Below are 60,948 nucleotides of genomic sequence, written 5' to 3' on the forward strand. Positions count from 1 at the left end.
TAAAATAGTCAAGCAGGTTGTGTTTTCCTTCCAAACCTGGGATGGAGCAGGCTCTTAGCCATTGATTTTGGGGTTTGAGAAGGGGGCCTAATTAATTCAGGCACATCAGGTCATTCAGGACATGAGCCCTCTGCCACTCTCACTGGGCAAGCCCTGGGCAAACCAGGCTTGGTCATCCCACCCTGCTTTGGGGGATTTTCCAGAACTTGCAAAGTACCTACAACCCAAACCGTTGTAGGCCTTGCTACGAGGGAATTTGAAATGAAGGGTGTTTCCTGAGGGCCAGTGCAGAGTTTAAATTAGGATCTACTTACTTAACCTAATTAACAATAGTTCTCAGTTCCTCTAAAAAAAATTTTGCTAATTTGACTAGTCAAAGTTTGAGAGGAGCATGTAAATCTTAGTCACCTCCGATCTCGAAATAATTGATTTTTGTCCACAGTTTTTCGAAGACATTTGCTGTATTTGTGTATTTCAGTGCAATGGCTGTTCACCAAGGAGATTATTACTGTAAAACTTCTGCAGACAGGAAAAGGGTAGAAGAGGACCACCATGGTCAACGTCCACTCACACACTCCACGACCCCAAGAAGGTGAGTGGATTCCCCCAGAGAACAAAACACCAAGTCTCAACCAAGACGGAATGGGCTCTCTGCATCTCATACGACCATTCTGGAGGTTGGATTTATCACCCTCAGAGCCCTCACAAGGACGTCTCCAACCCCAGGTTCATTCACTGGAACACTCTATCAAACATTCTGGAAACTCTGAACTCCAGACACCCCCCTGCCCCAAACTCCTCCAGGAAATCCAAATGGAGGGAATGATTTCTGACAGATTTTGTGAACTTAGCAGCATCCTAAAGTTAAGACAGTTCCAAACAGCCACAGGTGGGTGTCTCTTCTCAACACTTTGAGGCACCATAATCCAGGACATACCGATGGGACACTCCTTGGCAACTCAGGGGCTATCGAGCCTGGTGTATGGAGTAGAAAAGAGTCACAGAAGGGGTTGGGGATAGCTCAGTGGTAGAGTGCTTGCCTAGCAAGTGCAAGGCCCTGGGTTCTGGTCCCCAGCTCCAAAAAAAAAAAAAAAAAAAAAAAAAAAGAAAAGAAAAGAAAAGAAAAAGAAAAAGAAAAAAGAAAAAAAGAAAGAAAAGAGTCACAGAGACGGTGCCTAAAACAGGGGGGGAGGCAAGGACTGACACCTGACTGACAGCTGAAACCCGAGGTCCTCCGACCTCCACACACCTGCCACAGTGCAGACACTCATGCATTCATACACACACACACAGAGAGAGAGAGAGAGAGAGAGAGAGAGAGAGAGAGAGAGAGAGAGAGAGAGAGAGAGAGAGAGATGAACAGGCAGACAGACAGAACTCACATGTTAGTGTGCATCTGGACAGGAGAAAGTGACATGTGGATGTGTCTCACTTGGGGTCAGTATCCTTGTGATGTGTCACCATGACCAAAAGCAACTCAGGGAGGAGAGGGTTTATTTGGAAGTCAGGGCAGGAGCTCAGGGAAGGGCCCTGGAGGCAGGAGCTGATGCAGAGGCCATGGAGGGGCGCTGCTTACTGGCTTGCTCCCTGATGCTCAATCAGCCTGCTTTCTTATAGATCCCAGGACCACCAGCCCAGGGATGGCACCGCCCACAGTGGGCTGCCCCCCCCCATTGATCACTAATTAAGAAAGTGCCCTGCAGGCTTGTCTGTAGCCTGTTCTTACGGGGGCATTTTCTCAGTTGAGGCTCTCTCCTCTGTCACCGAATCTAGCTCGGGTAAAGCAAATATAAAAGTAGCCAGCACAGGTAGGACAGTGGATAGAATGACAGGAGAAAGATCCCAGATGGTGACTTTATCAGGGACTGGACAGCAGCAAAGGATTTGTGACTAGTCAGACTCTGGAACTGATACATGAATCCTTTTCAGTTGTTACTGTTTTGTTTTTTGTTTTTTGTTTTTTGTTTTTTTTTTTTTGTTGATAGAGAGAGAGAGACAGACAGACAGACAGAGAAGGACAGAGGAGGGTACACGTGTGCCACTGTGCACATGGAGAAGTCGGAGGATAGCTTTCAGTAGTCCTTTCTTTCTTCCACTGTGGGTTGCAGGGATCCAGCTCAGAGCGTCGGACTTGCATAGCAAGCGGTTTTCAGCTCTGAACCACCTCATTAGCTCTGGGGTGCACACCTTAAACTTGTGCTGTGTTACATGTTGACCACAACCCAACTAAGCTACTAAAGAGTGGTGCCAAAAACAAAGGACAAAAAGTGGTGTCACTCAGGGGTTGGTGACACACACCTTTCACCCCAGTGCCCGGGAGGCAGGCAGGTGGATCTCTGTGCAGTGGCATGGCGAGAATCTAAAGTCAGACTAATGCAAACTGGAATCTAGGCTGTGGGAATGGCTGCAGGAGGAGAAAAGCGGACGGTCCACTGCTATCCCAGGCTGCTGATGCTCCTGGAGGGACAGAGCAAACCTAACATGTAACCCAGGAAAACTCGTGTGAGATCGATCAGTTTGTTTAAATGTCGCATTTAAAGCATTGCATTAAACACATCAACTTACTTAAACAATAAATTGGAAGTAGCAGAGAATTGTCTCCAGGGTTTGGGGAGATAAATCAGTGAAGTCTCATTTCAAGCCGCAATGTCTCCTTTAGCAGGGGGACAGTCTCGGCGATGCAGAAACTCAGAGATGAATGAAGCCAGCTGTGGCAAGTCAGCCCCACCCCATGCGTGCACACACACCATACTCCACTCACACACTACATGCATGCACACACCACACACACACACATGCACGCATGCCATGCACACGCTTACCACATGCACATGGACAGACATGCTCACACGCGCGCACACATACACCTTAAGCCTTCCCAGGGCTGCTTGGAGACCTGTGTCTGAAGGTTGCGCCCTGCTCCCCTTAGAGGCATGAAGAAAGGAACCTCCGAGAACACAGTTTGAACACAGAGGAAGATGGAGAGACGTGGGTTTGTGATGAGCTCCTCAGGGAGGGCACTCACCTGTCACTGTGTCACTGCTTCCTCCTGTGCCGTTAAACAGATTTAACAGAATTCTCTGTGTTTTTTTTTTTTTTTTTTTTTCCTTCGAGCTGGGGACCGAACCCAGAGTCTTGCACTTGCTAGGCAAGCGCTCTCCACTGAGCTAAATCCCCAACCCCTCTGTGCTTCTTTAAACATTACAGGTACGTGGACTGTTTCTGAAACCCGCAGTGAGTCTGGTGAGGAGCAGCCACTCTGTGCACATCGGATCTGCAGAGCCGAGCCGAGCCCCGCCCGACCATGTTGCCCCTGCCCACACTCCAGCCCAGCAGGGAAGCCCTGGACAGGCCTCAGGAGTCTGTTAGGATACTCCCTCCTTCCAGGCATTCTGGAACGTTCTCTGAAGTGTGTATCCATTCGGGATGTCTCACCTCTGTAATCTGTCTCTACCCACAGAAGACGCTGGACAAACAGCATGACCGTGTAGCTGGGGCAGTCTGTAGCCCTGGGCGTGCCTACTTGGTAGCACCAAGAATGGCCTTCGCTCGAGGCCTGGTCTTGTCACTGTGCCCCTGGTGCCTCACGGTTGGTACTTTACCCTACAATAAAGTACAGGTAACTCTTAGGGGAATGTTTAAGGGATGAAGAAATGCTCCATTATTTTAAAACCAGGAAGTGAAACATCTCTTGAGAAGCCCCACCTTTCTTGGCCCATGACCAAGATTTTGACCTTTGTCATCCAGCGCATCCTTTGGGGGCCTTGAGTGCACAGGTGCCCTCCTCAGCTCAGGGAGATCGTGCGTGTTTCTGAGGTCTGTTCTTAAAGAGAATGGTGCTGGGGCTGTGAGGGGCGGCTGTTCTCGGGGCACTTCACATTGGGAGTCACAGAGCCACGGACAGGGTGTGGCTCGAGCCGGCTGCTGCTCCTCCCTGGGGTTTCCCATCATCAGAGCCTTGTGGATGCAGGGCTGGCAGGGCTGGCAGTGGGTGACTTCAGTGAGGTCCTCCAGAAGGTAAGAAAGCAGGAAGCCCTGGGGACAGCAGACAGCCAATCAAGGGCAGACTGGACTGCTGTGTCAGAGGGGAGGCATGAGCTTGGTGGGTGAGAGAGGGAAGAGGTGCCCAGGAGGTTCTGCAGATGGACGCCTATGGGTGTTCATACAGAAAAGGCCTGAGGGCCGCTAGATTTCCCCATCCAAATAGAGGGCCCCTGGATCTTCCTGGGTTTATCTGAAGACATCTAAAGACAGCTCTGGCTTTTCTCTCAAGCTAGAGGGAGGGTGGCTTGAAGCCAGTCCTAGCTATGGACTTCCCAGAACCTACGCTCATCTTTCTAAACAAGAGTCTCAGAACAGAGCAGGACCCTGGCCTTAAAGGGAAAGTTTTTCTCATGTGATGTAGGCCCAGGCATGTTCCTGTCTCTCAGGACCAGCCCTCTGGGCGTCGAGGGGACTAAGTATGTCCCAGCTCTGGTGTCTTTCTCTTCTCCCTTCTTTCCCAGAAGTTTCCCCTGTTCAAAAGAGCCCCTCTTGGAATGTGCTGACCTGGATTCTGAGGTCACACCCCACCTTTCCCAAGTACCATACTCCCAACCAAGTGTCAGAGTATGCCATGCCTGCTGGGACACAGGTGGGAGTGGGCTGCAAGCATGAGAAGTTGACAGCTTGGTGACCATGTGCAGAGCTGGTGGCAGGTGTCCTCTGTGTTCTGGCCTCAAGCTCTTCTCTCTTCATCATGAGCAGCAAGTAACATCTCTGTGGGTTTCCACACCAGAGGGTACTCCATGAAAACATGACATCAGCCCCCGAACCTTGTTTGAGGGATCTGGGCAACCTCAGGGTCCCCATAGAAGACCAGAGAGTGACTAAAAGACAAACCAAGAAGACAGGACCATGACCCCAGATATGATCCAGCCAGGCCAGGCCAAGTAAAGACACCCAGGGGGACCCAGAGTCATGGCTTGGGGACAAAGAGCTGAGATTCATAAGAGCTGTACTTCTGTCCTGTAGTCCCTGCCCACCTATCCTATATCATGTGACTTACAGAAAGCCACATGGCATGAGAGGCACAAGTCACCCAGGGTTAGTCTATTAGAAGGGGGTCATCCATCAGCCCTGAATCTGACCCAGGTGACACTGGTCCAATGGGGGGGAGGGGACACAGGACTGTCCCTGAGCTTGGCCCAGATTAGCTCTATCTGTGTCCCCCATCCTGTAGTCTGCACAGCTCAGATCTGTCTACTCTGCCTCTGCCGTGCACAAGGCGCCTCGCCTCATTTACCAGATCTGTGAGCCTATGAGGCAAGAGTCAGTCAGCGGAGCATCACACATGGGCTCAAGATGGCTACCTGGTACAGCTGCCCTGGACAGCTTGCATTCTCTCAAACTCAGTCCTCTCGCCTGCCAGTGAGAACACTTACAGCTCCCTATTCCCCTCCCAGGGCAGGCAGTCACCCTGTCAGCTGCTGCTTCTTCCTCCCCACACTCCCCGAGGAGCAAGCGGACACTCATGGAGAAAACACTGAGTTCTGCTGTTCTAGCTTTCTCAACTACACAAGTCTGCCGTGAGCAAAACACGCAGACACCGCCTCAGGGACAACCGCTTCAGGGCTGCCTCGGACTCTGTCAAACTTGACCAGAACCCAGCCTCACACCTAGAAGCTTTCCTATGGCCTCTCCTGGAAGCACCTCAGGCTTCAACCTGCTAGAGGCTCTACTTCCCTCAGACCTCTCCGGCTCTGCTTCTAGACTATCTGTGCCCCACCCCGACCCCCACGAATAGAAAGGTCTGTTCTTTCTAGTGCAAGAGGAGGACCTCACAGAACTGTGACTGGTATAGGTTTCTAAGTCATAGTCCCCATAGACAGGCAAGAAGCCTGTGAGCTGGCTGCTTGTCCTCCTCTGAAGGGTTAAGACCCCGGGCCTGCAGCTGTAGCCAGATGCATGACAACATAGGTGCTGTCCTCAGCCAGGCCACGCTGCAGGCCCCAGGAAGGCCACAGTGCAGGTTCCAACCAGGCCACAGTGTAGGCCCCAACCAGGCCATGTAGCAGGCCCCAGCCAGACCTCAGTGCAGGCTCCAGCCAGGCCACACTGCAGGCCCCAATCAGGCCACAGTGCAGGTTCCAACCAGGCCACAGTGTAGGCCCCAACCAGGCCATGTAGCAGGCCCCAGCCAGACCCCAGTGCAGGCTCCAGCCAGGCCACAGTGCAGGCCCCAACCAGGCCACAGTGCAGGCCCCAGCCAAGCCACAGTGTAGACCCCAACCAGGCCATGTAGCAGGCCCCAGCCAGACCCCAGTGCAGGCTCCAGCCAGACCACACTGCAAGCCCCAACCAGGCCACAGTGCAGGCCCTAGCCAGGCCATGCTGCAGGCCCCAGCCAGGCCACAGTGCAGGCCCTAGCCAGGCCATGCTGCAGGCCCCAGCCAGGCCACAGTGTAGGCCCAGGCCACAGTGTAGGCCCCAGCCAGGCCATGCTGCAGGCCCCCAGCACAGTGTAGGCCCCAGCCAGGCCAAGCCCCAGCCAGGCCATGCTGCAGGCCCCAGCCAGGCCACAGTGCAGGCCCCAGCCAGGCCAGCCAGGCTGCAGGCCCCAGCCAGGCCACAGTGCAGGCCCCAGCCAGGCCATGCTGCAGGCCCCAGCCAGGCCACAGTGTAGGCCCCAGCCAGGCACAGTGTAGGCCCCAGCCAGGCCATGCTGCAGGCCCCAGCCAGGCCACAGTGCAGGCCCCAGCCAGGCCATGCTGCAGACCCCAGCCAGGCCACAGTGTAGGCCCCAGCCAGGCTACAGTGTAGGCCCCAGCCAGGTCATGCTGCAGGCCCCAGCCAGGCCACAGTGCAGGCCCCAGCCAGGCCACAGTGTAGGCCCCAGCCAGGCCATGCTGCAGGCCCCAGCCAGGCCACAGTGCAGGCCCTAGCCAGGCCATGCTGCAGACCCCAGCCAGGCCACAGTATAGGCCCCAGCCAGGCTACAGTGTAGGCCCCAGCCAGGTCATGCTGCAGGCCCCAGCCAGGTCATGCTGCAGGCCCCAGTCAGGCCACAGTGTAGGCCCCAGCCAGGCCATGCTGCAGGCCCCAGCCAGGCCACAGTGTAGGCCCCAGCCAGGCCACAGTGTAGGCCCCAGCCAGGCCACACTGCAGGCCCCAGCCAGGCCACAGTGTAGGCCCCAGTCAGGCCACAGTGTAGGCCCCAGCCAGGCCGTACTGCAGGCCCCAGTCAGGCCATGGTGGAGGCCCCAGCCAGGCCACGGTGTAGGCCCCAGCCAGGCCATGGTGCAGGCCCCAGCCAGGCCACAGTGTAGGCCCCAGTCAGGTCACAGTGTAGGCCCCAGCCAGGCCAGGCCAGAGTGTAGGCCCCAGCCAGGCCATGCTGCAGGCCCCAGCCAGGCCACAGTGTAGGCCCCAGCCAGGCCATGCTGCAGGCCCCAGTCAGGCCATAGTGCAGGCCCCAGCAGGCCACAGTGTAGGCCCCAGCCAGGCCACAGTGTAGGCCCCAGTCAGGCCACAGTGCAGGCCCCAGCCAGGCCACAGTGTAGGCCCCAGCCAGGCCATGCTGCAGACCCCAGTCAGGCCATAGTGCAGGCCCCAACCAGGCCACAGTGCAGGCCCCAGCCAGGCCACAGTGCAGGCCCCAGCCAGGCCACAGTGCAGGCCCCAGCCAGGCCACAGTGCAGGCCCCCAGGCCACCAGGCTCCAGCCAGGTCACAGTGTAGGCCCCAGCCAGGCCATGCTGCAGGCCCCAGCCAGGCCACAGTGCAGGCCCCAGCCAGGCCACAGTGCAGGCCCCAGTCAGGCCACAGTGCAGGCCCCAGTCAGGTCACAGTGTAGGCCCCAGCCAGGCTATGCTGCAGAACCCAGCCAGGCCACAGTGTAGGCCCCAGCCAGGCCATGCTGCAGGCTCCAGCCAGGCTGGACTTTTTCCAGGCTTCAGGCCTCAGGCCTCAGGTTTGCAGAGGGTTACCACAACTGTTCCAGAACAGAAGCGTTCAGTGTGTGGGTGTTGGAATGTTCCACCACCGTGCCGGGTGCCACCCACCCAGGGGACCGGGAAGTGAAATTGCTCAGTCTGCGTTGGGTGTGGCAGGCCAGGGTATTTGAGTTCACCCGGAAAATTGTCAAGGGAAGGAGGCCAGTCTATTTTCTTTCTCTTTTGAATTTTTTGAGACAACATCTTGCTACATAGCCCAGGCTAGCCTCAAATGTATGATCCTCCTGCCTGGAATTACACATAAACGTCACCACACCCTAGAAATTTTACTCTGGAATAGAGGTAAAATTGTAGTACTTGCTTATGGGCTCCTCAACCAAGAGGGGCTCCGCACCAGCCTGAGTTTCAAGACACCCTCCTCATCTTGAGGTTGGTCCTTTTTGAGATTCCAACTGAGGTGGACGCTGAGGGTCAGCTAAAGAGAGGGAGAAACTGTATCTTGAACACATTGGAAGCTGGCTTCTCTGAGACCCCCACCCCTACCCTCTATAATGGCACACATAGGTGTCTGTCCTAGCCCACTATGGTGACAAACAGAGCTGTCTTCCCTTGCCCTGAAGAAATATTTATTCATGTGTGTGCACTCTAGTGTGTGTGTGGCAATCAGAAGACAGTTTGCAGAAATTGACTCTCTCGTTCCATTCTGTGGGTGCCAGGGAGCCAATTCAGGTCATCAGACTTGTTGGCAAGTACCGACTGAGCCAAACAGGAAGGGTTTTCTGTGCAATGGCCAATCAGATGGGCAACAGGCACATTGGGCAGGGCGCTGCCCTCCTGATCGGCTTCTGCACCATGGTGACTTGCCTGGGAGGGTGCTAATACTCGTGTCCTCAGGACGCAGAGATCACTTACCCAGCTCTGAATGGAGAGGTGGCCACAACATTATCAACCCACTCCCGGTCAGAAGCCAGAGGCAGAGACAAGCTCAGTTACAGCATCAGAGCTTTGTAGAAATGGACGTGTGGTCCCGGGTTAGAAATCGGTCAGCACTGAGATGGCTACTACAGAGCCCACTGGGCCCACAACCCTACACAGCCCCACTCTAGGGTACACAGCACCTAGGTCCTATCTCTGGTCAGCCTCTACTCACTGCTCCTGACTGGGGGGATGAAATGGAAAGCCCCCTGCCTCAGTTACTTTGCTGTCACGGTGACAGAACACCACGACCAAGCATGATTTAGGGAGAGAGGATTTTGTCTTAACTTTTGTTTTGTTTTGTTTTGTTTTGTTTTGTTTTGTTTTGGTTCTTTTTTTCGGAGCTGGGGACCGAACCCAGGGCCTGGCGCTTCCTAGGTAAGCGCTCTACCACTGAGCTAAATCCCCAGCCCTTGTCTTAACTTTTGATTCTAGAGGAATAAGGGCCCATCGTGGTGGCAAAAGCAGAAGCTGAGATCATGTCTTTTGCCAGAGCAGGAAGCAGAGCATGGACCAGAAGTGGGGCACAGCTCTGGACCTCAGAGCCTACCCCCTCCAAGTGAGCTATTTCCTTCAGCAAGGCCACAGCTCCTAGACCTCCCCCAAGCAGCTCCACCCACCGGGGGACCAAGAGCCCAAATGCCTGCACCCATAAAGGACATTTGAAATGTAAACTACCACAACCGTGGTCACCAGAGGCTGGCGCAAAGCCATCAACCTACCTCACGCCCACGGTTGGCCGCTGGGATTTTGGCAGGTGTGGCTGTGTGCCAATCTTTATCTATTGAATGGGTGATGGCTGGCATTTGGACCTTAGCCTGAAGCCAGTGACCTTGAACAAGAGCACAAGGTTCAGAATCATCTGTCTGAGGTCATGGGGTTTGGAAATAGCCAAGCTGGCCAATCCTATTCTGGGACCCTGCACGTAGCGTCTTTGAACGGCCCCTGAGCTGCTCAACTCTCAGGGGATGAGGGGACAGAGAGCCAGGAAGAGCTGTGGAGGGTCTAATGTGTGTTCCTTTGCTCAAAATGGGCTTGGAGGTGGAGGCTCTGGGACCTGTCCCAGCATGCACTGGGGGTAGCAATCCTCTAACCCGTCCCCAAGAACTTGAGCTGTTCTGATTACAGGTTTAGAATACTCAAGTATTGGACTTTCCTGGAAGATATTGGAAGGGGACGAGGAGGAGGAGGAAGAGGAGGAGGAGGAGGAGGAGGAGGAGGAGGAGGAGGAGGAGGACTAAAGGCACACGTATGTGCTAATACATGTAAACCATCCAATCCCATATCTTAACGTAAGGAAAAATGATTCCAGGAGTAGCTGGACCCAGCATCCTCGTCTCCCTGATACTGAAATCCTAGGCGGATAGGCTCCTAAGCGGTCTCCAAGCACAGGTCCACCTGCCGGAAGCTCCTGGAAGTCGCCTTCCACTGGCCACTTACACTTCCTTCTGGAAAGTCCCTTGGGTTTTGTGCCTGACAGTGAGAATGGCTACAGTGGTTTCCTGGGCCACCCACTTGAGCTCCTGACTCAGGTACATGCTTATTACATTGAGAATTTGAAAACCAGGAAATGCTTTTGGGATCTACCAGGTGAGGTAGGGGAAGATGGAGAGGCTGGCTGCCTCCTGCCCCATGCTATCTTGTTCTGCCTCTGTAGACAGGAGCAGGAACAGCAGAGGGAGGTAAGTTGGGTTGGGGGTGGGGTAGAACAGTGAACAGAGAGCTTTCATCCTGCCCAAGTAAGGTCAGACCTAAAAAAATATACTCATGAACGAAACACCTCCGTGACTGCTTCCAGATCTGCAATTTAGATGCAATGGTATCAATGCTGGCACCATCAGGGGTTCTTTCCAGAACACACTGAGCTCAGGGCTGCCTGAGTTATCAACACCATCAGCAAATATTTGCAGAGCAGCACAGACACCTGTTCCTAAACAGACGCACAGGTGCAGAGGTCTGGCCTGCCCTGCTGTGGATTGCTGTGGGGTTCCGAAAAAGCTGGGGACCTCTCTGGGTCTCAGTTTCTCCATCTGTCAAATGGGATAATACATGGTGGGGGAATAAATACAAGCTGAATGACCTCAGAGGGACTCCTTCAGTGGAAATGTTTTTCCTATGTTTTAGGTGCTTTAAAAATATTTTTTGGGGTTGGGGATTTAGCTCAGTGGTAGAGTGCTTGCCTAGCAAGCTCAAGGCCCTGGGTTCGGCCCCCAGCTCCGGAAAAAAAAATAAAATAAGAATATTTTTTATTTGCTTTGTTGTTTTGTTTTGAAAGTCTCCTAGAGTCTCCCAGCTGAAACCAATTGAGGACAGAGGAGACAGGCCCCCCCAGGATACCCCAGAGCTGACCGGGTCAAGCTAATGATGCTACTGTGTGAACTTCCTAACTCCCAGGACTGCAGGTACATACTCGGTGACCGCTTTGGATGTGATGTGTCTGTGCACAGACACATATGCCCTTGTCCCCAGGGCCACAAGGCCAGACACAGCTGGCAATACTCCATCCCTGGCAGGGCTCCGTCTGGCCAGGAGGGCTGACAGACATGCAGTAGGAAGGCTGGGCACTGGGGAAACAAGCCAGTACTGCCCCACGGCTATCACTCTCGTTTGCTCAGTGCTGCCGGCAGCAGCCAGGCCTGGACTGTGCCTCTGGCCGTGCCTCTGGCTCTGCTCAGTGTTAGAGAAATTGCCTTTCCCCCAAGGGTAAAGGCTAAGCTTCAACAGGTCCCTTTAAGTCCTTGTCATCCCTCCTCCCCAATCCGGGCTCATTCTAGAGGACAGTGTGGGATCCCTGAATGGACGCTGAGGTTATCTGGGGGGATACAAAGGATTAACTGTTTTTACTCTCAAAATCCACCTGTGGTAAAGCCCCTGCTGTGACGATATTAACCCTGGGGCTTCAGCAAAGGAGGACATGAGGCCCTCTTGAGAGGGATTGGTATGTATCTGATTGGTCTGTGGGCGTATATACCCGTGGGGCATTTTCTTGATTGGTAACTGACATTGGAGGGCTGTGGTGCCAGTGTGGTGCCATCCTTGGGCTGGTGGGGCCAGCTGTGTGAGAAAAGTAACCAGAGCAAGCCAGTCAGCAGCACTCCTCCCACAGTCTCTGCTGGGTTGTCTTGCCTTGAGCTCTGTCCCTGACTTCCCTCGGTGTAAGGGAAGCCGACCCTTTCCTTCCCTACCTTGTTTTGGTCATGGTCCTTATCACAGTGACAGGGACGAAAGCAGGACGCCCGCAGTCATGCTGGGGGTTGAAAGGTCAGGCAGGGTGTAAGAAGTTCGGTGGTGGGGGCAGTTCTGTGTGGCTCCCACGGCTTAGTGTTAGCACTAAATGGGAAGACAGTAAATGGTGGCTGTTTGCCGGTCTAACCTTGTCTAGGGTTAATGCCACTGTGGATGTGGGCCTTAGCCAGTTATCATCCCTTGGCCATAATATGTCCTGAAGCTTTTCCTCTTCCTAACCCCCCCCCCAGGCATGTCCTCCTGGGCCTGAGCTTTGCAGTTTGTGAAGCACAAGGCACCGCGTCTGTCAAGCCGTCCTCCCTGTCAAGTGCAGGCTTCCTGTGGATATTGGCTTCTGTTCGAGGGCAGGGTTTTGGAAGCCACACTGTGTAGGAAGGACCCCGAGACGTGCAGGAAGGGAGACTGGGGCACAGAAGGGCTCAGCAGAATGTGCAGAGGGCACACTCTGGCCAGTGCCTTCTGCGCTGTAGACTGGCACAAGCCCACTCCAGAATGCTGAGAGCTGTAAGCTCAAGGAGACCCCAGGGCCCAGCACTGAGGGGGCAACATCAGGTCTTTAGGCCTCCCTTTCCTCCGTGACAAGTAGATCAAAGGCTTTGTGCCTCCTGAAGGCCCCTGTGCTAACTTCCTGGCCACCCACAGTGGGATGTCCCAAGCTGCTGGTCACTGCAGGTCTGAAAGGACACCCCACCCCACCCCCGCCCCACGCGCCCCACATAATTTTTTTTTATTTTTTTTATTTTTCGGAGCTGAGGACCGAACCCAGGGCCTTGCGCTTGCTAGGCAAGCGCTCTACCACTGAGCTAAATCCCCGACCCCCATAATTTTATTTTTAAACATTTGTTATTTCTTCTTTTTGAGGCTTTGCTTCCTCTGCCCCTACAGTCCCACACTTCTTCCCATTGTAGCAGCCGATTGGCCTTACCTGGGTGTCAGCCTCAGGGACCTGGGTCTGTCAGGTCACTCTCAGGAGCCAGGTCTCTAGGTCTCCTCTAGGGCTGAGTCCCAGTCCCTCCTACTCCTGACTCTTCCCAGAAGATACGGTTTCAAAGGCCCAACCACCTTCACAGGGTCCTGTGTCCCTCCTTGGTCCCTTCTCAATCCATCTAAATCAAGGGCCTTCCTCCCTCCCACCTCCCACACAGCGGGGTATGGAAAATGAAGGAGCACCCACCTCCTTAGAGGGAGCACCCACCTCCTTAGAGGGAGCACCCACCTCCTTAGAAGGAGCACCCACCTCCTTAGAGGGAGCACCCACCTCCTTAGAAGGAGCACCCACCTCCTTAGAGGGAGCACCCACCTCCTTAGAAGGAGCACTCATCTGCTTAGAGGGAGCACCCACCTCCTTAGAAAGAGCATCTATCTCCTTATCCCAGAGCATGAAATTCAGGTTCTCCGCATGAATAGGCCTCATCCCTGGGGCCCTCTGCAGAGTCAGGATGCTCAGGAGGCCAGAAACAGCAATTCAGATAAGAGAGCACCTGGGAAATTTGATAACTGTAAACCTCTAAGCTACGTTGCAGCTTCTCCCTCGGGCTGAAGGGTTGAGTTCCCATGCATGGTCCGCTCAGAGCTCCTGTTGAGACCTTAGCCTCAACAGATCTCCCCATTCACATCCAGTTCCCTCAGCTCATGCAGAGCCTTGCTGTATCATACAGTTACCGGTCATGCATCAGGGGCAGCAGGAAGCCTGGACTTCATTTCTCTCGGTTTCTGGGGGGGGGGTGTGCTTCAGATAGATACTCCTCTCTCTGGAGGTCAATTCTAGAGCTCAGGGACCCCTGGACCTCAGCTCGTGGCACCGACAGTGCTACATCTGTGCCAGCTTGGCATCCGTGACAGGAAGACTGCTCAGATGGCGTAGGTGGTGCCTGCCGCCTGGCACTGCTGATGAGAGGCACACGGGCTGTGCTGAGATTGGAGGGGGCTGCGGCTGCTGACTGAAGGCAGAGGAGGAGTGTAGCAGGAGACATGACAGGTGGGAAGCGGATGGAGGATTTGGAAACAAATCAAATTTTCAGTCGCCAGGAAATATATCCCCAGCCACAGGTAGTCTGCAGAAGAGAGTTGCTGCCTCCCAACTGGCACCTCAAGGGGCAGGCAGGGGCGCCTCTCGCAGCTGCTTCGCCAAGCTGGCAGATGTGATGCTGTGCCATGTGGAAGGAGCCAGTCCCCGGGAGCGCCCACGCCAAGCTGGTGTCAGCTGCAGGGAAGCCACATGTGTGGCACTTGGACATTCTTTTGCCCTGCGAGGCTTGGCATTGTGGCTTCATGGGAAAGAGTTCTGGCAGGATTGGGGTCTCAAGATGTCCCTGCCAGGGTCTCTGATCTCAAGGCAGTCCCACACAGCACCCTGTCTACTACATGGCCCTGTGGGCCATCTTTGTTTACTCACACCCCAGAGAAGGCCAGCCGTGTGCTCGCGGCAATGCCATGTACTGTGTCTACTGGAGTAAATACAGAGTCAGGCCCACTGTGCACTTCTGGAACTTTGAGGACGTGCCCAGAACCTTCCCCAAGGCCAGACAACAGGGCTGTGGAGAGGAAGCATAGATGATGTGGACAGAGGGGATGTGTAGATGAAGTGTCCACATGGGCAGAGAAAACTGTGCAAGTGAGGTGTTCTACACAGACAGAGGGCCTGTGCGGGCTAGCCGTGGATAGAGCAGCTCTGTGGGAGAGCTTTGAACCCAAAATGGATGAGGTCAGAGCAAGCAAAGGTCATGGTTTGGACTTCTGACTGGCTTTAAATCCAGGGCCCGGTTAGATAGTTCAGTCCATTTGCTGAGTAACTTATAGAACTCAAGGAAATGTTTACTGGTTTATTTAAAAGGAAGTACATTCAGGATAAGAGGACAGCCAGACAAAGGAAATAGGAAAGGGCTGGCAGTGTTCCAAAAGCAGGAGCTCCTGACAGAACGGGGTCGTCACCCACAGACTCCCTCCCCTCCCTCCTCCCTCCCTCCCTCCCCTCCCTCCCCCCCTCCTTCCCTCCCTCCCTCCCCCCCCTCCCCCTCCCTCCCCCCCCTCCCCTCCCCTCTCCCTCCCCCCCTCCCTCCCCTCCCTCTCCCCTCCTCGTTGGCTTTCCTGCAGACATCACAGTCTGAGCATGACTGTGCATGGACATGTGTGGAGGTGTGGCTGGGCAGAGGGTGTGTGGGGCACAGGCTAATGCCTGTTGCCAGGTGGGGCTACTCAGTCAGGCTTGTCTAGTCAGATAATACTTCTTGGGGAGTTGAGCTTCTGTGACCTGCTTGGGGAAGAGAAATTCTAATCTTTAATTTCTATGACCGGTTGAGGAGCCACTGAAAAACTCAAAGCAGACGTTTTCTCTGAGCCCCCATTTCCCAGGACACTGGCAGTGTTTTAGGAGCCCTGTGCCAAACACCCAATACCAAAATTCTCGGCCTCACGAGGGTGTGAGCAAGTTCACATTCGGTAGACACTGCGGGTTTTAGACCCTGGGCTCTTCCTATTCCGGCCGCTCACGGCGTGATGATCCCCTCAACGTGCAGAGGATTAGCAATGGTCCACGAAGAATAGATGATACCTCGGTGTCATGTGGCTCGGCCACCGGCTACAGAGCCAGATGGTTCTGAGCTCTCCAGCAGGCCTGACACTTCCACTTAATTCGTCATCTCTTTAACTCTAGAACTCTCCTCTGACCCCCACAAACGCACAGCCTTCCTTCATGTGCACCCTCCAGGCAGCCTCAGCTGAGCACCTTGGTTTCCATGCCACCTGGCCAAGAGACCTTGTCCTTGCCATGCCTTTTGCCAAGCATGATGGTTCTCCCGACTCCCCAGGACCCTATACTGCTGGCCTTTTGGGAAACAACACAACCACTGTTTTTCACATACAACCTTTTTGAAAGCCTGGTTCATGAACCAGAACATCTGAGCCCTCACTGTTCTGTGATATAAACTTATATAGATGGTTTGTGACGGAATTGTGCCTGTGTCCAATGTTTGCTGCTCTCCTGGCACTGTGTCCTACATGGGATTCTTTATTTGATTTTTATAACCCATGGCGGAAATGGCCTTCACTCCTATAGATGAGGGGCTGAGGGACTGAGGGTCTGAGAAGCTCACCCGCCCCTCCCACATCCCCTCACTGACGGCAGGAAGCGGGGCCTTACTCCTCTGTTAGGTTAGGGATATGGCTCAGTAGGTAAAGGCCTTACCCATCCTGCAGGAAGCCCTGGTCCCAGACCTTGAGCAACAGAGGCAGAAGAAGCAGGAGTCCAGGGTCATCCTTACCTTCAGCTACATGAGTTTGAGGCCAACCTGAAATATATCAGACCATGTCTCGAAAAAACTTTATGAGTGAAAAACAACAATTGTTATCTTACACAATCACGAACATCAAGAATCCAAAATAGGGAGCTGAGGAGAAAGCTTAGCAGTTGAGCATTGCCTGCTCTTCTAGAGGACCCCAGTTCGATTCCTAGTACCCACATACACAACTGTCTGTTGTAGGATTGCCAGATAGGTGACGGTAGGTACAAGATAGAATGAGGCCTGTCGTTGGATGAGAAGGAAGGATGGGCGGGAGAAAAGTTTGAGGGAACAGGAGGAGACTGGAATGGGAAGGCAGAGAAGCTGCGGAGAGAACATGGAGGCGGACGTTAAGATTCCACTCTGTGTGTTTACAGGTTGTTATGAATGTTCTTAAGGGATGGATGCATGCAGGGCTTTGTATGTTTAGGTGGGCAATTACATCTTATCGATTGGATCAGAGGTTTTTGTGTTGTGTGTCCTTTCATGTGGCCATTTAAGTTTAAGAGAGTGTGTGGCAGCTGGAGGCACTGGGCCGCCACGGAGCTGGGATGTGTGTTTCTGGCAAGACATCTCCCAGATATCTTGGGGCACTGCGGTGTTGGATCTAGTGGGGGTAAAAGACAGCATTTTATTTTTTATCAACAACAGTCTGTAACTCCTGTTCCAGGGGATCTGACACACTCACACAGACATACATGCAGTCAAATCACCAATGCACATAAAAGAGCAGCAAATAAATATGTTTTTTAAAAACATAGAAGGGCACAATCAGGCCTCCCACAAGTGCCCTCCAGCCTCCACAGGTACTGTGGGATTTGCTGGCCAGTACACTCTTCATGGGATTGTGGACAGAAGCCTCCATTTTCTTCAGGCGGACCCTCCACAGGCTGTTCCCGAGTCTTCGCTCCGAGGAAGCTGGTTTCTCTAGACACAAGATCAATCAAGGGAACCAGAAGGCTAGGGTGCCTTTCATAACCTCCCCGAATGTATATAACCTCTGTCGGTGTCTAGCTATAGATTCAGGTCAGCCCTGTTCCGTCTACGCTGGACCAGCCTGCACACAGAAACCCACGGCGGGACAGAGACCGTCATGATCTCTTCTCTTAGTCACCAGGTACAAGGTGGTGTCAGTGCTCCCAGGACACTGGTGCAGCCTCTGCCTGCAGAAGGTAATTCGTTCACAGCTTGCGGAAGCTCCCCTCGTGAGCAAACTCAGTGCCAGCCAGTTCTGGGCTGTGCTTCAGTCAAGTGAGAAGGTGTGACCCAGGCGCCCTCAGCAGCTTGTGCTCATTAAGCTGGAAGTGCAAAGGACTTGGGGGAGGGGCTGAGCCCCCTTCCAGGATGCTGCAGCAAGGAGATACAACCCCCCAAAAGGCAGTTGTGTGCATGTTGCAGGGGTCAGCAGCTGTCCGGAGTATGCAGGCATGGGTGGGGGCAGGGAAGGATCTGGTGTCTGGTGTGGCCCAGAATGTGCAGAGTTATCTCGACCACCTGAACCCAAGGTGGAAAAAGAGGCTGCATCTTGACTGGAAACCATCACGTGGGATGGCTCAGCTCTCTCCTCGAGGGAAGGTGGGAGCTGGCTTCCTGCCCACGGCTGCAGGTGCTGCTGTCTGGCTACTTCCATTTAAACCACATCTGTTGACAGGCACCTGTCCTGGCCCACGGTGGGGAGCCAGTGATGAAGACAGCAAGAGTAAGGGCAGTTCACACTTGCCAGCAGCAGGAAGTGCCCTGGTCGCCTGTGCTCACAGCCTCCCTCTGAGGGGGCAACTGCTGCACTCCACCAAAGTCCACCGTGGCCACCTGATCCGCTGTGCCAGGCCCTGTGGTCTTGTCTCTGCTGGCTCTTTTGAATTTCTCCTGTGAATCCCTTTACTCTGTCTTTCCACTGCCCCTTCCCCCTCAGATCTCGCCTGCCAGGCTTCCAGCAGGGCCAGCCAATCTCTTTCCCCTCTGCTTTTCACCTCGGCTGTTTGTCCAGATACTCCCTTGTTTCCAGTCCTTCTGGGGAGGATTCTGCTCAGTCGTCTCTTCCTAGCCCTCAGGTCTTTGGAAGATTCTCTGTAGGAGCATCTTGATACTGTGAGACCTTTGTACTTCAGCTAAAGACAGTAATGGGGGTCGTGTTGGAATTTCTTCATGTGGACATCCCTGCTCTCTGCCGTCATTTTTCTTGTTAGTCCACATCTCTCATGTCAGTGACTCTCCGGATAGCCTCAAATGTCTGGTCATGAGCTATGGTCACTGAAATGACTATCAGAAGCTTGGGAGTGGTTGGGACTGGACCCTGTGGGCTTCTTGTTATTTTTGTATAGGTGTATGCTTGTGTGTGTGTGTGTGTGTGTGTGTGTGTGTGTGTGTGTGTCTGGTGTGTGTGTGTGGTGTGTGTGTGTGAGGGTGTGTGTGTGTAGTGTGTGGGGTGTGTGTGGTGTGTGTGTGTGTGTGTGTGGTGTGGTGTGTGTGTGTGGTGTGTGTGTGTGTGTGTGGTGTGTGTGTGTGTGTGCCTGTGTGGTGTGTGTGTATGTGAGTGTGCCTTGTGTGGTGTGTGTGTGCCTTGTGTGGTGTGTGTGTGTGTGTGTGTGTGTGCCCATCCACAGACATAGGATCCCCCATGGAGCTTGAGTTACAGGCAGTTGTGAACCACTTTGTATGAGTGCTTGGAATCAAATTCAGATCATCTGGTATGCGCTCTAACTGCTGAGCCATCTCTCCAGCCCTTCTGTCTCTACTGTTGTTGGTTTTGTGGTTTCCTTTGTTTGTTGTTCATTTTCGAGACAATCTTATGTATCCCAAGCTGTCCTCAAATTCTCTATGTAGCCAGATAACCCTGAATTTCTTTTCTTTTCTTTTTTTTCTTTTTTTTTTTTTTTTTTTTTTTTTTTTTTTTTTTTTTTGAGCTGGGGACCGAACCCAGGGCCTTGCGCTTGCTAGGCAAGTGGTCAACCACTGAGCTAAATCCCCAACCCCTAACCCTGAATTTCTAATCCTTTTGCTTCCACATTCTAAATACTCCAATTACAGGTATGCAATACCATGTCTGTTTTAGGCAGTGCTCGGCCTCCAACCCTGGGGGTTAGGCTGCCAACTGGTCATTCCAAACCCAAATCCAGACTCTTGATGATTTTCAAGGCCAGGGTCAGAAGCTAATTCGATTCATCTCCAGGACACTTCTAGCCCTGGGCTTTGGTAGTAGACATTTAAGCCTAGAAGTCCTAGGACTTGTGGTGTGATTTATGTTGATACTCTGTCCTTCCCTCTCCATGATCTCACTTGCCAAAAAAAAAAAAAAAAAAGGGAAAAGGAAAGGAAACGAAAAGTTTGTTAGAAACAGTATAACTTCAGAAACCTCCTGAATTTTGTCTATGGCTATTGTAAAGACACTGGAGTGCTCTCCTCAGAAGCCTACAGCCCTACAAGGATGTCTACCATCCTTTGCCTAAATCAGTTACCCCACCTACCAGTCTGACTCCATGTTTATGCTTAAAACTATATTAAAGCTATGTTTTAAAAATCTCCAATTGTGCTTCATAATGAATCATCCTGAAACCCAACGTCAAGATCCCTGTTTTACCTACATGAAGGTCTGTGATGCTTTCTGGCTACTGCATGTAGTGGAGTTGTGTCTCTAGCTTTGCTGCCATTGACAAACGGGCCTTAGTGTCTAGCTTTCAAGGTTTATCTCTACTGTACAGAAAGCCTTTAATATCCTACCCTAAAGCTGGCTGTGGTGGCACAGACCTGGAATCCCTATACTCAGGAGGCTGAGGCAGTGGGATTACCAGGAGTTTAATGTCAACCTGTGCTACAGAATGAGACCTTGCCTCAATCCTGACACAGTTCCTGGTCTTGTCAAAGATTTAAAAAATCACCTGGTGTTGGGCTGGAGAGATGCCTCAGAGGTTAAGAGCACTGACTGCTCTTCCAGAGGTCCTGAGTTCAATTCCCAGCAACCACCTGGTGGCTCACAACCATCTGTAATGGGATCCTATGCCGTCTTCTGGTGTGTCTGAAAACAGCTACAGTGTACTCATATAAATATAATAAATAATTCTTTTTTTAAAAAAAGAAAGAAAAATCACCTGGTGTGTTTAGCATGCAGACCCCCAGCTGCAAGCCAAGGAGCCCCTCTTCAGGGACCAAGGGAGCCCATTACATTCTGTTTTGGAGAAGATGGTCACCTCAGCTGTATGGTCCCTTTGACCGCGGGAGCTATCGAAAAGATCAAAGCTGAGGATATAGCTCCGAGTTGTTGCAGTGCGTGCCTGGCAAGAGGTAGAGGTAGGTCGTCCTTAGAACTGTGAGTTCAAAGTCGGCTTGGGCTACATGAGACTCTGTCTCAATAACAACAACAGTTAAATCAGACCCAATGCAAACAACCCACAGTACTTGTTCTGTCAAAACAATGGATCCAGAGGTGGGTAACAACTGTCAGGCACCTAAATGTCACTCTGTGGCAGTCCTCAGGACTTGTGAGACCAGATAAGATATGCGAATGAGCAGGAACGCTCGACTCCGGAACCCATTACTCAGGCTCTGCATGCGGGGACATATTAGACCGACGGACACTTTTCGCCTGCGGACATTTTTAGGTGTAGGACTTATTCCGGCCCGACCCACCCACCTGGCCGACCTCTCCCGTGCCCCACCCCTAGTGACCCTGTGCCTCACCCCAGGTGAGCGCGTAGCAGAGAACAAGAAGCGGGTGTCGAGGTGAGCTGGAGCTGGTCAGAGGGCTGTGGGAGCTGTTGGGCGGGTGTCTGTCATAGCGGGAGAGAAACTTCTGTAGGATAAACTCACGCCCTTTCCCCACCGGGGCTGAAGTCACATGAAGCCCCTCCCTGATTTGTTTGCACCGAGCACAGTGTGGGATGCAAGTTACCCGGGGTCCGAGCTCGGAAAGGTAGATGGGTCCTGAGAACAGACTATGGCGGCAAGGCAAGTGTGCCTGCAGGAAGGGCTGCTGGATTTGGAAGCTACCCCGTGAATTTCTCTAAAAGTGTGTTGATGCTCATCCCGGGAGGGAACTTGTCTGTGGCGGACCACTAAGACCTGTGAGAGCCTCCAGATACTGCTGTAGGAGCATGTCTAAGCCGTGGGCTGGCCCGCGAGGGAGTCCTAAAATCGGAAATGGCGCTGTGTTCTCAGGGCCAACGTGATCATTGTGAAACAGTTGTCCCTGCTGCCCTTGTCTTGAGACGGATGTACGGATGTAAACATACCTTTTTTGATGGTTTGGTATCCAAACTGGCCTTGAACATCTGATCCCTTTGCCTCCAGCATGCCCCATTTAGGTGGTCCAGAGGAACCGGGGCTTTCTGCATGCTAGACAGGCACTTACCAATACACCTCAGCCACCAGATGTTTCTTTTAAAATAGTTTATTATCTAGAATGGATATAGGTTTCGACATGCTACTTTTAACGTGTAGTTTTGTCATTTCCCAAACCACAGGTATCACATGACATTCTCTGGACATGAGGTGGGTCAGAAGACCATGCACAACCAAATGCCCTGAATAGACAGACAGACTTTGTTTTGCCCTAAAGAGCTGGCTCTGATTAGAAGAGCTGGGAGTGGGGCTGGAGAGATGGCTCAGTGGTTAAGAGCACCCGACTGCTCTTCCAGAGGTCCTGAGTTCAATTCCCAGCAACCACATGGTGGCTCACAACCATCTGTAAAGAGATCCGATGCCCTCTTCTGGTGTATCTGAAGACAGCTACAGTGTACTTACATATAATAAATGAATAAATAAATCTTAAAAAAAAAAAAAAAAAAAGAAGAGCTGGGAGTTAGCTTAGCACGGTCAGATGTTTAAGTGCTTGGGCCAGGATCATGGCTAAAGGCCAAAGCCGCTTTGGACACCTGGACAGGTCCCTTTTCCATATCTGGGAGAGCAAGACATGGTAGAACTTATAACAGTCGAAGGCGGTGTAGCATGAGGTGCCGCCCCAGCATGAGGACAGCTGCCCATACAGGATTCAGTGTGCTCCTACCCTCTACCACCCTCCCTGACCTGTCACCCCAGGGTCAATGTGACCTTCTCATGGGGGCCACTGTTCTTTCTAGTGTGGGTGTCTCCTCACAGAACAAGGGCCCTGTGGGGACTGTAACTGAGTCTGTTTCACAAGGAGCCTGTCTTGATACCTCCTGATGCTCAGTGTCTGTCCATGGCTACCAACCATCAGGACTCAGGACCCCAGAGGTCCTAAAGCTGCATCAGCAACTCTGCCTGTGGCCACCCTACTATGTTGCTTATGCCTGATGAGCCGTGATGACTACGGGGTATGGAGGTGTTATAAGGAGGCTCCCAGATAGATTGGCGGAGGCCAGCACCGTATTGCACATGCATTATTCGAGTGTCAGAGCGTGATCTACCTATGCGTTTTCAGAGGACCATTGGTTAGTGTCAGTTCATCCAATTACCACTTGTGCGAGCGAACTATATGCACAGCTTTTGTGTCCCTAAGGTCATAGTGTTAATGCAACAAGGGGGGAGGGGTTGCAAGTATTTGTGCTACTGCTAAGAGGGCTTCTCTCTCATGATTCAAACTCTCGGCCTCCCTAGGACTGGAGGCCTCCATCAGGATGGGTTTCCCATGGCCTTGTGTGTTGTTCCATGTGCCCTAGTCTCTGTAGGCAATTCCTCATCAGGAGCCTGGTCTTCAGGTTTCCTTTGCGCAGCTTCCTGATGCTGATGAGTTCCCACACCTGGGTGAGGGCAGCAGGCGCTACATCCCAGTGCTTAGCTCTTCAGAAGGAGAGCTGTGCCATTTTGGAGGCTGTGTGTAGCATTATGTTAGATGCTTCTGGTGTCTCTCACACGGTGGGTCTTCTGTGTGGGTTTCTTTATTTTCTGTTCCCTCGTGCAGGGAAGATAGATGGACGACAGATGTTTTATCCTTCCTGTTCATCCACTCTTCCCCAGAGCATCCTGAGACTTCTCACACTCTAACCCACGGGAACCTGGTCACAAGTCTACAACCCAGAAATACCACACAGCATGTTCTCTTTGAGTTTCTTGGCATCTCTGACTGTGAAACAAATAGAGAAGTTGTTGGTGTGAGAGCTAAAGCACCCTGATTTACTCCATGCTTGCTGACTTCTGGAAACCCATGTGGCTGTCAAGCTCTTGGCTTCTCTTGCCTATCCCTGCTGTCCCCTATATTTTTTGGTGTCTTTATAGAAGTAGAAATCCAGGGTGGGAACAGACAGGGACCTCTGAGCCCTGGTGGAACAGAGCTGAGATCAGCTGTGGGACCCTTACTGCTTCGTCTAGACCCCATGTGGTCTCCGGGGCCAGCGTGTTTGAGAGCTGGACCTGTGCAGAGCCAGTGTGCATAGAGCCTGCAAGCAACCGGGAGCTAACTTCTGCACAGAGAAGTGAGGTGGAGTTTTCCTGCTGTCTTGACCAGTGCGCCTGGATAGAGGCGAAAGCAGCCAATCCCAGAAAGAAGGCAGGCAGAGTCACTCCCAGAGATCTTGAGCGCAGAGCAAAATTTAGTACTCAGGCTGTTTGTTGATATAGGATTTGTTTTGTTATGTAAGGATTGAAAATAGTCTTGATAAGAGAATAAAGCTGTCCAGATGTGGTGGCACTCACCTTTAATCCCAGCTTAGTGAGACAGGCTGATCTCTGAGTTCAAGGCCAGCCTGGTCTACAGGGAGAGGGCCAGGAGAACCAGAACTACGGGACGAGACTCTGTCTCAAAACAAAGGGGCTTTTTAGTATGTATAGCAGGCAGGGGTGTGTTGGCTTGCCCCTGGCAAGCTAACACAAAAGAAAAGTTGGTACATGGCAGAGAGAACATGCTAGTGGAGACAGACCTCACAGGGGGGTTGTGACGTGTGGTAGTGCTTCGAGATGTAGAGGGAACTGAAGGGAGATGAGGGAGAGTATCGTCAGGCTTGCCTTTGCCCTTCTCCTGGACCTTCTTGGATAGTGCAAGGCTCCAGAGAATGTCAGCTGTTGTGTCTGTCAGCGAGCTGTAGACATGTGGTCTGAGGTGGTGGCAAGGTTCCCATCAGCAGGCATCTTTATTGGCTTCATATAAGTGATGTCTAGCATGTCAATATGTAGTGCCTTAGTGCCTCTCTAAGGGCAGGTAACAATGTCTTCAACCCACCATAACCTCTGCACTGACCACTGATCCGGCTCAGCTATGCCTGCCAAAGCAGGTGTGGCCTCTTGGCTCTTAACCGTGGTTGGGGAGGCTGCTCTAAGGTAAGCCACAAGTGATTAGTGGGTAGGTGTGGCAGAAGCCAGAGGACCTTCCTTAGTGGGGAGTGATGTGTTCTAACTGATGGAGATCAGACAGGGTGAGAGCTGCCAGACAGGCAGAAGGAACATGTGGCATGACGGTTATAAATCCAGAGCCAGGGACATTGCTAGCTAACAGCGAGAAACAGATCCAGAACATTGGGTGGCCTCTGGACCTGCTAGTGCCCTGTGCAGGGTCAGTGCGGAAGTGTGATGGCCCCGTCTGTATTGCTCTGGAATGGACCTCAGGGTCCCCAGATGAGGTCCCCAGAGCTGATGTCCAATGGAGCAGCTCCACAGGGATCAGCAGTGAGCTCCTCCCTCTCCTGAGCTCGCTTTCCTCTCCTTATATCATTACGACTTAGTAGTCGTGTTTAGGAAGACAAGCTGATGTGTGGCCTTGTGACCTTGCCTTCCTTAAGTTCTGCTGGGTTGCAGTTCCTGAGTCACTGCGCTTTGGGGCTGCTGAGAGAAGAGGCTCTGTGTTCTCCTGAGCAGGCCGCGCCTCAGATGTGACCTGAGAGGGGCAAGGCTGACTGCTGAGTCCCTGCAGTGTCCACTTAGACTAACCAGTGATTTTCCAGGCTCAGAATTACAAAATCCGTTATTCCCGGGTTTTTTTTTTTTTTTTTTTTAACCTTAAGTATATTTTATTTGGTTTTCCTTTTGTAAAGTTATTTGGGTGGTTTGTATGTTTTTGAACTCTTTAAAGAATCCGAGTAAAAGGCTTTGATACTAGACACTTTCTAAACAGTTTGTATCACTCACGGAGAGTGTTAGCCCCTCTGTCTAGGAGGTGCTGTGTTAAGCGTTTCCACAGCCTTCGGGGGTGTTTGGAGGGTGTGTTTTAAATGTTGCTATGGGTAAGGTTTGGGTGGCCAGCTGACGCTCACACTCTGCGCCCTCGTCCTCCCCAGCCCTGCCAGTGGTTTGTTGGTGTGATGTCACCCCACTTGACACTACCCTTCAGGCGTCTCATCTGGTCCTTGGCCTCCAGTCGACTGACTGCCAGAAGACACAGAGGACATAGCCTCCTGCACACTGCTCCAGAGGCCCGCACAGATGGGAGTGCCCCGGTGTTCATCCGTGCCCTGGCCTTTGGGGACAGGGTTGCCCTGATTGACAAACATGGCCATCACACTTACAGGGAACTGTATGACCGCAGCCTCTGTCTGGCCCAGGAGATCTGCAGCCTTCGAGGTTGTAAGGTTGGGGACCTGCAGGAAGAAAGGGTCTCCTTCCTGTGCTCCAATGACGTCTCCTATGTTATAGCACAGTGGGCCTCCTGGATGAGTGGCGGTGTTGCTGTCCCACTGTACTGGAAGCACCCTGAGGCCCAGCTGGAGTATTTTATCCAGGACTCACGGAGCTCTGTGGTGGTGGTTGGCCAGGAGTACTTGGAGCGGTTAAGTCCACTGGCTCAGAGGCTGGGAGTCCCTCTTCTGCCCCTCACGCCTGCTGTCTACCATGGAGCAGCAGAGAAACCCATAGAGCACCCAATTCAAGAGAGGGAGTGGCGTGACCGGGGTGCTATGATCTTCTACACCAGCGGGACCACAGGGAGGCCCAAGGGTGCACTGAGCACCCACCGTAACCTAGCCGCTGTGGTGAGTGCTGGCTGTGCTCCTGGGGCCTCTGTTTACTCCTCTCTCAGTATTCTGGCCTCATTTATGGTCATCACTGAGTGGAGCCCTGAGGTGGTTCCCGAGGTGGCCTGCTTGTTCGACAGTGTCATTCAGCTGTCATTGCCGCCCTGTAAATTCTGAAATGCTTGATGACAAGGAGTCGCAGATTCACGTGACCCATCAGCTTACAGTACGTGGTGGTGAGGTACACAAGAACGGGTTTGAGGGGATCACTAGTGTGTGGGCGGGTGTGTGATTAGTCCCTAAGGTCGGGACTTAATCAGAGCACCCTAGAAACAGGAGCCACTTCTGTCACCTCCAGCCTTGTGCATTAGCTTAGTACTCTTCCATGCCCAGAACCACCTTGGAAAACCCCTCGGCCAGTCTCAGACTCTGCTCACTTCCTAAAAGGCGTGTGTGTGTCCAGGGAAGCCTCCTCACAGCTCGAACAAAGCAGTGAAGTGTGAGGCAGCATACAGAGGAGGATGGAACTGAATGCCACCGGCTCCTTGGCACGTGGCGCAGGAAGTGTGGTTCCAGCCCTCAGGCACGCAGGGGTGCTGGGCCGTGTGCTTAAGAGACCATCTCTTACCCTAGTAGAGACACAGGCTGTGGTGGACGCTGGAGCCAGTATCATCACCTTGACAGCCCAGCGATCATGACTTCAGGAGCCACTAGAAGGAAGGAGCAAAGAGCCATCTCTGTTCTTCCTCCCCTGGTCGGGATCTAGCAGTGCCATCCCTGCATCCTCTCACTCCTGTTCATAGGCAGTGCTGTTCCCCACAGGTGACTGGGCTGGTCCACTCATGGGCGTGGACAAAAAACGATGTCATCCTTCACGTCCTCCCACTGCACCATGTCCACGGCGTGGTCAACAAGCTGCTCTGTCCACTCTGGGTGGGAGCCACCTGTGTGATGCTGCCGGAGTTCAGTGCTCAGCAGGTAAGTTTGGATCAGGAGGTCCTGGCAGGCCCAGTCAATCACTGTAGACTGGAGGGTTAAAACCCCACATAGTTGCTGGTCAGTGATAACACAGGCCTTTAATCCCAGCAGTCAGGAGGAAGAGGCAGGAAATCTCTGAATTTGAGGCCCGCCTGGTCCACAGAGCCAGTTCCAGGACAGCCAAAGCTACACAAAGAAACCCTGTTTTGAAAAACCAAAACCAACCAAGCAGACATTTATTTCCTTAGGTGTCTGGAGGGCAGAGTCTAAAGTGAGTTGGGCAGAGCCAAAGTCAAGGTATTGGAGGGTGACACCTGAAGGCTGCGTTGAGGTCCTTGCACCCTACTCTATGACTTCTAGAGGCTTCTGCTCCTGGGCCTGCGGCTGCTCCTCCCCAGTCAGTGCACCCAACTCTAGTAGTCACATGTCTCTTGGTTCTCTCATAATTGTTGTGCATGTTTAATCAGGGTCATTTCCCTGTGTAGACCCACGGCCTACTCACATCTGCAGCCTGTGAGCAGTATAGACCCACAGCCTACTCACTGAGCAGTAGCTGGCCCTCTGCACATCTCTGGCTCCTCTGCAAGAACCTTTGGAGCCACTGTGCTCGTCCCCTTTCCAGCAGGGATGTGGCATTGGCCATGGGGAGGGGACGTGGCAGCATGGCCGGCGTCCCTGAGTTGTGTGGCATCACCTGTATAGGGCAGTGTCACCGGAGCAGTGGCTCAAGGCTTACGTTGTTGGTGACTTCTACTCTGGGAACTAGAAGGAGCAGGGCTTTCACCTTTGTTCTCCCCATCTTTGTTCTGTCTCCTGAGACCTCTGTCTGTCACTGTAAGATACCGGAGCCTCTTGTCAGTGTCTGCAGGATGAAGTTTGGGAGTTTGAGGGTTGCATGAGGAATTGTCCTTTTGACATTCGTGAATTTTCAGTCCACGAGCCAGACTCCGTTCTCGCCTGAGATAACAACCCGAAGCTGTTCAGTCCTGTCCCGCAGACCTTACACTTCCTTGGCTTCTTTTCCTCCTGGATCTGCGCTTCCATCATCTGCCTGTCCCCGACCTGCCCCACCCAGCCTGGCTTCTTTCATGCTTTGTTCTGCCTGTAGTCTCCTCTCCTGCCAAGTCTGCTCCCTCGCACCTTGTGCATCCTCAGGTTTTCTGGCGGCTCCTCATGGGAGCCTGCGGTCCTCCACATTCTCATCCTTCTCATCTGAGCCCCTGACACAGTGCTGAATGCCTCTGTGCCCTGGTCTAATAACCCAGCACTGGCCTTCCAGGCTCTGCCCTCTCTGTTGTTTGACTCTGTGCTCTCAGAGGCCTGTGTTTCCTCTGTTGGCATCTGAGGTGAGGGCTCCTTGTTACAGCTCAGTGGCAGCTGACTCTGCACAGGCTACACTCCACATCCCGGTTTACCTTTTTCCAGTGCATGGCTGGAAAGATGGTGAGATCTGCCGTGCGTGCGTGCGTGTGTGGGGAGCAGGTCCACAACAATGTGGCTTGCTTACTTAGCATTGACCCTTGGATGCCACAGAGCAACAAATGGATACCAGATTTTCTTAAAGATATTCAAACCAAAACCTAACTGGTCAGAAACTTAAATGTTTTTATACTAAAGCTTATTGGAAGTTTGTTGTGGGATAAAATGCAAAGTTCACATGAGGCTTTTGGATAAGACAACGGACCTACCTCTTACTGCACTGAGCACCATCGAGATTCCTGAGGCTGCTCCATGGTCCCTGTGTGATTGCAGGTGAAGCTGGGGTTGCTTCTGGCTGCACTCGCTTCTGGATTGCTCCTCACAGGCCAGACACAGGTGTCCAGTGGTAATGTCTCAGAGGCACAGGAGCCCCTCTCACCCAGGAAACAGCGTCTGCCAGAACAGATCTGAAATAGAGGGAGGAGGCACCGTGTGGCTGGCGGCCATGCCGGCTTCTAATTGCTGAATGCTGCTTCCTGTCTCCTTTAGGTCTGGGAGAAGTTCTTGAGTTCGGAAGCTCCACAGATTAACGTGTTCATGGCGGTGCCCACAATCTACAGCAAACTGCTGGAATACTACGACAGGCATTTCACACAGTCTCATGTCCAGGATTTTGTGCGTGCAGTTTGTAAAGAAAGAATTAGGTGAGTGGAAAGAACGCACATTCCCTCCTGTGACGCTTGGCGGTCAGCAGGCACAACTCAGTCTTAGTGTCTGCTCAGCTCTCTCCCGTTAAATGATGGCTCTGTGCATCTGGCAGCCTCCGCATGCGTCTGTATTCTGTCTTCTGCCTGGATCCTCTCTTCTGTGTCATCTGCAGCCATGTGTCTGTCTACCCTGGTATCTCTGTCTTCTTCTCTGCCTGTGGAAGGCTGAGAGCAGAGCCAGCCTCTTAACTGCTTCTCTCTAACTTCCTCTCTGAGGCCTCCTCGCACTCTGCCCCTGCTGCTCACTGTCCTCGCGCCTCCTCCCCCAACTTCTGGACAGGCCCCCTCTCCTCACAGCCATAAGCTGAGGCCTGGGGCTAGTCAGTGTCGTGAAGTTTGCCCTTCTCCTTCATTTCTTTCCTTACTATGCTGAAATGTGATTTGCTAAGCAGAGGTGATCGCACTGTGGTTGACTGGATCGGCATGCGTGGACCAGACCTACATTTTCAGCAGATGCAGTAGGGCGCCTCTCTTCTGCCAGAGGAACAGGGATGTAACCCGTGGGAAGGGGACTGAAGCTGGGACAACTTTGATTTAAAGCTCCTGTGCAGTGTAGCCACAGTTCCTGCCCCACATCTGGCCAGCAGGGCCTTGCCTCCCCAGAGACTTCTGGATGGTCTGAGACAAAGGTGACAGCTTTACACTTTTGTTCTGCCTGGCGTTCTTGTGAGCCCGTCCATAAGGACCTGAGGGAACCAGAGGCCTGTTCTGATGGCACAGCTGCTGGCTGCCTCTGTGGGGCCCACCCAGGCCTGTCTGTCATCTGAAGCACCCCGGGAGCCAGTGCTTCGGAGCCAGAGCCAGGGAAGGGTCAGTAGACAGAACCACAGGCACAGCCACTGTCCTTGAAGTACAGAATCCTCAGCAGAGGAGGTGAGACTTCCGGGGCTCTTGTTAGCCACACACTCTGGAGAAGAGTGGAGTTGGTTCCCACCTCAATTTAGAAGACACACGAAGGACCCTCCTTTCTGCGGTGGCATGCCATGGGGTTGTAGCTGAGAGCAGCGTGGGGACTCTTAAACTTTGCCCCGCTGTCATTGCCATTATCACCTCCGGTTCCCAGTCCCCTTGCGTGTCCTCCAGCCTCGCAGCTCGCTTGTACAGCGTCTGCTCCTGCAGGTGTTGCGGCCTTTCCTCTGTGACATAGGCAGCCTTGTGACCTTCACCCTGCCGTGATCTCCATGGTTCAGGTGAGCAGTATCGTAATTATTTATTGAGCCACCAGAGATGCTGCTTTAGCCCTCATCCCTTTGAAGACCTGCTTACATTTGCATAAACACACTGGGAAGTCTTAGCCAGGTGACAGTGGAACACGCCTTTAATGCCAGCACCGGGGAGGCAGAGGCTGGTAGATGTGAGTTTAGGGTCAGCCTGGTCCTTATAGTAAATTCCAGGACAGCCAGAAACCCTGTCTTGAAATCCCCACCCCACACCAAAGCCCCAGTGTAGCCTAACTCTCTTATCGTAAGTGTAAGATACAGAGGTGGAAGAGAAATGTTCTGTGCGCTGTGCTGTGTGCATGTGAGCTGCCCATCTGAGCTAAGGAAGCCCCTGTGGTTGTGCTGTCTAGGCTGATGGTATCGGGCTCAGCTGCTCTGCCTGTCCCTCTGTTGGAGAAGTGGAAGAGCGCCACGGGCCACACACTCCTGGAGCGCTACGGTATGACAGAGATCGGCATGGCCTTGTCCAACCCCCTGACGGAGGCTCGTGTGCCAGGTACCAGCCGCCCCTCCACTGTTTCTCTTCCATTTCCCAGTGCCCAGAGCGTGGCTCCTGGTCCACCTGCACTTAGATGAGAAGGACTTGGAGGATACCGCCCTCTGCAGCAGACTACAGGGCCGGGAGCACCTTCTCAGGTGCAGCCATCCTCTGCCCCTGTCCCCTTTCTCCCAAGGAGTGGATAGCAGGGTGCTTCGTTCAAGCTTGAGTGAGTGGCAGTGCTGCCCTTGGAGAGAGCCCAACCTCAGGGCAAAGCCCCCTTGCCCGCTGTACCTTCTCCACCGTTAGGCAGAAGCTACTGTCCTGAATTCCCATCCCGGGCTTCGCTTTTCCCTGCTGTGAATTCATGTGTCAGTGTGCGTCAGTGTGCACAGTGTGACCGGTACAGCTCACTCTCTGCTCAGTGACCAAAATATCCCTATGTCCCTCCTGGGAACCTGGCAGTCACTGAAAAGCATCCAGCTCCTGTCTTGTCCTGAGCTGTGATAGAGTTTTGAATGTCTGAACAGGTTTTCTGTGAGTGTGGACCTATATCACAGTGATATGCCCTTGAGCATGGCCTTATATGTCAGTCAGTCAGTCAGTTAGTTAGTTAGTTAACTCTTCCCGTGTGACTTCTGCTCTCAGTGTTTTTCATGTTATTTCCACCCTGGACCCTGTCAGTTCCTGCACCGTCCTTCCCAAAGGCAGCCTGGCTCTTCTTCCTTTGCCTTCCTGTGCGGATCAAGGTGATGCTGCACCCTAGTGTTTAAGAGAAGGCTGAGGACTGGGCAGAGGTCTCTGGCCAGTCAGGAAATGGCAGAGGTCCAGAGACAAAGCAGGCAGGGCTGTGCCAAGTCAGAGGCAGAAGCGGGAGAGGAGGTGGCGGGTACCCAGACAGCGGGCTTTCCTGTGGGAACTGGCTCATGGAGTGCAGGCTGTGCTTCTTCTGAAAAGGCAGTGCATGACTAGGAATTATGTGGGTGTCAAGCCCTGGATGCCACTGTCAGCACCCTGGCCAGCCAGCCAACCTCGTGCATACCACAATCATCACATGCCAGCACCGTGTCTGCACCACTTTCCACCGTGGCCACAGCAGCCTGGCAGAAATAAAATGGAAGGTGGATCCCAGACTAAGGGAGCCATCTTGGATCTCTCCCTTCTTTCCTGTGATCCTTCTTGTTGACTGTGACCACCCTGGCTAGGAAGTTGCTCTTCTGCTGAGTCCTTGAGTTTCTAGAATTAGGAACTGATAAGAACTTAAACACAGTGATTTTTTAGCCCACAAATGCCAAGTCCAGCTACAAACTGGAGCTGCAGCATAGCTGGGTCCCTGAGTGGAAAGGCCTGGCAGCAGGAGGCTTGGTCACCTCTTTCCCTGGGAGTATCATGGAGTGTATTCTGTGAGCGAGTAGAGTGTGTGTGCAAACAATCCCACAGCAGAGGTTTGTGGGCGTCTTCTCACGTGGCCCCTGGTGCTAGACCACTTTACCCATCGCAGACCAGGGACAGAGCTGCCCAGGGTCAGTCCACTTGGGACCAGACTGAGGAGCAGCCCTTCTTATGGACTTATAAACTGTGGGAGCCAGAAGGCTATAGTGACAGCCAATGCAAGAGGGACAGTGGAGCCAGGCCAGGGAGGAGCAGCCAGGCCAGGGAGGAGCAGCCAGGCCAGGGAGAGCAGCCAGGCCAGGGAGAGCAAACAGCACTCTGAGTGCGGGTGCTCACATGTGGCCATGGGGACCATTACACAAGGCCACAGGGACTCTCTATGGGGCCTTGGGGACTACTTGCTATGGGCAGTCACTCATGCAAGGCCATGGCATCCATTCTCATGAGGTCATGGGGACCATTACACAAGGCCACAGGGACTCTCTATGGGGCCTTGGGGACTACTTGCTATGGGCAGTCACTCATGCAAGGCCATGGCGTCCATTCTCATGAGGTCATAGGGGCCATTTGTGTGAGCTATTTGGGGCCATTCTCACTAAGCTATAAGGATGATCTATCTATGGCCATGGGGGACCATCCATAGGAGGTATACAGGACCCATTTCTTACCCAATGAAAGGACCCTGATGTCGCTGGCGGCCCTGCCTTTGCTGGCTTCTGTTGACTGCGGAGTTCTGAATTACTGCCTGTGTCTCTCACTTTGGCCCATAGACTGGGCTTGGGATGCTGGGAACCGCTCTTCTCTGGACCAGCACGACAGGGCTCTGGGCCTTATCATCGGGTTCACGTGAAGGACCCAGGCACGCATAGATGCAGGCTGTGTCCCTTACACCCTCAGATATGGAGGCCAAAGGCCAACTGTCTAGGAAGAGCTGACACCATTCTCAAGAGCAGCCAGCTGTTAGAAAAATGGCTCTGCCATCCGCTCCAGCCTCCGAGGGTCCTGTTCCTGTGGTGTTGGCTTCAGATGGATCCTGGATCCTCTGTGGTGCTCCGGTGCTGTGTGTGTGACAGTGCAGGGAAGGGAACACCACACCTGCTTACCAAGGGTGGCTCTGGGCCAGGCAGGCTCAGCTCCACTCACTGGCTTCTCCTTTTGTCCCAAGACCTAAAAGCCACCCCCTAGCCTGATGACCCTCAGCTCAGGTGCAGCTTGGAGCTCAGGGGGCTCATAAGGCCTTAGAATAGGAATTCAGCAGGCATGAGAACTGAGCGTTCCTCCCTCTGAGGGAAAGTGGCAGTCCTGTCTACATCTGCAGTACTGTGATGAAGGTCGCTGGTGAAGTTAGCTGTCCTGTCGGCTGAGGGCACGCTTGTGCAGTGTGAGTCTGGTGAAGACCTCAAGATGTCTTCTAACTCATGTCAGAGGGTGACAGGCCAATTGATGGTAATCCCTGGGCTGGCCATGCACACAGACGGGGGTGAGGTCTGTAGGCATGAACGGGCTAGACCCCCAGACAGCCTCTGACTGGAACATGGCAGGCTAGGCACTACTGGTTGAAGTTCGTCTTAACAGTCAGATTTCTGGGAGTCAGGCCCTTGTCCTGTCAGCAGATCTTAGCAGTCATGATGGCTGAGGAAAGCATGGTGGTCTAGAGGACAGGAGCTCCTTCAGAACTGCGGAGGGATTTCATGAGCTGGAGAACATGGTCCTAGTGTCACCTGAAAGGCTGTGTGAGCGTGTAAGCATGTACCAGATGACAAGGGAGTCTATGAGATGATGGGACAGAGAGGAAATGACCCCACCATGGCGCTGAAGACACCCTCGTCTATAGCCCTGGCCACTAGGAAGATACCGAAGGCTGCAGTCTATGTGGTCTTTCCACTGGGAGGGCTTGGTGATGTGTGGAGAGGCAACACAGTCTCCTGGGTCCTCACTGCACTGAGCTGTGCACCGTGACGTTAATTATGCAAAACGTGGTCACCCTGACTTTTTGTTGTTGTTTTTGTTTTTAAGGTTTTTGTTGTTGTTGTTGTTCTCCTCATTCTGCGCAACAGCCCTGGCTGTCCTGGAACCTGCTTTGTAGACCAGGCTGGCCTTGAACTCAGAGATCTGCCTTTGTCTACCTCCCAAGTACTGGGATTAAAGTCATGCAACACCATACCCAGCCAGGTCATTCTCAGTTTTAAAGTCTTAGAATCCAAAAGACAGAGCTGCTTAGCTGTCTGACTGGAGTGGGGTGGCTCACTTCACTTCTACATACCTGGAGTCAAAAAAATCCTTAGGCAGCGTCCCCATCGATGTGCCTCCTGATCCTCTGCAGTGGGACCTCAGCCATGGAGGGTCACATGCCTCATCTAAAACAGGGACCGAGCAAACAGCTCAGCAGGCGCCCGAACCCCAGACACTGAGTATGTGGGAGGCTGTTAGACTCCTTTTACTGCATGGTTAAAGGCCTGAAGTCGTAGGTGAGTCCTCCGGAGAAGGTGTGTTTGGACATTGTCCTCGTGCTGGATCTGGTGACCTTTCTGCTCTCCACCCTGTTCCTGCTGTGCTTGTTGGCACCAAGGCATGAACTCAGGGCCCCAAGTCAGCAGCAGAGTGAAACTTCAACCCAGGGCACTGTCCAGGACCATGGGGACCTCCTGGACATATGCCCAGCGACTGGGCTGTCTCAGCTTTGCAGGAGGAAGTGTGATTCCAGAGAGGCAGCCCAGTATACAGAGTAAAGCATAGGTGCCTAAGCAGAAACCCCTCCCCCTTCCAGATTAGTCCTTGCTGGGATGCACTTGTGTCTGCTTTAGTCAGTCCCTGCACACATCTGTCCCTCATGTACATCTCCCTGGGTCACCAGGCAGGAGGAGTGAAGAACCCACATGGCAATGGCAAGGTTGTGCACCAGCAGCTACTACCATAGCCTCAGGGAGGCGTGGGCTCGCTGACTGGCTGCTCACACACAGTTTGCCGCTGTACCCACATTGATTACCCAGTAATCCCCATGTCTCACATACAGGAGGAAATGTAGCTCAAACCCAAGCCTGCAGCCTTCCAATTCCCACCTTTCCCCCATTTTTCTACAGGTTCTGTGGGGACCCCATTGCCAGGAGTTGAAGTACGCATCGTCTCAGAAAACCCACAGAAGGGCTCCCCTTACATCATCCATGCCGAGGGAAACATGAGGGGGACAAAGGTGAGGTCATCTTTTGGAGATTTCTTCCTCACCATGCAGGGATGGGGCAGCCTTGGACTGAGAGGCTGTGTGTGAGTGTGTCTGAGCCTTACCCAAGAGGGTCTTCTATTCCCTCCCAGAACAGCGTGAGGGAGCTCAACCTGGTGTGCCTTGCTCCTCCCCGTAGCTCTGTCCCTGGGGACATTTGGAGGAGCGTGGGGCAGCACCGCAGCAATCCTCACAGACCGGGCCTGTGGGAGCGTTGAGCTGTCAGGTACCGGTGCCATCTGGATTCCCGTGTGTTCAGCCCCTTCATCTGCAGGAAAGTAGTTCTCAACTTCATACATGACTTTTAACTTGGCAGGTGTAGACAAGCGGGAAATGATGTCTTTGATTGAGGGTTATACGGCCTAAGAACTGGAGGGCTGGAGAGACAGCTCAAGGTGTAAGAGCACTGGCTACTCTTTGAGAGGACCCAGGTTCAAATCCCAGCATTTACATGGCAACTCCAGTTCCAGGAAGTTCAACACCCTCACGTGTACATACATGCTGGCAAGCCACCAATGCACATAAAATAAAAACAAATAAGTCATTTAAAACAAGAGCTAAGAACTTCTGAGCATAAGGACCTCGGCCTTAGACACAGTTAGGATTCATGGGAGATGGAGTTTGACCTGAGAGGAAATGATTATCCAGAGACTGACAGGGTGTTGTGTGCCTCTGACACTGTGACCCTGGAAGGTAGTGAGCAGGGGGTCTTGTGTCCTCCCTGAGTCAGTTTCTTTTCCACAATGTTAAAGTGCCAGCAGGCCTTCAGCGCTCCCTGGAGTCCTCCCCTACAGGGGTAGCTGTTGAAGTCTTTGTGGTCCTGTCCTTCCTGACCTTAGTCTTCACCATGGAGAAAATGGTTGTTGCTGCTCAAGCAGGTGGGACCTGGTGGCTTTGAGCTTAAGGCTATGAAAACAGTGTTTGGTCATGAAGTAAATGTTCTATTGTCCCAGGAACACTTCCCACCCCTTCCCCTGTGGGTGGGGTCAGCAGTGTCTCCTGCCTGCCCTGGAGCCACCTTGGTTCTCTGGACTCTTCTTTCTGGGCCTTCTCTGAAGACTACTGACCTGACTGGACATCTCTTGTCTCCCCTACCCACAAGCCTCCTCGAGTTGGCCCAGCAGCCCTGCCTCTGCCTCCCTACATGCTGAGGTGTCTGCAATCACCTATCCTTTCCTGGCTCTTGGGTCTGTGCCCTCCCCACCCCACCTTCAGCTCCGATAACAGTGCGCACTCGGGCCACCTGCCTCCCCCAGGCTTAACCAGTCCCCAGCCTCTGCGCCTTGGTGGATTCTTTTCAGGGAGGGTCATGGAGGGCTGAAGTTGCACCACGGTGGGTTTCCCCACTCAGGTGTCTTCAATACTAGACCCCGGGAATACCTGTTCTTCAAAAAATGGCAGAACTGTAGAACTGTGGCCTAGGTCAGGGTGGAGGGGACAGGACACTGTCTGAGGTGCATGTCTCTTTCTGTGTGTGTGTGTGTGTGTGTGTGTGTGTGTGTGTGTGTGTTTGTAGTGGAGAGTTCACAGACTCAGCATTTTGAGCTGAGTTCATAGACACTTTGTTTTCTCATAATTTAAATCCTACGTTTATCTGTGAGGCTTCCAGAACATGACATTAAATGTTGGGGTTTTCTCCTCCTAATAAAAGCCCCATTGGCAGTGATGGGTAGTGCCCACTGTCCATCTCTGGTGTAGAGGACATGCCTGGGGCTGTTGCTGGTAGCCTGAGAATGCCAGTTTTGTAAGCGGAACTTCCTGTGGGCAGTGCCCACTGCCTTCTAGAAGGTGCTTTGTGCTTTGTACACAGGCTGCAGCAGGCATCTGTGCACACGGCCCTCTGTGTGGTCCCAACCAGATGCTGCCTCCCAAGACGCTGAGGCCCCGGCCCCTCTGACCCGACCCCGCATTCCTTCGCATTGAGCCAGTTGTGGCTGCCATGATGGCACACGAGCGCCGGTTAGCACGAACCCTCGTGAGCATCCTGGTCCTCGCTGGACCCTCAGCACTGTCTAAAGTTGGGGTGCTCTTCCTGTGCATTCCACCTTGGACTCGGGGAGCTCAGTGCTTGCCCTCAGTCCCATGCCTAAGCACACAGACAGCTGAAGCCTAGAACTTACCATGCGATGGATCACCCTAAATCTCTCTCCATACTCCTGCCTGGGCTAGGAAAGGTGATCTGATCAGAACACAGAGGGAGGATAAAACAAAAGCCCTTGTCTTGACTCTCTTGTGTTTTCTGTGGTCAGCGACGCCCTGTTGTTGCTTTGAAGAGACTCCCTGTCAGCCTCTGAGAGCTACATCTTGTTCTCCATCTATGACTGACAGGGTGGTCGCCCATAACTCCTTGCTGTAGATTTCCTGGACTTTCTAAATCCAAAGATTGTTGGGAAGATGGGTCCCTAAAACAGCAGCTGACTTAGGCTCTCTGATTCTCAAGAGCCTGATGACTTTTATAGTCAGGAGGACTCTGGGAGGAGGTGAGGGAGGGGGTGAGTCTGTCCCTGGATCAAGAAGGGGGTATCAAAGCAGAGCCCTCTGCTCTAGGTAGTGGCCATGTGCAGTGAGGGGAATGGTCCTTTGGGTCCTTCAGAAGGTCGCACTGTGAGAGCTGAGTAGAAACACCCCCTGCGTGCAGGGATTGCCAAGCCTGGTCCTTGTGTGTGAGACCCTCTCTCTCCTCACCTACTTAGCCCAGAGCCTTTGGTGACATGCTCCTCAGCCAGTGCCCCACTAGCTGCCTCCCTGTCCCCAGCTTCCTGAGTCTTGGAGCTTGGGCAGGCAGTGCGGCTCTGCACAAGCTGCACCTGCCCCTTCCTGCCTGTGGACAGGGCTCCTTCTAAAGTCATTCACAGGCCAGTCAGGACACGGCTGCTCACAGGTGAGGGACCTTCAAACCTAAAGGCAGATTGTTTGCGACCAGCCCGGCTCGCAGAGAGCCTAGCTTTACAGTGCCCACCCCCTTGTTTATGAGTGTTTTGCCTGCACGTGTGTCTGCACCAAGTGCATGCCAGTACTGTGCAGGCCAGAAGAGGATGTTGGATCCCTGGAGCAGGAGTTACAGACAGCTGTAAGCCAATATGTGGTTGCTAAAATTCCCACCCAGGTCCTCTGGAAGAGCAGCCAGTGAGTGTTCGTAGCTGTTAAGCCGTCTCTTCAGCCCCACTCAGTACCTTCTCCCTGGGTCTGAGGCCTGCTTACCCACATGCCCTTTGAAGTGATGCTTGGAGATGTGGGGCACTCAGGGAGTACTGCACCCCAGCTTTTCTCCTGCTTTCTTGGCCTTTCTCCACTGGCACAGTCCTGAGTAACCTCTCGTCTGCTCATTCTCTGGGAACCTCGTTCCCTCCCCTCCCAGGAACTCAGGTCTCCCTGTCACTGCCCCCAGGAAAACAAATTATGTGGTTTATTACTACCTGGGCCTTGGTTTAAAGTCCTTTGTTGAGATGCGAGTCATGCATAGTTCACCCTGTGAAGGTCCTGCCAAGTGGTTCTTGGTGTTTTCACAGACCTGTGATCGCTGTGTACTAGTCCCTGCCATCAGCTTTAGAGCTCTTATCATTCTAGAAACCATACCTGCCAGTAGCCACTGTCATTCCTGCCCCCCAGTCTCTCACCCTGGGCCCCAGGCGCCATTTATCTATGTGTCTGTATATTCCCTGTGTTTAAGTTGTCTCAGTAAATACAGAAAAACATCTGATGACATCCAGCAACCTTCGATGACCAATTCTGAGCAAATTAGACAGAAAAACAACATACCTCAACATAAAGGGCAGATATGACAAACTCCAGGTAGCATTGTCCTGAATGAGCAGTTTTCCTTCACTGTCTAAACAAGGCAAGGATAACCTTTTGTTGTTGTTGATTAACTGTCTGACATGACACTAGAAGATTGGCTCGAGCATCACACCTGGGAAGGGGGAAATAAAATTACCATTTAGAAATGACATGAAATTATATAGACACAAATCCAAAACACTATCAGATTTAAACAAGGAAAAGTTGCAGGACACACAAACAGCATCTCCATATTCTAACAGTGAGTTATCTAGAAAAATCAACAGTCAATAGTGAGTTATCTAGAAAAATCAACAATCAATAGTGAGTTATCTAGAAAAATCAACAATCAATAGTGAGTTATCTAGAATCAACAATCAATAGTGAGTTATCTAGAAAAATCAATAATCAATAGTGAGTCATTTAGAAAAAGAATCAGTAGTCAATAGTGAGTTATCTAGAAAAATCGACAATCCAAATCCATCATCATTTTAAAAAGTATAAACTGGCATAAGAGAGATGACTCAGCAGATAGAGAGGCTTGCTGCCAAGCCTGATGGCCTGAGTTCAATCCCCAAGAATGGAGGAAGGAAAGAACTGACCCTTGCAAGGAGTGCTTTCACTTGCCCATATATTCCCACTCACTCAACAAAGTAAACCACTTAGGAGCAAACTTAACGAGGGAGAAAAGGCTTTCTATAGCAGAAACCATAAGACATTGGTAAGAACTGAAAAGAGCAAGACTGGAGAGATTGCTTGACTCCTAAGAACGTTTGCTGCTCTTGCAGAGGACCTGGGCTGGGTTCCCAGCACCTGAGTGGCAGCTCACAAACATAGGTAACTCCAGTTCCAGGGGATCCAGTGCCCTCTTTTGGCCCTGAGGATACTCCAAACATGGGGTGCACATACATGCATGTAGACAAACTGTTATACACACACATATAGTAGAAAAACACATAAAAATAGGGGCTGGAGAGATGGCTCAGCAGTTAAGAGCACTGACTACTCTTCCTGAGGTCCTGAGTTCAATTCCCAGCAACCACATGGTGGCTCACAACCATCTGTAATGAGGTCTGACGCCCTCTTGTGGTGTGTGAAGACAGCTACAGTGCACTCACTTATATAAAATAAATAAAAATAAATCTTTAAGGCCATACTTAAATGGATACTGAAAATGTTTTGCATAGTTAGTGTGGCCCTTATGAAACAGCAAGGACACCATCACAGAACCAGAAGTTACTCTAACGTCTGTGTAGGACGACAAATGGCCCCAGTAACCCACGCACCTTTAGCAAACCGAACAAAGCTATGGGACTTGAACTGCCTGCCCTTAAAATCTGCAAAAGGCCACTGTGGCCACAGGGAGACAGCACTGCCACAGAGAAGAGTCTGATGTGTGGCCCAGCACAACGGCGAAGTCAGTTTGTAGTGGGTGTTTCAAATTTTTAAAAGTCCAAGAAGACATTTAAGGAAGAAGGCTGTCTCATCAATGAATGTTGAGAAAACCAGATGCCCAGATACAGAAAGACAAGACCAGAAGCAGGGGTGCTGTCCATGGTCATCACAGCACTTCCGAGGGGTTGGCAGGAGGCATGTGTGTTTGAGGCCAGCCTGAGCAAGTGCAGTGAGTTCAAGGCAAGTCTGGGACACTCACTGAGTTACTGACTCAAAAACAAACCTCCAACAAAGCCTGACTGGATAAAAGAACCAGGTCCAAGTCACAGATGCTTCAGTGTAGCACCAGCAACCTTGACTACAAGAAGGCAGAAGGATCGGTGACAGTGTTTTAGGCAAAGGTGTTTGGATAAAACTTCAGAAACAGCAGACAAAAGCAAAAATCAATTTCTGGGATCAGGTTAATTTAGAAAGCTGACCATTAAAAACCTCTCGTAAACCACGCATCTGATAAGAACTAGCATCTGAAACCTAGAAGGAACTCTGCGGACTGACAAGGAAATAAGCAACCCATTGAGAAGGGCAGGAGGCCTAGACACCTCTCCCAGAACGGCAAACACTGGTCAAGTGTATAGAAAATACTAATATCACCAGTTGTCAAGGAAACCCAAGCAAAGACCAAAATAAATGTGACTAATCTCTGTTAGACTGGCAGCCATCAAAAGCATAATGGTGAGGATGAAGAAAGGGGACCTGAGCTCACCGTGGGGACGTAAGTCAGTAATATAGTCATCATGGAAGGTAGTGTGGAGGGTTATCAGAAAGGGACAAAAGAAAGGACAAGTTCCAACCACCTCTGTGTAGATACAGGGGAGGTTGGAATGTGACAGACCATGCCGTGTTTGCTGCAACACTTCCAACAGCCAGTGAATAGCATCAGCTCGCGTAGAGCTCAATAAAGAGACCGCACAGATCCACCCAGTGTGCACAGTAGAAGGCGAGGACCGTTCAGCCTTTTAAAGGGGACATGCTGGGCATGTCAGTGCGTGCCTATAAGCCCAGCACTCAGGAGTCTGGGGCAGTAGCATTATGAATTCCAAGTCAGGGCTATATGATGAGACCTGATCCCAAAAAGGGAGATGTGCTGTCATTTGGGGAAACATGGGAAGTACTGGGGAGTGAGTGAGATGACCAGGCACTTGAAGGCTCATGCCGTGACTTCACACGTGGAATCACAAAAGCAGATCTAGGTGGGGAGAAGACCGTGTAACTAAAGGCTGGGCTGGGAGACTTGAGGGAACCCAGCTCTTTTCCCTGGAGTAGAGTGTTTGTTTCTCGTGACTGCTAAGCGTGCTCCCACTGTGATGCCACAGCTGGGCTGTGCACTGAGTCCAGTCAGGATTGGTAGGCCTCTGTCTCCATAACCTCGGACATGGTGAACCTGCTTGAGGAACCTGAGGAGAGGTTTGCCTGGGTTTACAGCAGGATTGAACTGAGAGTCTTGGGGAGCCAGTGTCCTGAGGACCCTGACTGCTCTGTCTGTGGGTGCTGATGCTGTGATAGCTGCTGGTTTCAGGAAAGCTGGTGGCACCAGTGGGATGATACTGTGCATCCTCAGGAGCCCACGGTTTCTATATTTCAGAACCACAGCCACATTTCAGAAATGCATCCTGCTGCGGCTGGGGGAGGGGCAGACATGCATCTCGGGGTTAATAAGCGGGTGAGCCTCTAGTTCATGCCGCTTGCCTGGGAATATACATGTTTCTTTTTTTTTTTTTTTTTGTTCTTTTTTTGAGCTGAGGACCCAACCTAGGGCCTTGTGCTTGCTGGGCAAGCGCCTACCACTGAGCTAAATCCCCAACCCGAATACATGTTTCTTATTGTGTGGTGCTGAAATTAAGATTCACGGTGATGCCCTGGCTAAAGATCCCATCCCTGCTGCCTGCCTGCTGCATGTGCCGGGCGCTGATTTGCTGTGTGGGGCGCGGGGTGGAGGGGGTGTCTTCAGGTGTCGTTGTATAGCTGGCTGTGGACGCAGCATGACTTCACCATGTTTGAGTTCTCACGGGATCCTAAAGTCGCACATGGTAGGGTTACACGGACGGGCCTTCTAGCCACGGGAGGACAGTGCTGCTGTGTAGAGCCGAGCCTTCTGTTACTGAGTTAGCCTGTGTGCTATTCCACGCCAGTCGAACAGAGCTCGTGCAGTGGCTTTCACACAGGTGATGCTTACCAGCAAGATTGACTAAACCACGTGACTGGGAAAGCTGCTGTGAGATCTTCGAACTCAGCGGGGCCCCTAGGGGGATCTGAGAGGGAAGTGGGTTTACCGTAAGGTAGCTGTGCACGGAGAGATGTCAGGGATGGCCCTGGTGCCACAACACAGCTGGTGACGAGTCAGATGGCATTATTGGGACGTGTGGATCTGAAGACAGTGAGGACACCTGGGAGGACAAGAGGCCTGAAATGAGCATGCTGTGGGCTTACCTCGTCTGTAGAGTACATTGGCAGCGCTCAGAGCCTCTGCCATGGTGAGAGGTCCTTCCAGCACCCACCCCTGGTCTCCATTCAAGCCTGCTTCCTCCCAGACATCAATCATGAGGTCAATCCCCGGGGAGTCACATTGGAAGCAAAGCCTTAACACGTCCAGGTGTGATGTGTGTGGTTTTGGTTTTTTTTTTTTTTTTTTTTTTGGCTACAAAGCGATGTCCGTGTGGTGGGCATTCACTAACTGCTGTTTATGAGACATTTGTTTGTGTGGTGATTTGAGTCTGGGGTGTCTCCAGAAGGATCTGTTGGGGGTTTGGATGACAGCTAGTGGGCTTTAGAAGGTTGGTGGACCCCAAGGCCTCTGATCAAATCAATAGATTCAGCCCCTGATGGAATCATGGCACAGTGACATTGTTGGGAGATAGAGTCGGCTTGGGGGAAATGAGTCACTAAGGGCCAGCTGTCCCAGCCCCTCCCTCTCTGCTTCCTGGTCACTGTCAGGTGGACAGCCCTGCCCCACTCAGCTTCCACTGGGACAACTCACCACGGGTCCAGAATTGAGGAGCAAGGTTATCCTGGATCAGGAAGCCTGGAAACCGCAAGGGAGGCAGCATAATTCCTTTGTCCCCTATTCCCTTAGAAACTTGTCACAGCAGCCAAAAAGCTGACCAACACGAGTTGTTTCCAGACTTTGGTCTTGATGAGTTAGTTGTGATAAACGTTAATTTCGAGGTTTTCTTGTGTAGCTAAGATCTCTGTCTCTGAGGTCAGTGCCTGCCTGGGAGGGGCCTGCTCTTGTATGATGTGACACAGTTTATTTGAGAGCTGCGCAAAAGGTTCCTGGAGGGGGCGGGGCTGCTTCCCACCAATAGGTTCTGTCTCCTCCATTGTTTGCAATCTGCTCCTGACCATCAGCCTGGATGCTGTCAGCACCCAGCACTTACAGTCCTAGCACATGTCTAACTCCAGTGGCTCTCCACCACAGAGTCAGCCCTGGGCTTCAGACCGTTTTATGTTTTCTGAATGTTAGGGGTGTTTCTGTTGTTTCCTTTTACCTGGTTTGTCACCAGCATTTGAGAACCAGACCTAGGGAAAGAACTCGGTTGGGGCACATGTGTGGTTTGCTCTAGGTGATGTTTAGCCCGTCCCGATCACTGCAGACTCAGAGCAGGGCACAAGAGGACTATTTGAAGAGTTCTGTCTGGACGCACGGTTTGCCAATTCTCCGTCTGTGGTTTGTCTTTTAAGTCTCCTGTGTCTTACAGATTGTAATTTGGTCAAGACTGCTTTGGGTTTGTTTTTGTTTTTTCTATTTATTTTATTTGGGGTTAAGCCTGTGGTTGTGTCTGAGGTGTACTTTGCCTAGTATGTGAAGAGGTCACTATTATTTTTGTATATGGCTATCAGGCTGGAACTCTGTCTAATGGAAAAAAAAAAAAAAGACTTCCCTCATTAACTTACTTCGAAACCCTGGTGAACGTAAGCTACACTTGAGTGGATTGGGCACTGCCGGCCGGCAGCGTGCTACCTTCATGCCTGTGGTGTTACACTGTCTAAGAGTGTGGTGTGGCTCCAGAGCTCAAGCCCTTGCTTTCGGTTACTTTAACTACAAATGTTAATTTTGGGGCTTAGATTTTGCAGTGCTGGGGGTCACATCCAGGACCTGTACCTACTCAGCAAGTGGCCCGTATACTCGCACGTACCGGTTTGTTATGCTTGCATGTGGAGACCTGAGGAGCACCTCAGGGGTTGGTTCTTGTCTCCATCTTGCAGGACTTCTCGTTCTCTACCATTTATAGCAAGATAGCTGGCCCTGGAGCCTGCAAGAATCCTCCTGTCTCCGACTCCCATCTTACTGGGTGCTTGCATTAGATACACATGATCACATGCTTGCATTAGATACATATGATCACATGCTTGCATTAGATACACATGATCACATGCTTGCAGTACAGATACACATAACCACACTTGGCATTTGCACAGCAAGGGCTTATCCACTGAGCCATCTTCCCAGCCCCTCAGTCCAAAACCCAGCTTATGTATATCTACAACAAGTCATCTGGGGTTCATAATTGGAACTATATCACACCTGTCCATCACTGGGGGAGACTTACTAATCACTAAGCCCCAATCCATGGACAGGTGAGCTTTTCACTTCGGTCTGACCACCTTCTGTGTGCACCGTCCTCAGCAAGCAGGTGTTGTCATGGTCGTTAGACATACTTGAATGTTTCTTATTTTTCCTCTTTTCCTTTTCTTTATCTTCCCTCTCAAATAACCCTGTGGGTGCAAGTGCTGGTTCTAGTTGTTCCTGGATAATCTGTAGCAGAGCAGCTAGCTCTGGGCAGCCGTCCTGGCATCCTCCAGTAACTTGGCTAAGTTCGCCCATAGTTCACGGACATTGTTTGACTTGAGTTTGTAATAAACACATTGGGAATTTTCACATATGCATCACATCCTTTGCAAATAGCAGCCCTTTTATTTTCAATTTCTTATTCATTTCTTTTTCTTGCACTGTTTCTTCAGTTAGGATTTGCATCATTGTGCCTCATAGTGGCAGGAAAACGGCCCTACTTGTGTGTGTGCATATGTGTGCGTGTGTACACACTGGTTCATGTGCCCATGTGTGACACAACGTACAGGTGGAGTCAGAGGACAACTTGTGGGAGTGGATGTCTCCTGCAAAATGGGACTCAGGGTTGAAACTTAGGTCGTCAGGTTTGTCAGCAGGCTCCTTCCCCCACCAGTGTCGCATGCGGGCACATCATGAGTTCTAGGTGAGTCTGTCCTACAGAGCAAGGTCCTGCCTCAAGAAAAGAAGTGGAAGGCTCATACTTTAATAACAATGAGAAGTGTAAATTAGCGGACATGCTGGGCAGCAACCCCATCATTCACCACTGGCCTCAAGCATTACGTCCAAGGCACAAGTGTGATCTTCCATAGCCAAGTTATCCAGCATGACCACAAACGGAAGCCCTCCGGTAAAGACACACAGAGGCCATGGCGATGCCAGAGGCCAGGGTGCTGCCAGCCACCAGCTGCTTGGGTAGTGCTGGTAAATGTTTCACAGCTTCTGAGAAGTGTGCGGAAATGGATTCAGGAACAGTTTTTAAGAGTGGGCAGACTCTGGCCTCAGCTTCAGGGCAAGGCTTGTGCATGACTGAGGTCTGCCCATTGAAGGTCATAATTTTCAAAGATTTCCAACTACCTGGTTTCAAAAATAATAATAATTGGTCTGTGGTAGAATTGGAAGCCACCTGCCTGGGTCAACAGTCGGGGTAGAGGAGCAGTGGAGACCCCAGTGCTGCCCTGCTCTGACCGCATGTTTCTCCTCCCTTCTTCAGGTGACCCCAGGGTTCGAGGAAAAGGAAGGGGAGCTGCTAGTTAGGGGACCGTCTGTGTTTCAAGAATACTGGGATAAGCCAGAAGAAACGAAAAGTGCTTTCACTCCAGATGGCTGGTTCAGAACAGGTAGGACAAAGCTGTGAAGTGTCAGAGGGGATTGTGGTGTCGAAGGGGACTGTGGTGTTTGGAGGGGACCATGGTGTCTGAGGGAATTGGGTGTCGGAGGTCTGGTCTGTGTTGCTGCCTCTCAGCCTGTGCGTTCCAGAACCTCCCACTGAAGGCCAAGGTCATTGGAGGCTCTTTGACACCCTTTTGAGTGCCTCAGCCTTGTACCAGCTACGGAAGAGGGTCTGAGACAACTACCCTGCAAGGAGCCTAGAGCCCTGTCCTCAAGACATAGATAGCTTCTACACTGGCCCTCCCTCTGCCCGCTGGCCACATTGCTGAAGCCTTGTTGATAACAGATGGTTGTGGTCCTACTGCCTGAGGTCAAGGTCTCCTGTTCCTCTTGGGCACCTCACTGCTCCTGTCCACACAGCCATCCTCTTGCTCTGTAAATCCCCCTCCCCACCGTGGGGTCAGAAGCAGTTTCATTTACCATGGTTTGGTTTGGTTTAGGCATTGATTTGCATATTCCAATTTGGTGTCGTCTGTGTGGCCTGCGGGGCTCGTGGGTGAGGGCAGTAGGCTCATGATGGCTGGGAGACACACGACAGGTACTGTAACTTCACCTGAGGTCAGTCCTGAGACCCCTCCTTATCCTGTGGGAATCGCATGTCCTGAGGACAATGTGGCTGTGCTGGAGTTGCTGGCCGTACAGCTATGTCAGTCTGCTGGCGTGTTTCCACCTGAAGTTCATCACCATCACGTGAGGTACTGACCTCAGGAGGTCAGCATCTGGTCGTTTTTTCTTTTTGCCCTTCTGTATTTTAACATTTTGTTTATATGCTTTCTTTTCTAGTTCCTTTTTTTTTTAAAGATTTATTCATTTATTATATATAAGTACACTGTAGCTGTCTTCAGATAGACCAGAAGAGAACATCAGATCTCATTACAGATGGTTGTGAGCCACCATGTGGTTGCTGGGATTTGAACTCAGGACCTCTGGAAGAGCAGTCAGTGCTCTTAACGTCTGAGCCATCTCTCCAGCCCCTCTTTTCTAGTTCTTAAGGTAATACTTTTCAAAAAGAAAGGCCTGTTTCTCATGTGGCATCCTGACCCGTGTAACAGAGGCAGTTTCAACCATGTTCTTTTGGGGAGCAAAGGCTTGTGGGGGCCATGTACTCTGGGTGGGTACTGTGCTCATCTGAAAGAAGAGGGGTCTGTAGCTAAGGAGGAGGAATCTATAAGTTTGCCACATGGGACCCTCAGTCTGGTGGCCCTGGAAGCATATATTGTCCTGGCTACCTTGGGCCAGTATACGCTCACTCGGTGGGGGCATCAAAGCAACAGCTCCAGGGAGTGCCCAGAGTCCACAGTGGAGACCTGGGCATGCCCTGCGGGCTCCGCAGACACCACTGTTGCAGGATGTCACCAGCTCGGTATTGGAGAACCTGGTGTGATTATATCGTGGTTATATCAGTAGACCGGGATGGAGAGTGGTAAGCATATAACACACGGCACCCCAGTGCTCCTCTGTAAACAGCCTGGTTAGTGGCAGCCAGCTATCCAGAGGAAACAAACCTCCCGCTATTGTCCCTCCAATGCAGTGCTTAGGAAACCCTGCTTTTGAGTGGATCCTGTGTTTAGCAGCCCCTCCAGCAGCCTTCTGCACAGTCCCTGCAGGGTCCCAACTTGCTTTGTGGTCACCTTCTTTTATGTTTAGGTCTGGATAAAAGGCTGTGTTCTTCTCTTTAAAAACACAGGGAGCAAGCCCTATAGGTTTTACTGGTGTTGGGACTCATGGAGCCCTGGGGTGCAGCAGGAGCCACGTGGGCAGTGAGCGCTCCGGGTGGGCCTTTCTGCTGAAAAGGAATAGCATGCATTAATTATTGTAAAGAGATGTCTTCAGGAGAAAACGATTTTGAAATTCAGTTTAATTTCATTGTAACGTGCTGCAAACAGGAAGGGAGTGTGTGTGTTTAATTGGCTCTCGGGGGTAAGGCCGGGAGCTGGCAAGGCTTTGTCACAGGCCATTAGCGATCCGGGCTGCATAATGAGAGCACGCAATCAGCTCACAGCTGCCGCTCCTACGGGGAGAGCATGATATTAAGTAGAAATCAGGATAAATTAAACTTAACCCTTTCCCTAGCTGTCCCTCCTGCCACTCAGATTGTGGCATAAACTGGAGAAAGGCTGCCCCAGGCTCCTGGGAAGAGCTTCACAGCCTTTCCCAGGTCATCCTCTGGGTCAGGATGAGAGGAGGGTAGCCCCTCTGACCCCACTTCTCCACAGACTCCACCTTACTTTCTGCGATTATTCTTTTCCCAGTGAGTATGCAGAGGAGCTCACATGGTTGGTAGCAACTCAGAAAGGAGCCAAGGCCTCCCTTGCTGCCAAAATTAGCCCTCCTAGCTCTGTGACTTCCAACAAAACTGTTTAGAACACATGGGCGAGCCTGGTGCCTGGAGTTAGGCTGTCCTCCATGGGTAAGAGGAGGAAACGAACTCTTCTGGGGCCACCTGAGGACCACCAAGGCTAAAGAGCCAGTCACCCAGATCCCTGCATCCACCCAAGTAGATGGAATCTAGGCACCATGAGTCCATTTCACTAATATGCACAGGAACCAGGTATAGTTACTAAGAAACCTGCAAGGGGACAGGCACACCAGCTGGGGAGCTCCTAGAGAACAGAACCCTGATCTGAGGAAAGTCACCAGCAACTTCTAAGCCACAGGGGAAGGAGTGATAAATACCTTTGCTCTTCTAGAGCAAGCCTACCATGCCCCCCTGTCCCACGTTCAGATCTGTGCCCTGCTTCATGTGTGTCCATCTGCTGGGACTCTGTTGTGGTGGCTGTGTGTGGCTGACTTCGGGGACCTTGCCCTTCCCTGTTGATCTACACCAGGCCATCGTGTGCCTTTGGAGGGCCCAGGCTGCAAAGTGTCTTAAACATGACTGTAAATGGTTTTCAGATGTAGCCTGTTGACCTTTACCCGTACCCCCTGTAGGAGTGGTAGTGCATGAGTCAGGACCAAGGCTGCTTGTCTGCCTCCAGGACTGGAATCAGCCACGGTCTGGGCTGGGAGCCAACCTTGCCTTCATGCACCACAGTAATTACCTATGGTGGGCAGTTTGTGCTGTGCTGTGCTATGGAGAGAGCAGGGTGCCAGCAGGGAGGGCAGGAGTTAACAAGACCCCAAAGGTACTGGGTGTGGGGGGGGGTATTGGAATCCTCCAGACAGGCTGTGCTGCCCCAAGCTTGGGTTTCCATGGGGACGCAAGACACAGAAGCCAAAGCTTAGCCTAGGAGAGACCACCCACTGATAAAGACCTGTGTTGGCCAGGATAGGCAGGCAGGGGTGGGAATATCCCTACTTGCACTGCCATTTGGGTAGAAGCCTTCCCTTTCCCCTCTGCTCTTGAGCGTGCCAAGTTCTCCATTGAGGTTCTGTACGTGTTTGCTTAGAGTTGGTACCAAGTGCTGCTGGGAGTCTCCTTAGCTCTGCTGAGAGGCTTCTCCAGTGCAACCTCTCAAGGGTATCATTAGTTCTAATCAATTGTTGATTGACTAATAGTCTTCCCATAGACTGGTGAGCGCCATCCCAGCCAGTGAGGTGTATATGGGTCTGCATTTCTGATTGTGGAGCTTCCTGCTTTTGCCCTGCTGTGTGACTGTCCCCTGAGAGATTGGGGAAGCATCAGTACCTTCATGACTGGTGAATACAAGAAAAAGGAGGGCACCTGGCATCCTGTGTACTTTCTTCCCAATGCCAAGTCCCTGGCCTCAGGTGCTATGTGTGGGCGAAACAGGCCAGGTCCGCGGGACGGTGGCCTCATGCACCCGGCGCTAGAATGCCATGAGTGCTGACAGTGTGTGTCCCTGGTTTGTTCCTGCACAGTGAGCTGTGAACTCCAGGCAGGAGTTGGCAAGCTTTTTACAAGTTTTGTGTCTGTCCATAGCTTAGACTTCACAGCCCAGCCAGCCCCGCCATAACCCAGAAAACCCAAGACTCGGAGGACTGTAGTGGAGACAAGAACCACACCCCTTCCCATCATGCCCCAAGTCCTGCTGGTGGGTTCAGGGATGCTGACCCCAATTCACAGAGGATGACCTGTTATTGCTACGTGGTTACTCACACCCTGCCATCCTCTGGTGAGCCCAGCTCCCAGCCTGTTCAGTCCACATGCAGCATTGCTGTGGTCAGCTCGGGCTGGCGAGGCCTCAGGTGCCTGTCGTACCCTTTTCAGAGCATCTAGAGCCCAAGGCCTATATAATGTACACGTGGGCATTCTTTCTTTGCCACATGGAGTACCTGCCAAGCTCTACAGTTCTCGACTACCTGCCTGTCTGCTTCCTGGCATCCGACTTCCAAAACATAACCTCTCCTGCTGCCCCCTCTTTAAGATTGATGCTGCCCCCCTCTTTAAGATTGATGCTGCCCCCCTCTTTAAGATTGATGCTGCCCCCCTCTTTAAGATTGATGCCTTTAAAACCGAATTTGTCTTTGAGCTTCCTAGCTGTGCCTGGTCTGCCACTGTCCCAGCAGGTTTTGGTGAGGTTTAGGACCCTGGGAAGTTACCATGTCTGTTTGGCTTTTATTTCCTGCTCCTTCTAGTGCCTCTGTAGGTCCTGGCCCCCAGGCGTGGGTCTCAGAGGCTTTCTGCTTCGGTGCCAGTGACATCTGGCTCCCTTCTGCCACAGCCTCTGTTAGGGTCATGATGCCTCTTCCTCCCTACCTCAGCCACCTCCTCTGTCAGACGAGAGGCCCAGATGGAATTGAAGCTCTGGGAGACAGGGCTGTGGCAGCCGTGAAGAGGACAGGTAGTCCTGGGTCCCCAGAGCTTTGAGGAGCAGAGTCCCAAGTGTAGGATGTCAGCCTGCATTGCCTGGCATCGTGCCAGGCCAGCAGCCTGGAGTCCTCAGCAGAGAATGCTGTGCGATTGTTTGCAGGGTCCCTAGCCAGAGTGAAGTGACCACAGGAGGTGGTGTGCAGCTTCCCTGACAAGGCACTGCCCCTCTCCATTCTTGCATCCAGAAACCGGAATCTGAGTATCACAGATTTATTTTCAATTACAGTTTAAGGCAGAGACATGGACTAGCACTAGGTTTGAAAGCAGCGCATAAATCCATGTAATAAGATTTTATTGATTGCATGCTGTTTCTGTCGGAACAAAATCCCCTCGACACACACATCAGGTCAGACCAAGGAGGCTAAATCCAGATCAATGCCTTCTGACAAATATGTGGTTATAAAAAGTAAAAGTTACTTAACTTGTTTGATGTACATTTCAAAACGAAGACTCTGTCTTTAACTCCCGGTCCAGCAGCCTGGTGTCTCGGATGCTTGGAACCTCTTCTTTGCCTGTTTTCCCTGGTTTCCCTGTCTTTAATCCCTTTGGCCTTTGGTGATGGGGTTGTACTGAACAGGCCAGGATAAGCTAGAGGCCAAGATGGCCTCACACTAACAAGTCAAACGTCACAAATTAGGGGAATGTCTAAGGGATTGGCTCAGGACAGTAGAATGTCAGGAGGCTGCTGGAGACTGATGTCCAGGGTTTCCTATGAAGGTACAAGCCAGGGAGAGTGCAGGAGGGGAGGGACAGGAGGCAAAGGCACACTAATGCCAGAGGAAGGCATGTGAGCCACATGAGAATGACTGCTGGAGATGCCAGCTCCCAGGATCCTGCGGGGCCGCAGGACCCCGGGAGGTTCCTGGGCTTTCTTCTGAGACAACATGAAGCCTTCTCCCCAAGGCACAAACAGTGAGGTAGCTTGACCAGAGAGAGCCAGCCTCCTGGTACCACAGTGTAGGAACAGCTCAGCCATTGAGGTAGCTGCAGTCGTGGAAGATGGCCTTAGCCCCGTGCCAATCTACTTAGCCTCTTCTGCTAACTAAGTACAGCCTTCTTCTGGTGGTAACATCCTCCTCCTCCCTCCCAGAGACCTGGTGACCTGACGGGGATCTGGCCCCTGAACTCTGCCTTGTGGGTATTATGAGCAGAACAGCAGGCACTCTCTTTTACTCCCATCCATAAAAGGAAACCAAGTCTCGGGAGAGAGCCTAGGACCCAGCATAGTGAGACTGCAGGGCACATATAGGATAGTTCTTGTGTGGAGACACTGATGTTCTGCCATATATCATGTAAGGACCCAGCACAGTGCCCTAGAGCAAAACACTCAGCTGTGTGGCTGGCTGGCCATGAGAAAAACCAGATACTGCTTCTGTTGCCATTGGGGACACTAGCATCAGGGTCCCCTCCAATATAATCTCCTTCATGCAGTCTGAATGCCAAATCTTTGTTTTTATGAGGACGTGCACTACCCTGTGTCCCCTTGAGTCGCCTCTGGCTGGAAGTACGTGTGTAGCAGCATTACTGGGAGGAAGGAGTTAAGAATTGAGCCTCTGGTCATAAACTTATCTTCAAACCTCCTTGACCTGGTATCTTTTCTACACTTGTGATGCGTGATCTGCCTGCAGGAGCCACTCTGTGGACAAGTGTGGGGACCACAGAGACCACACCGTGGTTCTCCCCAACCTGATGCCAGGCTGCTTGCTTACAGCCCACAGCTCCCCACAGCTTGCCAGGCCTTGACATCAGCATCTGTGTTGGCCCTTCAAGCTTCTGAAGGGCCAGGGCGCCCAGTGGCTTGGAGGGAATAGTTTCCTCAAGACTCAGACAATGCCAAGAACAAAACATGGCAGGCGCCACAGAGCTGCCACTGTGCGCACCACACAGGAACGATGTGTGTGGGGAGGCCCTTCCGCAGGTCGCAGCTCCTGGCCCTGCATCACTGTGCTGTGAACATGACTGTTCAGCAGAACGGAATCCAGTCATCCAAGTAGGAATGGAGGCCAGGGCCACCAGTGCTTCCTCTGTCGACGTCTGAGTGGAGCACTGCCTGTGACCTGGGGACAGGCACCAGCTAGAGAGGTTTATAGAGCCTGTCTCCAAGGCTAGGACTGATGGAGGCTAAGCCACACCCCCAGTGGCTCAGACTCCACTGTCAGCACCGTCAGAGCCGAGCACATGGGATTGGTAGAGGGAAAACCTAGGTGTGGCTTCTGTCATTCTGTAGACAGACCGGGAGGTGGCACATCACGGGCTTAGAAAGGACGGCCTATCAAGGAGGTTTGAGGGTCAGTCATGACCAGGCGCTCAATCGTTAACTCCTTTCTCCCAGTACCGCTGATGCAAGTACCTTCCAGCCACAGAGGGGACACCAAGGCAGACAGACACTGGCACCCATGGGAAGGGATCATAGAGGGTCCCTTAGGACCCAGGACGAGTCACGTTTGCCCCATAACCTATGCTGGGTCCCTTCCCTTCCATCAGTACTGCCCAAGGCCTGTCCTGGTCTAGGCCGAGGCTGGCTGCCCACCCAACTCTTTTACCACCTGCCACACACAGAGCTGCCACATGAGAGAGACCCACCAGTCCTGCTTCAGGGGCCAGCCTCTTCTCTCTCCTCCATAAATAAGCTCCGAGCTGGTACAAGCCACCCATCCGTCTTGTTTAATAGACTGGAGTGTGCCCTGCACTGCAAGTCCCAGGGAGTAGTGAGGTGATGGATGGTGCCTTCCCGTGTCGGACCGCGTGATGTAGAATGAAATATTTATGATTTATTCCAGCTAATAACCCACAGGGAGTGCAGGGAGCGTGTGAACAGACAGTGAGGCCTCAGCACTGCTGTCAGGGCTGCTGCTGACATCTGCCTACACACAGCCGTAATCATGCAAATGTGTGTGCATGGACACGCACCGTACCAATGTGTGTGCATGGACACACACCGCACCGATGTGCAGATAAACACAGCCCTGTGCTCTGGCCCGGCCCCTGCTCCTGGCACTACCAATGTTCCTGTGGGGCATAACAACCTCTCTGAGCCCCACACTCCTGTGTGGAAGGAGCAAGTGGGCCAGTTATGTCACTTAGGGAAAAAGCACCGTGGATATCTGGGACCGGCGAGGATCAAGTGCAGAAGAGCAGGAAGACATTTACCATGGGGCATCCCTATGTTGGAGCTGAAAATGGCCGTCCTTTCACCCAAGGCCCTCCCATGGTGGGATGATGAGGCTTGTGGAGAGGAGGGGGATGGTGCGGGAGGGTGCGCAGCATGTGTCTGTGTGAAGCCGAGGTCAGGGTCAGAGGCTACAAACTGCTGCTCTTTGAAAACGGTGTGCCATTTGATTGCTCTGATAGGAACACAGCCCACAGTGGCTCAGTTAAGATATTCACTCAGACTCCAGTGTCCAGTAGGTTCCCAGCATGCCATGGATTCTGGTTCCAACCCCCACTGCTGACTGCAGGGCCAGGTGCCAGTGTCATAGGGATGGAGAGTGGGGAAGGACACTTTGCAGCCTCTACAGGAAGTGGGCCTGGACAGGGGGAATGGTGGGGCTCACATACGCCCGTGGTCCCCGAGGACCTTGAGGGTGATAGTCAGGAGCACTGAAGTCCCCTGAGACCAGATTGTCCAGAGCTATCACGGAAACCCTTTTCCAGGAGACACCGCCGTGTTCAAGGATGATAGGTACTGGATCCGAGGGCGTACGTCAGTGGACATCATCAAGACTGGAGGCTATAAAGTCAGCGCCCTGGAGATTGAGCGGCACCTGCTGGCCCACCCCAGCATCACAGGTGGGTGCATGGTGACCTCAGGCTTAGCAGAGCACTGGCCCCAAAACACAGTGCCTCCTCTTCTGCTCTATTAAGGTTTAGACTGTTACGGACCCTCGTCTACCTGCTAGTGGGAACCTGTGAAATGTGTCTGTGCTGCCTCTGTCCCTGCACTCACTCCATGATGGCAATCCCAAGCTGCTACCTGCTGCTCTAGAGTGGCCTGCAGGCCCGGCCAGAATGCACCACTGCTCTGCAGATCAAGCAAGAGCAGGCTGAACCCCTAGAGATGCTTCCCCCTCCCATGAGGGTCATTCCCACAGGTCTTGCTCCAAGGGCTTGGGCACGCAGCTAACTGCCGGCATTACCCCACATCCCTGAGTGCTGCTCCGCCCTGTGGTCATCAGGACCTTCCCAGGCATCCCCAACCTGTTCTGCTGTCTTCAGATGTCGCTGTAATTGGAGTTCCGGATATGACATGGGGCCAGCGGGTCACAGCTGTGGTAGCTCTTCAAGAAGGACACTCACTGTCCCACAGGGATCTCAAGGAGTGGGCCAGGTAGGGCTAAAGGGACTGTCTGGGGTTCTAGGGCATCTAAGGGAACCATCTTGGAACTGGGGACAGAAGGGCTGTCCTGGAGCGGGGAGGCTGGGTGGGCCATTCTGGATTCTGGAAGTTTGATAGACAAAGCTGGAAAGATGAGCAGTGTGGCCCGTAAGTAGTTTTCTCTCTTCCCTCATTAAATGCAGGCTCCGCAGAAGGAAGGGCCTCTACTGCAAACCAAGCTGGGAGGCGGTACTAGGCTGAGGCAGGGCTGTGTTCCTGGGAGGCGGTAACAGGCTGAGGGGGGGCTGTGTTCCTGAGACAGAAGCAGATATTTTGGTTTCAACTTTTAGGCCCAAAGCATTGTGAGGCTGAGGACCCCCAGAAATTGCCTGACAATCTAGTGCAGCGCTGAGTAACCCCTCCCTCTCCTGCCAAACTTGCACAGACTGCCACAGAATGGCCTGGACCCCGAAGCCCTGAGGGTGGCCCAGGTGCCTCACACTTTTCTGTGGGGCCTTCAAAGCCCGGGAGCCTGTGCCTGTGTCCTCAGCTCCCTCCTCCACCCAGGGACTTACTCTGCCTATAGACGCTTAGCTTGTTTGCTGGGTGTGGGAGGAAGACGAGACAGGATCTCTCTGTGTAACCATGGCTGTCCTGGAACATATTCTCTCTCTCTCTCTCTCTCTCTCTCTCTCTCTCTCTCTCTCTCTCTCTCTCTCTCTCTCTCTCTCTCTCGACCAGGCTGGCCTCTAACTCAGAGATCTGCCTGCCACTGCCTCCTGAGTGCACCATGACCACCATACTGGCCATTTTTGCCCCCTGTGTTTCTCTCATCTTAGCCCCTGGCAATTTCTGATATCCTCCCAGGACACAGAGGAGAGAAGGGGACTCACTGGGCATCTCACAGCTCCCACTGTGGCCTGTGAGGACACCTTCAGGTTCCCTCTTCAGATCTGAGTTCCCTCAGCTCTACTGTGTCTCCTCTTGCCCCCCACCACTCCCACCCCGACTTGCCTTCTCTCAGCGTAGGACTATTTTTGGCTCCGTCCGACAAGACTTCCCACCCAGCAGGAGTCCTTGTTTCATCAGGGCCACACAGCTGGGTAATTACCGATTCCCCTGGATTCGCAAAATCACAGTTGGAGCTCAGTAGCTTAGCTAAGGCAGCAGTCTGCTTGGCCCTTACTGCTTTGATTAAACAATGACTTTTTTGAGAAGAAAAACACCAGGCATCCGCTGCTGAGAGCTACAGTAGTTGTTAGATGGAGAGCCCACGTTGGCCTGAAAACCCAGGCTGTGGTCTGTGTCCATGGCTCAAGTTGGGGCTCCTGCACTCAGTTCTTCCCCTTAGGGCCTGTGTCTGCGCTGTGGGCTCCTTGCTTGGGCACTCAGGCTCATGGTGAGTATAAGACCTGAAAACCAGGGGTCAAGGTTTAGAGTTGTAGCTGCATAGAAGGGCTCAGTGCCAGGAAGATGACCAGACACTGCCAAGCTGTTCTAAGGGAACTGTAGCCCCTTGGATTTCGTCCCCACAGTAGGTAGCCTCCCCACCAGTTGTTTCTTGGAGTTGGGGAACCGAGGAAACCCCAGCCCTAACCAGTCCCCAGGGAGCAGTGTCTAAGCTCCCTGATGGTCCTCACCCTTAGGTGATGTCCACGTCCATGATTGGTGGCCCCCGCTTGCTGCTGGTGGCCCATACTTTCTCCCCCAGAGCCCTACTGGCCCTGTCTCAGCCCCCAGTGCTGTGCTGTCCAGCTACCATTAGAGAGGTGGTAGGAAGGAGAGAGATTAGAGCGTTCGTCCTGAGGTTACAGTTGGCTAATAGGTGTTCCAAAAGAAGACAGTGTCAGGGGAGGACACTAACAAGGAACAGATTTTCTCCATGGTGACTGAAAGGGAAGTGGCACAGTGGCACAGGCCTGGGGTTTATGTACTCAGTCTTGGCCACATAGCAAGTTCAAGAACAGCCTGGGCTAAGATGAGAAGGAGGAGGAGATTCAGGAAGGAGCAGAGAGAACCCAGGTGTCCCCGTGTCCACCTGTGTTGTCCACCTGTGTTGTCCACCTGTGTTATCCATCTACTGTGAGGTACAGCCTCACCTCATAGCAGCCCAGTGATTGTCAGGAGGTCCACACAGACCCAAGTGTGTCCTCCCTGTAGCGGGTAGTACTGGTGACGTGCCTAAATTACCAGAACTAACCCAAGAGCCAGGGCTAAAGAGCTCTGTGTCTGTGAAGCTGAATCCCAGCTAAAAACTCTCAAGGCAAATGCTAGGCCCAGAGCACCTAAGGGGACACTCTCCAAAGTGCATACAAATCCATTCCAGCGAGGAGGGACTCTCCCACCTACTTCACAGCACCCACGACCCTGCTACTGAAACCAGACAAGCAACCCAGACCAGTTTCCTGTCAGACAGACACAAACTGCTTAACCAAGTGCTGGAAATTAGGCCCTATTCACAGAAGAGCCAACGCATCGTGATCGCGTGGCACTTACACCAGAAACAGGAGGTTACACACTCAGAAATCCAGCCGCGTGGTGCCACGTGTCTACTGTCATCTCAGTCGACACGGAACGTGCATTTCTACACGCTGGTATCACTTGCAGAGTCTCCAGCAGTACCAGAGAAGGAACATTCCTAAGCCAAGGAGGGGCTCTGCGGACCCTGCAATTGAGACTGGACATTTCCTCTGTGTTCAGGGACAAGAACTCAGGACCACCTCTCTCCAGCCCCACCCAGACATATGGTTTGTGTGGAACTAATGAGTCTGTTACTTACGATGGGGCAGGAGGCCAGGCAGTGGTCATGCTGTGCCTCTATCTAGAGCTGGGTGCCCACTGGTCACTTCAGCCAATTGTAGTTTGTACCCGGTCCCCACACTACACTGCACTGGACTTCCCTATAAAAACCTGCCCGGTTTAGTTTCTGCACATAGAAATACACAGGCCAGGTAAACTTAACAGAACAGGAGGAGAAAGATGAGGGCACCAGGAAGAGCGGGGACCATAGGGGAGGGCTGTAATCCCTTGTGGGAGTCTCAGGAGGAGCCCTTGGGATAAAGTCACAGGGAGTGAGGCCAGTCCATCCAGACCCAAGGGACACAGCCCAGGGTGCTTGGAGAAGCAAGGCTCAAGTGCCATGGTGCCCCAGACACAGCTCTGCTGGGAGGTCTGAGCAGTCACTGCAGGTGACTTCAGAAAGCTGTCACCACACAAGAGTCACCAGCCTGAGCATGGAGAGCCAGGCTCAGGTAGGAACATAGGTGACAAAGGATGACATAGAAGGCCATGAGTTGTCAAGACTGGAAATTGTATCTCAACTTTAAATGCCTGTGAAATCCTGGAAGTGTCCCTTCGAACCCGGGTAAAGTCAAGACCAGTTTCTCTGTGGAACTTGTGGGCAGGCGGGGGTTCTGCCCCATGGTCTCTGGTTGGGTCGTCCGTGCAGCAGAGCAGGGAACATCTGCCGGGCTCACAGCCCTACCTCAGTGCCATCTGAGACTCAGACCAGGACCCGCAGCCTTTTCCTACCAAAAGGAATGCCTCCCTTTGACTAAATTCTGATGGTGGCCCAAAGCTACTTGTCTCAGGAGCCACACTGCTGTGCCAGAGTCACCTGTGGAGAGAATGGCAGTGGGCAAGCCTATGGTCAGTTACACTCGGGGCAGTTACACCAGGCTGCAGGAGCAGAGCAAAGGGCTGGCTTTCTCGCCCTGTCCCGTGTTCCCTCCTCTCATTGTGTCCTCAGCCACGTCACTGCTGCCTCCAGCCTGACTTTGCAGGAAGCCAGAGGGTCCTGTTGCCGTCCATCACAGGATGTGAGCACAGTGGCTTCTGGGCATATCAGATGCCCACATTTCGGATGCTGTCCTCTCAGACTGTGCTTGTCTCTGCAGAGGGGTCCTGGCACCCTATGCTGTGCCCTCGGAGCTCCTGCTGGTGGAGGCCATCCCACGGAACCAGATGGGCAAGGTGAACAAGAAGCAATTGCTCCAGCAGTTCTACCCCTCGGAACAGAGGAGCCACCCAGGCCAAGGCTAGAGTAGCAAACAGCCCCTGGCAATCATGTGCTGTGGGCCTCGGAGCAGCTCCGGAGACCTCAGATGGAAGCCTCTCCCCTGCAATCAGGTTGACCAGAATCAAACCACTAGGATGAAGTTACCAAGTGAGTTTCCCCAGTCCCAGGCTGATTGTCTGAGCTCAGGTGACCCTGACTGCTGGCTGTGTCCTCAGTGTCCTCAGTGGTCCTTGAGGTCACTGGCGTGTGCCAGTCTGACAAGCGCACTAAGGACATGGCTGTGGCCAGTGTGTGGCTAGCTCTCCAGTGCCCAAGGCTCTGCCTCTCCTTAGGGCAGGCCCCAGAGAGTCAGAGGTGACAGTGAGAAGAGAGGTGAAATAAAGACACACAGTGAGTGTCCCTGCTTTCCTTTCTACTGACCCGAGTCGCCTGTCTGTGTGCACACATTTCTGCAGCCATCACAGCTCCCAGCCCATGTAGGACGCTGAGCAACAGTTCTAGGTGGAGCCTACAGCACCCCAGACGGGGTCCCTGCTGCCGGAACTGTCACCCTGGAACTGCTGTGTGTGGTAGAACACTTGAAGTCCTTGTCGCCACCCAGGGCCATCCCCAGATGACCCCGGAGCCTCTCTTCCCTGACCATGTCTCACCCCAGTTGGGGTCTTTCTGGTCCTCTGTGACTATCCCCATTGTTGCCTCCTTCTCACACCTCTTCCTGCTCTGCTTCTGAAAGCTGCCCTGGCTTCAGTCTTCCTGCCCAGACACCTTAGATGTCCTACCTGCTCAGAGCCGTGGTTATGTGCCCTCAGGCCACGTGGAGAAACAGTTCTCCGTCCGTCCGTCCATCCGTCCGTCTGTCTGCCTCTCCCTGCCCTCCCACCCAGGGCCACTGTGTTAATG

General features: G+C 52.5%; 1 protein-coding gene, 1 long non-coding RNA gene and 1 other non-coding gene across 4 annotated transcripts in view; 2 read left to right on the forward strand and 1 right to left on the reverse strand.

Moving 5' to 3' along the window:
• The window catches only part of LOC116886341, a 4,606-nt gene extending 1,823 nt beyond the window's left edge, over nucleotides 1-2,783 (forward strand). The window contains exons 2-3 of the long non-coding RNA XR_004386098.1: nucleotides 479-592; nucleotides 2,660-2,783. This is a non-coding gene — a long non-coding RNA (uncharacterized LOC116886341). The remainder of the gene's footprint in view (nucleotides 1-478; nucleotides 593-2,659) is intronic.
• Nucleotides 2,784-21,031: 18,248 nt separating this feature from the next.
• Nucleotides 21,032-60,461, forward strand: Acsf3 (acyl-CoA synthetase family member 3). 2 transcript variants are annotated; one of them, XM_032887791.1, is made up of 10 exons: nucleotides 21,038-21,147; nucleotides 25,611-26,300; nucleotides 27,105-27,260; nucleotides 29,229-29,383; nucleotides 31,017-31,162; nucleotides 35,617-35,726; nucleotides 46,763-46,889; nucleotides 55,370-55,504; nucleotides 55,931-56,042; nucleotides 59,927-60,461. In XM_032887791.1, exons 2-10 carry the CDS (start codon nucleotides 25,635-25,637, stop codon nucleotides 60,069-60,071), a joined length of 1,752 nt encoding a protein of 583 aa, XP_032743682.1. In that variant the 5' UTR covers nucleotides 21,038-21,147; nucleotides 25,611-25,634; the 3' UTR covers nucleotides 60,072-60,461. The 2 variants fall into 2 exon arrangements, with proteins under 2 accessions (XP_032743683.1, XP_032743682.1); XM_032887792.1 differs by lacking the exon at nucleotides 25,611-26,300 and having other exon boundaries at nucleotides 21,032-21,147.
• Nucleotides 44,474-44,602, reverse strand: LOC116886800. Its single transcript, XR_004386187.1, has one exon. It is a non-coding gene; the product is annotated as a small nucleolar RNA SNORA72 (small nucleolar RNA).
• Nucleotides 60,462-60,948: the final 487 nt, after the last annotated feature.

This window comes from Rattus rattus, chromosome 17, assembly GCF_011064425.1.
Source record: "Rattus rattus isolate New Zealand chromosome 17, Rrattus_CSIRO_v1, whole genome shotgun sequence".
NCBI lineage: Eukaryota > Metazoa > Chordata > Mammalia > Rodentia > Muridae > Rattus > Rattus rattus.

Excerpts from the sequence above, each read along its gene's own strand:
- Acsf3 (XM_032887791.1), top strand. The coding sequence starts at position 25,635 with ATGTCACCCCACTTGACACTACCCTTCAGGCGTCTCATCTGGTCCTTG. Across the intron at positions 35,727-46,762 it reads GAAACATGAGGGGGACAAAG|GTGACCCCAGGGTTCGAGGA; the intron begins GTGAGGTCATCT and ends TCCCTTCTTCAG. Across the intron at positions 46,890-55,369 it reads AGATGGCTGGTTCAGAACAG|GAGACACCGCCGTGTTCAAG; the intron begins GTAGGACAAAGC and ends ACCCTTTTCCAG.